A 72089-nucleotide genomic window follows, 5' to 3' on the forward strand; every position below is an offset into this window, starting at 1 on the left:
CCTAGACCTACCTAACCCAAACTCACAATTTTCATTCTGCCAGGACCAAAAGCTTCAAATAAAGATTCAAATGGGGGAGACTTACAAAACAACTTCTCTCTCATTTAAAGTCCCTAGAAAACAGCTGTCAAACTCTGAACACAGGACACAGGACTTCTCAGGCTCAGCTGAGTTCAATGGCTGATGAACAGGCTTAAATGTGACATTCAAAGGATTCATAGTTTCTGTCTTCTACACTTTTTTCTCTTCTTATTCCTGTAAATATTTTCCTTTTTAGAGTTTTCCAGCTACACCCAGCAGCACATACTTCCATAGGTCATTTACTTGTTAATGCAACATATTTTCTTTAAAGCTTTTGTTTCCTATGTTTGTCCTTTGTTCAGTAGTTGTGCTCTTGTACTTTTAGCACTCAATACAAATGCTGCTTGTCAATTGTTTTAAAGCATCCTTTTACATACTTACTCTATTTGCTACAATCAATTGAATTGGTATTTACTAAATAATTTTCTTCTTTTTTCATTAGTCATTTTTACACGTCTGCTATTATTAGCTTCTCTGGGGCCTTCTGTCTTTCTAATAACCCTTTTTCTCTACATATAAAATCCTTCCATCTTCAATCTACTTGTGTCTCTTTGGTTTTTTTCTAATCAGAAATTAATACAATTTACCTCAGGAAGGCCTTTTTCGAAATACAGAAACTTTTAGTGATGTCTTATCACAGACTCCAAGTGTTCTTTTGAGATATGAGACAACAATGAATCAGAGCCCTACCTTATGCACAAAATATTTTTAAAAAGTCTTTTCAGTCTGTGCAATCTTGCTGTTGGCTTTATGCAACTGTCTGCCATGATACTGCCAATTTAATTATGTTGTGAGTTTTCCAGAGTCTTCCATAATCCTGCCAAATTAAGCAATTGTGTGCCATATGAAAATTGTCTCAGTTTTCCATTCTCCTTCCCAAAGGACTATGAAAGGGTTTTTAGCAACACAGTCTCATTAGAGGCAAAATGCTCAGGTCAATACTATTCCTACTTTTGAAAATGTACTGTTTTCCATCTTTCTCATGCTATCTGCCTTCTAAGAACACAACTATGCTTCTCATTTTTATAATTAATTTTATTTTCCTTGCAAGTTATGAGTGATTTCATCAAAAGGCTGTAAAAGTTTGCATAGAAATTTTCTTTAGTCCTACTCAAGGTGCCGTAGAACATAATTGCACACAGAAAACACAATTGGCCTTGCCACACTAATGCTGAAAATTTATATATTTACATATGTACAGTGATTTATAACTATGTCCTTCTATTTATTTTGTCATTATATAAGCCTCTTGAAATAAATTTGATGATTTCACAAACCAGTTTATGGTTGGTGAAGCCAACACAAATGAAAACTCCTGCATGCATCTGTGGAAGGACAGTCCCAGGGGCCAATACAGACTGGGGTTCTGGAGAACAGCTTTACATAAAAGGACTTAGATGTCCTGTTTAATTTTAATGAAGTTTTAATTTCAGTGCCATAGCAGCTCAAAAAGTACATTTTCTGCTCATTCTGATTCACAAAATCAACATCTCATTGTGCCTAAGAAGATGGTGCTTCTTACTTTTTTTTCTGCTGATAAGGAAGGCAGCGAGAAGGATTTGGCAGCTTTGATAAAAGTTCCCTGTCTTCCTGTGTTTGATAAGGAATTATTTCCTGTTGCTTTTCTTCTCCTGACAAACTTGTTTGCATCTTTTTTGTTTTCCAGAATATAACATTGTCTCTCACCACTTAGGCCTCTATCTGTGGACTGATGTTCCATTTTCTGAAGCAACCTGAATAACCATCACTGCAATTTTATCATGGAAGGAATCAGGGGTTTATACCTTGCTTTCATTTTGTTTATGGATGTGTATGCTTTCTACTTCTTTAACATATTTTGCTTAGAGCACTTAAAGACTCTTCTGGAAACTTGCATTTCCCACTTTTCATTATAGAATAACTTTAGTTTAATATTTTTAATGTTTTATTCTTTTTTCCCTTATTCCCTCAGGCTACTTTGCAAATCAATCTAATGCAAGCATAGCACATGTTTGTGTTCTTTTAATTTGGTTTTGGTTTTGTATAGGAATATCCATTTCCTACAGTGAGCCCCTATTCCCAGTACAATGCTACAAAATGTCATAAAATTCCATTCTAATTCAGGTGGTTTTCTTTTCTTTTTTTTTTTCCACTTTGACATTAATGATCCTTCTATACCCAGGACTGAGCTTTGAAAAATATGTCCACTTCCCTTGAACAACTGACCCCTCAGTATTTTTCCTTCATCTCTCTGTCTCTTTTACCACATTGATTCTTCAGTGTGATCCATGGCATTCATTCCTACCATGCATACTCATTTGCTATCCAAAGTCAGAAGTAACTGTGTCACCTTCACCCTGGTGCAATCATTCCCCTCATCATTCTAGTCCAAAATGGTTCCTCACATTGCACTTTCCTGCTTCATCTCTGACTGCAAAGGGAAAAAAATGCTTGTCCCAGGAAAGGGATGACTCTACCACACTGGAAAGACACAAGCAAGAACACAAAGTTCCATCACTTCCTTGCATTGGATAATGTCTTTCATTCAATCACTTCTCCCTCCATAATTCCTCATGCTGGAAATTGAATTGTTACAGTGATTTTCTCAGAGTTCCCAGAAGATCAAGGCTGAAGAGTTTGCCAGGGTGGGTGGTGTTGTGGGTATGTGGCAAGCATGAGTTGTTATATCACGTTCACTGTGAACTGAACCTTCAAATGACAGGAAATCAATCTCCATGCAGCAGAAAGAGCTACTGCTCTTGGTCTCAGGTAATCTACAGAACATTTGTAAATAAATCCATTTCTTAAACATCTTGTGAAGATTATACTTTCATTTGCCTTTTGCCTTCCTCTTATTATTTATAATTATAATTGATTCATTTGAAAATTTCTTTTCTTATCTAAAGAGCTGTATCATTTGGTCTAGTGAAAGACATTGGATCTGTCTGTGAAACATAGGCATAACAAGAGAACTGTATTCATGTAGCTGAAAAACATGGCATTTATAAAGAGCTGGAGACAATCCAAGATACAAAATTCACATCCACAATGGAATTTCTTCTAAATTTGAGTGGTTTCAAACAGGATTGATGATCTGATGTGTTTAAGGGAAAGGGTTTCTCATATAGAGGGCTTATCAAATTCAGTAGTTGCATATGATTCCTGTTTTTCTTCAGAGTAATGTCTTTCAACAAACAATCATAACAGATTTGTTTGGAAAAATTACCCTTTCATTTTCCTCCACAGACAGGTTTTTTAGATTGTCCAGACAGAAATATGTGTGCTAACTGCAACTGTTCAACAACTAGGATTGCACCTACCTTAACAGAAGATCTAACGTAATATAAAAATGTTTCTAACTCTTCTTCAGATAACTTTGTTTCATCCCAAACTAGCAGCATTTTTTTGTTAATAGATTTCAATTATGAACCTCAAGTTGAATTCCTCCACCAATTTTTTTCCATTCTCTTTATATATAATCCTTGGCTCCAAGAAAATTTGCATCCCTTTAGAAAGAAAGTCCTTTTTAAAAATATATGAAATGGTCAAAAATTAATGTTCACTTCATTCATGTAGTATTACTGCTTAACAGAAGAATTAAGAGGAGTTTTGCAACAAGACAAATAATTTCATTTCTTCTTCAGACTTCATCTCATATTTGGGATCACATCAGTGCTTTTCAAAAGAATGAATATTCCTGTCAAAATATCTTCTCACTGGAGAAAAATGTTACCTCAGAAAAAACTTGAAGAGAATAAAGGACGTCATTGACTGGGTGTAAATATCTATAAGATTTTTTTTCATTATTTTGAATATTAATAGTAGTTTTTAGGAATCAAACACGCATTTTCCATGAAGCCTGTGCTTTGTCTCACTGAGTGCCGTTGTGGTAATGCTGGAACCCCATGTTGGCCCTGTCTGATGGTGTTTGAAGAGAAGACATCATCTGTCAAATTTAAACCTATTATGTATTTTACTATATTTTATATCTGGCTTATATTCAACAAATAATCCAAAACATGCACCAATTGGTCATCTTGAAATATGACCAACTTGCAAGAAATGTTTTAGAATAAAATTTTCAGTTATCCCATGTCAATGATTGATTGCTTGTTAGTGCATATGTGACTAATGGTAAGCATGATGACTTGACACAGAATTTCACACTTCTTACAGCTTGTATGGCTAGTTTTGTCACTCAGAAATAACCCTGCTTATTGTATCACTCACACCGGAATCGATATGCAGCACATAATAGTAGAGTTAAAAGCAGACATTCCTGATAATTATTCTTTTTAGTGATAAGTCAAGGTTATTTTACTTGATCCAAAATAAAGAACTTCCTTGCTCAGAAATTATAGATATGTGACCTGACCTAGAGCATACCAAGCCAGACAGCTGAATGATGCAAAGCAGACAATGAAGCCAACACATGCATTTGTAAAGAAAAAGCTAAACTAAGACAGAAATAATGAAAGACAAAAATTTTTAAGATCTCTGTTGCCATTCCTTAATTTCGAGCTCTGTTCTCCCCATTAAATGTAACACAAAGTATCCTTCACTGAGTTTTCCAAGGAAGTAAACAGCATAAAATGCACTTTACTCCAGAGCAGAACTATCTATGTAGTTACTGTATTAATATCTTACTTCAGGAACCCTCCTATTTAAGGCAATTGCTACTTAAATGCTGTTTAACAGATGCATCATATGCAATGTCTAAGTGGTAATTATTTTAGTTGGAGCTGGTAAAATCGCAGTTATGGTATAGGAACTTGTTAATGCACTGCATGTTAACCAAAAAAAATAAACAAATAAGACACAGACAGGAGAAGAAAAAATAATAAGAAACTTTAAAAGTATGATTTTTATGGGATGATTAAAAGAATTTTGCCTTATTAGTCTCAGACATGGAGAACTGTGAGAGGCATGAGAACAGTCTTTCAAAAAGACAACTGTTCTCTGAGTGCAGAAGGGGCAGGAATAGAACAAATCCATTTATTTTGCTGTAAAAAAGATAAAAGTCAGAGACAATGAAAACTTTCTAAATGGCAAAAACAGGCAATTATTGCAAAAGAAAGAAACAGGAGGTGATGGTATCTGCTTTCTGGAGGCTCCTTAAGGGAAAATTTAGAAAGCCACAAGTTATTCAGGAGAAAACCATAAATATCTTGCCTGTGTGCAGCTGGCTGGAGTAGGGTGTTAAAGCCAGAATTGTTTCCAGTGTGGCCAGTGAGGAGAGCAAGCACTGAGGCTGCAGTGCCCCAGCAGAGGTGTCCAGAAGGACCATCAATATCAGCCCAGCTCAGATAAAAAGGAGAGAGTGGCTGTGCCTGGCCAGAGCTGGAGCCCACCCTGCACGTGTCCTACCCCCAGACCCAGCCAGGGACATGTGAGAGCTGGGCAAACCCTTTCCTCAGGCACCAGCAGGCCGGACTTACCCACTGCAGCACCCCGGGGCCCCCCACCTCCCCCAAGCCCAGGACCCCATTCAACCCCCCAGGACCACCACTCCCTGCCCCAGGGAAGGCACAACAGAGCTGACTCTCAGCTCCCCACCCACCCAGCCATGAGCCCCCATCCATGGACAGCCTTGGTCTACACGTGCACAAGCACGCAAATGTGGCACTCCCCAGAGCACTTCTTCATCATCCAAGGACTTTTCTGAGCAGTCAGGGAGTCATAGAGCTGGGAACAGAGAACAGAGGTTGTACTTGGAGGGGATGAGACCTTTGGGAAGCAGTGGCTACATATTTGTAAGTTATGATTGATTACAGAGTAAACATGAGGAATCCGTACAATGCGGCATCCAAAGGGCTCTTTGAGCCCTGGATAAAGAAGAAAGAAGAGCTGAAAGCAGAAAAACATTCTGCCTTTATGGGTAGCTCTGGCAAGATCAGTTCTGGAATATCAAGTTCATTTCTGGTATGTACATTAGGAAAAGTGTGTTGAAATTTGGAGATGTTACAAAGAGAAGCTACAAAAATAACTTCAGACTTTAAATGAATACCTTGTTGAGAATGTTTTAAAGAAGTTCATCTCTTTGGCTTGTCAAAAGAAAGATGCAGGAGTTACCTGACACTATCATCTAAGTACTTACCAGATGTTAATAATGTGCTCCTTAGCCTACCAAAGAAAAGTGGATCAAAGACCAATGGTTGAAACAGAGCTAAGAAGAGGAAACATATTGTAAGAGCTATGGGTGATCACTTCTTGGAAGAACCTGCCAAGAAAAACAATGGATTCTCCATTTCTTGGTGTCTGGAAAACAGAATGCCTTTCTGTAAAATAAACCCAGGCAGATGAAGAAATTTAAGTTCTAAATGAATGAAATGCTGCATTTAAATTATATAGAATTTCAAAATATTATTTATTTGACTTTAAATTGTGCATTTCTCAATAGGCAAAAATCCACAAGTAGTATTTTCCAATTCTTTTATTTGCACTTCAACTGCAAAACAATCTGGATCAGATTTAAAGTCATGACAGAAAGAGCTAGTAAAGGAACAAAGCAATATGTTAAATCTACCTGTTAAGCATGTTCCTATCCCAGGACTGCAACTAGTTATTAAAAGAAAATTTTCTATATCTTTGTCTCACATTAAATGACCAACTTTTTAGCTTAGGTAAAAAGCAATAAGCTCACCCATATATAATTTGTAAATCTGAACTTCCTTAATTGAGATCTGTGTAGAAAAGAAATCTCTACAGATATATCAGGCAGACACATATCTGATATCTTCCACTCTGGCTGTGTTTCCCCTCTGCAGCTACAGCCAGTCCAGATGGAGGGCTGGAGGCTCTTCCCTTTTTGATTGAGCAACCTTTCCCTCTCTTTGATACAGCTTGTGATGAATGTGATGGCAGCCTTCTCTGAAATAAGTCACTGGGAGACACCCAGGGTCAACAGAAAAAGCTCAGCCACACATTCTCCTCACTAGATATAAGAATTACACTATTTCTACAGGCAGCAGGAAAACCTGTTGGTTTTTGAATTTAGTTTGCCTTCTCGTGGTCTTTTGACTACCAAATGTACGGGATGGTGCAGGTTTTTAGCAAAGTGAAGAGTGTAGGGGTACTGGGCAGAGTGAGCAGCCCTTATCAGACCCTGCCCCACAGCATCAGCAGTGTTACCTCCCCTAGAATTTTGACCCAGAATATGTGTAGACACCTCTCTGTTCTCACAATGCAGCTCTGTGCACAAGAAGATCTCCTTTATATGGAGAAAAGTTTTTCTCTTCTTCTCTACCTACTTTTTTCCAAACATCCTGCACCCCACTCATCCCTGAGAGTGGCACCTTACTACCCATGTCCAAGACATAGTCCAAACTTTCAAAAATGTCCAATGGAACCAAGGTGTGATAAAAAATATTAGCATCATTTGCAGGTAATTTTTTTCCTGAGAAGAAAGGGTGCCCTTCAGAACTAAAAAGGCTTTTTGATTATCTTGAATATACATGAAAACTGCAGAACAAACTGTGTAACAATCTTTCTGCAGGCTTCTCATGAACTGGACATAAAATACCAGTGATCCCAAGAAGCAAAAGGTATCCTTTAGTGCTCATAAAACTTTGTCATATGAGTGATGTTCTTATGTTCTTATTAACTTATAAAATATTTCTTATGTTCAATTCTGAGGAAAATGTCAATGTCAATTTACATTAAAATTGTTTTATTTTAATACAACCCTATTTGTCCAACAAGTTAATTCAATTTTTGGCTGGGCTATGTGTAGATATCCAAGTATAAATACCTTTGAAGATGCAGTAATGAAGCAGCAATATATAAACTGTCTACATTTCCAAGATGTTTGATAAAGTGCACATACACACTGCTAATATCAAATGCTTTCCATTTCAGAAGAAATGGACTCATTAATGAAGTAGTTCCACAAACGTTGCTGAAAACTTTATCAAGATGCTTTATTGTCTTTTTTTCCCCATGTTAATCTCCTCCTGAATATTAATTGTTCATTGAATAAAAAAAATTTGCAATGTAAAAGTTAATGTTTTAATTATGGCAGGCATTCATCCATAATTTTAAATGTTAGAAGGAGCTGGGAACCTTAGAAACTCTGATGATATCAATACCCCTTCAAAAATGTTCAGAAGAGTGGTGCAATCCTAAACAAAATGTGTATGTTTGGTGTATTAGTGAACTCCAACTCTGAGGATTCCAATACAGCTATTATTTTCTGGGGTTTTTCCATCACTGTTCCAATCCTGGGGAGTTCCTCACAATCTTGCTCCTGTTATGTTTAAGCTTTCATAAGTGCTCATCATGCAGTCATGCAGGTTTTTTTACTCCCTGCTGGGTTTATTCTTACCAACATTTTAAGCAGCATTTGGTATTCCAATATGCCTTTTTTTCCTAAGGAGATTTCTGTAGAAGAGCATAAAGCAGCAGAACTGCATCTTTGCACATCTCAGGCCACCTTTCACCCACCCCATCCCTCCCATCCACAAAGAGTAGTAAACACAGATATTGGAATTACCCAAACAAATCCAGTGGATTCCTGGGCTATGATCATTCTTAAAAACAGTGTTTTACCCTCTACTTTGGGAAGCCCCATGACTGTGCTTGAGAGATGTGGGTCATCATGTCTTAATTTTAAGAGACCATCCATGAAATGAATGGCAATAGGAATAAACAAAGCAGTCCTGATTTCTAGCCAAGGATCAAATTCTTTACTGATGTAACCTCATGAGCTGTTCCTTCACAAAAATCAAGCCAGCTAAATGAATTGCAGTAGAAATTATGTCCATTGTGAGCTGATACCTAAGTTACCAAACAAATTTTAATTACCAAATTGTTTGCTGCTATATTTGTCCTTGCAAAACAGCCCAGTACCCAGTCAGTACCTCACATATGTATTAAAATCCTTAGCAACTTTTGAATTCAAAATGAGTTATGTCAATTTTGTTTTGGGTGGCAGCAAATTATGACTTCACTCAGTGAGAAAACATTTCCTGCTGCTATCTCTTAAAGACTGCCTGCAGTGCTCAGCTATCAACTGCTGCATCACACAGACTGGAAGGTGACCAATGGAATGTGCAAGAAGAGATTAGAATGAATTTTTTACGTGTGTTTTCATTTCATAAACTCTAGTCTCTGTAGCCACAAGTTTGTAATTTGTTATGTGATTTTTTTCAATTGCAGTTTTGTCTTATCTGATGTTGAAACTCTTCCATGAAGCTTTTTGAATGCTGAAGCATAAGAAAGAGAAATCGGTTGGAAATTTGTTCATGTCTATCTCTGTGCTTGACATTTCTCCACTGATAAGGTACAGCTAAATATTGACTTTTTAGTTAAATTCAGATTAGCTCTCTGGTCCATGGGCATTGATTGTAAACCATTATCTTTTACTCATTTATGGGCCCCAGTGCTTTAACACAAAAAAAAGAGAAAAAAAAAAAGATGTAAGACAAAATGGAATGGAAAAATGTGTAATTGGCTGCAAAGGTGTCATTAAATTCTGTTAGGAAAAAATTAAAATGTTCTTAATGTTTACTTTTAAAAATTTATCCTTTTTTCATTCTAGCAGTCTTCCTGTTACAGGAATTTTTCACCCATTTAAGGAAAATGTCAAACCAAGATTACTACCAGGACAAAAAACTGGGAAAGATAAAAAAAAATTTTCTATCATTAATTAACTAAATGCAAACCTGGCATTAAATAAGTATTACTAAAGGTATTGCTCTGTAGGGGTTCAGTGGTACTGCCAATTCCATTAACCCAGCTCCTTGCCCCAACACAGTATAATATTTTGGGTATGTTAAAATAAGAGTAGATAAGAAAGCAGGATGATGTAACTCTTTTAATTTTTTAATAGCCTTAGACCAAGTCCCTCCCAGGAGGTTCTAGAGGAAATTAAGAGATCGTGCACTACAAGGCAAAGTATGCTTATACTTAAGAAATTGGCTAGGAGAAAAATAAACCAAATAGGATGAACAAGTAGGAAATCTTCAGCTCAGCAAAGGCTGATCAGTGAGGACCCTTATGGTTCTGCTCCAGAGAGGTGGGACAGAGGGGACATGGCAAGAGAGCTCTACTTCAGCTGCCTAGGGATGTCCCCATCTGGAAGAGATTAGGATTACATATGGATTTATTCTGAAGCAGCTATTGCACACTCATTTCACACCATTCAGTTAATCCCATCTAATTTCCAAGATGTAAACAAGTATTTAACTTCACTGTGCTGAAGCTGGAACAACACAGGTATCCTGGCTTTCCTGAGCAGGTGAGATACCTGTTAGTCTCTGGTGTCAGAAGGAGGGGAGGGAAAGGGTGACAGGGAGAGCTCTGGATCAGGGACACAGTAGCATTAATGTTGGCAAAATCTGTCTTTTCCTCCAAGACCATAAACAGGCCTGACCTGACCTAAGACTGTCAGCTAATTAGTGCATGCATACTGGCTTTTGTAACCTAAATCCTGCTGGGCAACACAGATATAGAGTGAGGTTTTAAATTTTTGGTCAGCATGTTGTATCTCAATGTGACCCTGGATCAATAAAGGAGACTCTTGCAGTAGGGAGAAAGAAGCTGCCCCCAGTGGGGTAGGTCCAGCTAATGGCTGGATCAAATGTGATGGGAAAAGAGCTCTTCTGATACTCAGCAGTCACCAAGGATTTAACAATAAGTTTAGGGATCCTTTCTGCTGTGAAATATACCAGCACTGCCTAGTCTTGAATCAGAAACCCCATGTGTTATCCTGTGCTCCCCACCTTCACTGTGCCTGGGTATACAGTCCACCTTCCAAATCCTATGTGTGAGTACATTGCAACAATGAGAGCTTAGCTGTAGGAATTCAATTAAATTAAATATTTTATGTGGCCTATTTGCAATTTCAAATGGAAACACCTGCTAAAAGAGGACTCATCTAGGAACTTGATTTTCTCTTCTCAGTTTTAAGTCAGAGCAGAAAAGGGAAGGGAACCTCATGATTACAGCATTTGGCCTCATTGCATCATTCAGTAGAGCAGAGCATAGTGGAGCCCCTAAAACTTCCACCTTAAGCATAAGGAAAATCTGTCATGAGAATATATACCTTGGATATGGTACAGCAAGGGTTGTTGTAAATACCTCATTTGGTTTAACATGCAAACATGATGAAAATACAAAAAAACAGGTGACTGCCTTTGCATTTTAAGACTCAGTTCTTCAGGTTTTCTTGATTGTTAGCACACCATATCTTCCACGGAAAAAGCTTGTCATACTTCCATTTTAATTACTGCCTTTTCTATTCCTATAACATGAATTCCAGCAAAAATTTCCAAAATCTAAAAAATTACGGATTACGTAAAGACCTTTCTTCCCTCTAAAACCAAATGTTGCACCTATGCCAAGTGTCAGGTCAATGCATATTTAAATGATGAATCCTCAGAAATAAATGCACAACTGCAATTCTGATAGGCTCCTAACTGACACCTACAGTCAAAGAAGTGAATGCTGTGATCTCATCACGTATCACCGGTCCAGCTGGGTTTGGGCTGGGTGGCTTCTCAACCTGTGGGTGAGAAACCTCAGTGGAGTTTTAGGAAGTAATATTCATAATTTAGAGTGCATTTACCTTGCAAATTTTGCTAAGTACAGTTCAGTTTTGCAGTACAGTTCATTACTTTCAGAAAGCAGGAATAGCATTTTAACACTTCTCGTAAAAAAGGATGCAGAACTGTCAGCCTCTAACTACAATCATTCTGTGCAGCTAGAAATATGCAGCATAATTAGAACAAGCTGGGGACCTCTTATGGCAACAGGAGCCTATAAGAAGACATGTTGATGCTGAGAAAATCTTCATTTTTCTCTGACTACCAACATTTTGCGAAGCCTTTTTTAAGTAGTTGGTCCTCCCTGGTACCGTGTTCCTGCTCAGTTATGGCTGGGCATTCAGGGGCCATGGCAACTGACTTATCTCACCCACAGGTTGAGAAAGCCTCTACAGATCTCCACAAATGATGAATTGGGATGGAATTTTTCAAGTCTTCAGAGCATAAAAAGGAAATTAGTGAAAAAGGATGGTAGAATTATAAGTATGCAAGTAAGTTAGTCAGCATCCTCCTTGGAAGACAATCAACTGAAAGAATGTGTCATCCTCTTATCACTGTTCCTGATTGGGTCAATAATCCTGAAATTACAGCATCCCCAAAGTCAGGTGAGCAAAAGCTGTGTGTAGATAAGATGGAAAATCAAAGTGGAGTTGAAATTGACTCTGCAGTGAAGACGTTTGGAAGTCAAAAAGCATAGATTCTTCTATGCATGAGAAGAAGTAACCGTGAAGGGAACACACACAGAGACACACACAAAAATCTGCAACATTCCCTTGCTCTTTGATAAAGTCAGTTTCTAATATTTTTACAGATCTAAGAAGAACTAAGAAAATAAAACAACAAATGGGATTGTTTGTTTTCTCACAAGAATCACCTGAAAAACTGCATACCCACAAGGTAATGCATAGAACCATCTTTAGAGGGAAATTAATGGGTCTTCTTATATCTCTGGTGGAAGTGCACATGCCCATATTCAGCATGGGCTGGCATGTCCCTGATTGCTTGGCCATCCTCTTGATTGCTCTAGGTCTCTCCTTCCTTCTTTTATTTTCCTTTTTTCCTAGAGAGAAAAGGTCAGAAAATGTGGCCTGAATATTGAATGAAACAAAATCACATTATTTAATTTAATCTGTATTTTAAATGGCTGTATTTTGCACAAATCTGAATACAAGAAACTTTTAGCTATATTTTAAAAAATCCATTTTAAAATGACCATTTTAAAGCACCCTATTAGCCGACTGATGTTTTCAATTACCTTTCCTCTATGACCACTAAAAGCTCAGCCAAGGGCATGCCGATGCTAACAGACATCTTTCAAGTTGTCACAAAAAGATTTCTCAATCAAACCCTAGAGGCACTATTTTTATCAGTATTTGTCAAGTTCAGCTCAAAATATTAAAATTAAATGAGAGAAATCCAGGTCTCCAAGGCACTAACTTGAATAAATACCATAAAATTAAACCAAATTCAGTCATGTCTCCAGCAATTCCACTCAAGCCAGTGGCATTTCAAAGGTTTCAGATAACAAGAGAATTTGTCCCAGTCACTGTTTTGCAGTCAATTTACACTCAGAGTTCATCGACTTCAGTGGAAATTCCACCATGATAACCATGACAGAGCTGGGAATGATTATATGCAGTTAAGGTATAAAGAGCTAATGAAGCATGCACAAATCAGTTCAATATGTTGAATATTCTCTCAGGACTGCTAGCTAGATAATGACTTCAGCAGATTAAGAGTTATAAACAGGATTCTTCATTGTTTTATGTTCTTATTAAATAATGACTAACCTACACTAAAAGTAGTGATCTACAAAGTTATTAAACAGTCAATTTAAAAGGCAAATAAAATTCTAGAGATGCTTTCCCACCAAAAGTGCTTGCCCTTTTGTCCTAAATGTTTCCAGTCTTAACTATAACTATGTTGTTCAGAAATGTGTGGAGCAGCCAACAGTATATATACTGTCACTTCTCATTTATTGATGGTTAATATACTGATGTAGGCATTCTTTATTTGTCTGCAATTATTAGAGATAATTCACACTAAAAATATATACACAAAATTAATACAGTATTGAGCAAACTTTTAATTTCTTTTCCATCGCTTTGAAGGTAAAAAAAAAAATAAAATAAATCCCTATCTGATTTTTGGAGCATGAGAAACAGCATGGGAAAGGCTGTAAGGGACTTTTTGTTACACAGTCTCCCAGCATTGGTTCCACAAAATTCTTTGGCAGCTAGGAAGTTATTCTTAATTATGTCCTGGATGCTTTGCCCCATTCTGCCCTGTAACAGCCCTTGACTGAAATAAGAACCTGAGCCATCATATCTAAGTGGATCAACATTGGTTATAGAAATGGAAATGAGTCACCTCTGGTAGAGCCACACTGGTGCAAATTGACGTAGAATGTTACTCGGGGTTTAAGATATTGTCTTCTATCTCCAAAAGCACAAGATGCTAGGTAACATTCAGGAGATATATAGGAGATGTTTTTCTGTTTCTAGGCACTCACAAAAAGCCTGGCAGCTCTTCCATGCGTTAATCCTACAGGCAGACCTAACTCAGAATTTCCAGAGACTTCCCATCAGGGTGAGATGTGGAATGATTGTGCAGTTATCTAAATGGAGTGCCATCAAATGCAGGGATGTTCAGAGAGTTGAAAACAGCCTCTGCAAGGTGCAAAACAAAATTATTGAAACAGAAAAAGCTACTGAATGCAGAAATAACTCCAATTTGATTTTACATTATCAAAAAATATTCTGGCTGACAGTAATAAATACATTCATAAGAACTGGGATAAAATTCAACCCTTCACAGGATTTAAAAAAATACAATCAGACAGAAACAATCATCATGATAGATAAGGAACAAAACAAAGTACTGGTAATCCTTGTTAGGGTAAAAAAAGCCCAGCTTTTTTTGCGATCTCACTGCCACACACTGCTTTCAAGGAAAATTACATGGCTCATACCTGAATTTTTTCCCTATTTTATGTGACCAGTATTAGAGCCTTCCAATCTCTGCCTTCTCCACTACCTGCCTTCTGTTTATATATTGTATATGCGGGGTTCCCAGACAAAGGAAGGAATGATGAATCTGACTCCATGTTCTTAGAAGACTAATTCATTATTTTATGATACTATATTATATAAAAGAATACTAAACTAAACTATACTAAAGAATACAGAAAGGATACAGACAGAAGGCTAAAAAGATAATAATGAAAACTCATGACTCCTTCCAGAGCCCCGACACAGCTGGCCATGATTGGCCAATAAGTCAAAACAATTCACATGAAGCCAATGAAACAACCACCTGTTGGACAAACAATCTCCAAACACATTCCAAAGCAGCAAAACACAGGAGAAGCAAATCAGATAATTGTTTTCCTTTTTCCCTGAGGTTTCTCAGCTTCCCAGGAGAAGAATCCTGGGCAAAAGGATTTTTTCCAGAAAATATGACTGTGACATTTATGTGAAGATTAAAGATAATATAAGGGGCAGATACTCCCAGTGTGGCAGCCCCAGATCAGAAACTGGAGGATTATAACACAAGTCATCAAAAAAAAAAATTGCTCTCATGCCTACTCAGTATGCTGTAGGATGTAGACAGCCTATGGCAGGACTGTATGCCTAGCCTGTGTTGGGAAGAGAGTGTGAACTGGAGTCAAAACTTACATTCACCTGGAATATTTAACCAAGTTTCAAGAAAAAGAAATGGGTATCATGCATGGCACCACCAGCAAAACCTTCTGTGTTTGTGGCCCTTTACCATATTACAACAATTATCCGGTCCCATATTATTTCATACAATTGCTCAAAACTGTGTTTATAATCACAATGACAACATTTCACCCTTCCCTCAGAACAGATGGGCTTCTGATTGCTGCAGCATTCCCGTAACTGCTGTAATCCAGAGACCTACATTGTGCTGGGAGACAAAACATGAGCTGCATGCAGAAAGCTCAGCATCACTGTGACCCATTTGAAAAGCCATTTGAAGGACTACGTAGATCTTGAGGGTTTACCTCTGTTGGTAGCTCTGAAAGATGCCCTAATCTACTTTCTGCTCTAAGGCTCCAAAAAATGGCAATGACAGATGGAATAACAAGAGATGTGAGCTAGTAGGGATGACTGAAATCTCTCATCCATAGTGTTGGCTTTAATCAGACATAAGAAAAGGAGAAAAATTTCAAAGAAAGCAAGTTGCAACTTTGTAACAATCCCATGAATTTTCAGAAAACAATCAGTCAGTAAATTTCTTACCAAACCAGCCTGGTTTTGATAGGTAAAAGAAAATATGTATGTTCATGAGAGTACCAGCTTTGTGTATAACTTGCTTTCACACTTGCTTGACACTATCTTCTTCTTGTCTTTACCAAGACGTTGCAATGTGTACAAATCCCAATTTGTGTATAAGCATTTGTTGGTTAAAAAATTTCTCATTAAAATGGAAATAAGTTTGTGTTATCAAGTAGGGACTTGTGATTATTATTTCTCATTTTGTACCAACGGCTCCTTTAAAGAAAACCTGGCATGTTTCTGAACTTAAAAATCCTTGATTTTTTCCTGGAATGAAACCAAAATAAAGCTCTAATCCTTATTGCTTAACTGACAGATGACTAAAATTTTAGACAAATACAAAAAACTCTGAAAACCAGGTGTCTGCATAGCTGTGCAGGGCCCCTTTATCTAGCACTTCATGTCTGATAGCAGCTCCCCATCTTTCAAAACCAAAAACATGCCAGTCAAAACTTCCAAGGCTGAAAATTTCCCTTTCTTTTTTCACTTGTCATTAACAGGCTCAGTTGTTCTGTAATGGTAACATGAAAATGAAGCAATTGTAGTACAACCTTTTTATTATTATTTAAGTTTTAAAATGTATTAATAACTTTTTAGAAATAAATTTGATGAGGACCCTTACGAGAGAATCATGGACATCTGCTGGTCTTTATCTGAGACAAAGTCATCATCTAAATTCCCAAAACAGTCACAGTGGTGCCACACCCAGTTACACGGGTCATCCTATAAGTTCAGTTACTTGTTCTCCATGTATTTCATTAGAGGTTTGCCCTTTCAAATTAAAACAAATAAAAAGAACCACCAAAAAAAGAGAGACTTTTCATTGCAAAACTTTGTTGAAAGAATTATTAAATATTGGGCAATTGAGTATTAACAATAAATGTTAACTAAAAGAACCCTTTTTTTCCAGTTGTATGGTGCCATGGAACACTTACAACAGGATATTTCTGCTCTGGTCTCTCTTCCTCCCAAATGACTTCAGAGTTTATTTTTCCATCGTTATTCTTTTTCTATTCTTCATTATAATTTTTTAAGTATGGGTCTTACCCCTTTCACTGTTTAATGAATGCATGAGGGAAAAATATGTCTTTTCCTTTAAAAAAGTTTGTCTCTTTTTTAATGCAAATTACAGCAAAACGACCTTTATTAACACTCCATTATCTGAACTGAAAGAGGTCCAGGATACAACAAGTAATGGAAAAAGTAGGAAACATAAGAGCTGGTAGTCAACCACAGATCCAGTATAAATGTAACTTGGCCAGAACTGACACAGAGCTCATAAGCTTATGCTGAGCAAGTTGAGAGCTCGTACAATTCATATCTAAAATGCCCCTGTATTGTACCTGGCTGGGACCAGGTCTTTAAGTTATCTGTTGGTTTGGATGAAGAAATATATAGTTGTCAGAAAACATCACCCCAACAGGAAAAGCATTTGCTGAGAAGATAAAGCAGGGAAATCTCCCAAGGACTGGAAGTCAGACTCCTGCTGAATGTGCAATGTAGTTCTTGCTCCAAGAAGGGCTGGGGAACACCACTTGATCTGTGCCAGCTCTGTGTCTTCACTCAGGCCTGCATAGGAAGCCACAATTTCCTCTCATGACGTGAAGAGATGCAGAAGCAGGTCAGTACTGGCCAGTATGATGCTCAGAAGTTCTGGCATTGAAGGAGAAAGCACCAAATGCATGTGTCTCTGTTCAGTGTTTCCAGATCCTTGACTCTCCACAGAGGTACCCCAGATCTACCAGGATAAAAAGCCCAGCCTGTGCTGGGTGCAGAAGCAACAGTACCGTCCCAGGACCTAATCTGGTCATGAGAGAGGTACATCCTCCTCCAGGTAGCTCTGTGACTGAGCTAAGTACCAAAACAAGGGACTTTTCAAAAGCCTAGAGAGTGGGCAAAAGAAATGTGTTGTATAAACCAGTAGGCTTTTTAAGGATGTGTCAGTGGTATATGCTTTGCTAAGTGCATCAAGAGTTGCCATGCATTTTTATTAATTCAATATGGTTGATCTAGTTATATAAACAGGAAATGGCAATAGATTATCTCCTGGAGAGTGTTTCTTATGGGATTACATTTAATGCTGGAATTCCTGTCAAACTCTTAACTTTTAAAATACTGATAACACAGTACATACTGTGCACATTTTTGAACACTTGAGCAATGCATTCCCTGCAACACACTCAGAGCCCTAATAATCAAGATTGCATTTAGAGAAGCTTAATTTCATTCTTTTAATCTCTCCAGTGGTAAGAGTAATTATTCAGTATGCACTAAGAAGCAATCCCCTATCATGCACAGGATGCCAGTATGTTAGCATGATTTGAATGACCGCATAGTGAGAAGACATGTTTCTTTCTCTCTCACCATCAAATTATTATGCAGCTCCTTAAAAAGACTATGAATTGTATGTGCTGGATATAAAAGTCCCTCTACTACTCCAAATCACCTCCCAAGTGTCCTATCTCCTTTAGTATCATCTTTAACGTCCCCTTTCCAAGACTGCTTTTTACTTTATGACTATCTCTTTTTTTTCCACCATGCACCTTTGTCCATCCCTACATTCTCCTAAGAACTTTTACCATTATTGCTATTTTTTATTCCTCTTGTGTCATCTGAAGTCTTTTTAAACAGATATTGCTGTGTATTGGGTAGCTTCTTCAGGTGAGTGAGGCAGAAAGACAGTATTTGAATAAGGTAGGAGTCACTGAACTCTAACTAATGACTTGTCTTTGTGTTGAAGCCATTTCAGTTTCCAGGAAGGAAACTTTTCCCGTGACTTTTCCTTGAAGAAGATGTAACTTCCAACCAATTAATCCCTTCCATTGTAAAAGATGCAGAACAGTGGAAGACTAAAATGGTGTTTTAGAGGATGTGTCCCATAGGTAACTAAACTTACAATGTAAATGTTGTACATGTGTACATTATTTAATTGTCTCTCACTGTCTCTTGTGTTTATTTCTTTCTACAGATTCCTGTCATATATTTTGACTAACCTGAAGACAAAAACAATGTATTTTTAATATACCTAACACATCTTGAGTCATGAATCAGGCTTTTGGAAACCTCTGCAATACATTTCATAAAATAATAATAAAATTAGCACAGGATATGGAAAATTTTGCGACATGAGATCAGTCTACACTGTTTTTAAGACTTTGCCCTCTGCACCTGATAGGCAAACTCCTGGGTATTCTGACTTGGATGTTTGTTCAGTCACTGTAAATTCAAGAATTCAGCTAACAACTGAGTCTTAGAAACCACAGCTGTGACCACCCAGTGCTAAGTGCCACAGGGTGCCTTTCTCTCCTGCCATTTTACTTCAGTAGGCAGCCATGGTACCTGTCCCTGTCTGCAGAGGCTATTCCTTTTTTATGTCCTTAATTCTTCTAAATCTTCTTATTTCTAAGTATTATTCCATCATTTATCTCAATCTATCATCATTTATTTCATTCTAAACTCAGCTGGCCCACTTCAGTCCATATAAACTTTGACTGCTCCTAATTCTTCTTCCCCATCTACACTTTCAACTGCTTCTTCACCAGTTCCTTCAATTACAAGCTTATTGGAGATGTCAAGTCCTCCATGTCAGGCAGGTTTATGTCCTCATCAAACAGGAATAAATTCATGTATGCAGTGTGTACCTGGACTCTCTTCTTGATATTGTAAGGGGCAAAATGTAATGAATAAGCTTATTAATCGCATTTGGAAGAAGCCAAATTCCTGCTGTATAAGCATTCTTGAGGGCCTGAGGGTACTATAATATTTGCTTCAGGGTTTATGAAGATGGTGAGAAGCCAGATTTTGAGAGGGGAATTATTAACTGCAACAAGCCTGCCACCTTTAAGATGAATGTGAGTGATCCTGTAGGAGTCTGCACCACACTCACATTTTCTGGCTTCCTGGCATCTCCAAAGGGAGCCAGATGCAATGTCTCCCTGCCAGAACAATGCAGTCTAGGATAATCTACCGTGAAAGGAGGGCTCATGGCATGCTCTGTAGAACCAAACCACCACAGCTGTGAATATTATTTTTGAGTCATACAAGCACACACCATACTGAGCGTAGGTGTGTTCTCTGGCTCTGAAGACGCGCTGTCCTTGGAGAGCACTCAGAGTCATGTTAATTCCTTCTACTGCAACTATTACAAAGAAATACTTGTCTGTTTTAAAGAGCTATTGTATGAACTGGATTATTTGTTTTGATCTCCAGGAAAGAAGATTGTTGCCATTGTTGCATCTTTGTGCTAGGAATTACTGTCCCCTGCTGACAGAAAACACAGTTCTCCTTGGGTGTCCTTGGGCTGTCCTGGGCTATGTGCTGACTGTTGTCAGTAGCTCTCTCCATGCTTCACACCAGCTCACCCTATGAGGAGACTGTCTCCTGGTAATCTGCATCTCAGTGAAGTTACAAACACCCTCAACACAGTTTACATTTGGTAAAGACAACTGCCTCCTCTGTCCTTCAAGCTGGCTTGGCTACCATCCTGTTTTCTCTTGAATTCCCCAGAGGTTAACTCTTCCTTGTCCAGCACTCCATCATTTATCTCACTTCATCCCCCATCAGCCTGCTTCTTTCAGCTCTCTCCACATAAATTTTGACTATTCCTTAGACCTCAAAATCATTTAGGCTTTTGCAGTGTGTATGCAGCTGTGTTCATGGTCAGATCCAAGGTCTGCCTGACAGCCAGTAAAGGCCAGGATGAACATTAACGTGTAAGCAATGAGGAAACTATTGAGTGTGACCTTGAATCCTAAGCTAACATGACAGTATAAACACAGTCCCAGTTATTGCTCATATGCTTTCTGCCTGTCTGAACAATCTCTCTCTTTTTCTCTCAGCCTCCCCCGTTCCTCCTCACCAAACTTTCATTGCTTCCTCCACCATTCCTCGGTCTCAATGTGAGATTGGAGACCTTTTAAGCAAGTTGAATAGAGGTATTCAAAAAGTACAGAAAGGCCACTAAAAATCACCTGGTCCTGAATGGCTTCACGTAAGTCCATGCCATAATGGAGTTCAGAGTCTATATTTGGATACCCACAGGCCTCTGTAATTTTTAAATTAGTCAGTCAGTGATTCCTCAAAATTATTTCAGTACAGGCCTCACAACTCACCCATGTAAGAGAATTGTGAATTCCAGTCCACAGTGTCATGATCTTGCCAACTTGTCCTTCTATCTGATTAATCAGCACAGGTTCACAAAAATACTGACAAAAGTGGCCATCACATGTTTATGCATGGCAGAGAGAGAGTTGGAACCCAGATGATGCCTCAAATCCTTCTTCACTTACTTATGGAGAGTAGAAGAAAGTACCATAACTCTAAATAGTTTTTTATTAAATAGTAAGATTTTTCTGTCTTGCTTTGCCTTCACAGAGGGTTACCAAATTTCAGCATATTCCCCAGCCACTGCCGTCACTCTTCATTCTGATAATTGTTTTACAGGCAGGAAACCCCACGATTTATCAAATTACTTTTTAATGAACATGTAAGAGCAACTAACAATAAATGAAACTATAGAAGGCAAGAAGGACCCATAATCAGCCATCAACTCAGTCTAGAAGTGCCAATCCTGATGCTAATTTAATTTAAGATTTAAGAAGATTACAGAAACTATTATAATAATTTCAATTTCCACTGCCTCAGCTAGTATTGGACAGATGGCATCATAACCAAAACATTTATCTTGCTCCTTATATGTACTTCCTCCAGTTATTTCCTTTATCATGATATGGTACATCAAAGAAAAAAAATCATGATGTCTGTTAGGATGCAGAAGACTGGTATCAGTTAGGGCTTAAGTATAAATTTCTTTTCTTTCTGAAAACTTAAAAGTGTTCATCATTTTCTCCTGAAGATCCTCATAAGCATGATTTTTATGATGGATTACACAATATATCTGTAAGGGATGGCATATCATAGAACAAATAGTGTGTAGCAAGTCCCTAACTGCATGTTTTGAGTTTTGATTTTTAGACAATTTTTGTGCTTAAGGTAAACATTTCTGGATTCTCTCCAGAAATGTTTATATTTTCCAGTCAGCCCTAGCTCCATCCTGATACCTGTTACAAACATCTCAACTAGGCTGCACGACTTCTTTCTATTTTCAATTTTTATTAATTTTATTAATCTTTATATAAGATTTTTTTCTCTGTGTTCTCTGTGTGCCAATGTTTCTAGAAACTCAAGTATTCTGTGACAAACAGACAGGAATTCTATTAGCTGTTCTTTTCACAGTTCAGGAATTTTAGTATGCATACAATTCTTTTTCTTCTCCTTTTACAGACCTGGCCACCTTTGACAAAGAGGAAATATAACCAGCCATTTAAAACTTAGTAAGCTGTAGGCTTTAGGTTAGGGTAATGTGCTGCTCTGAATACAGAAAAAAAACATGTTCTAACTGTGCTGTGTTTAGTAGGTACATGAAGGAACCAGAACTAGTCCTGGCTCTGGTGAAGAACACTATGGTCAACAATCTAATATTTGGTAAGATAGGTGGCCTGCTGGAATTGAGTAATACAAGATGGAAATAGGCAAAAAAAATCCATTACCAGCATTCAGAAATGTATCTGGAAAAAGAGCAGGACACCTGGCATTTTAGAGGATACAATGGCAGGAATAAAAAGGAAGGTGGGAAAGTAGACTTGTATGAGGAGAAAGGCAGAGATTTATAAAATGGGAGAGCTACAAAGTTTATGTAAGAGAGTCTCTGGTTTCAGTTGCTAGAAAACCATGTCTGCAGCAAGCATTTCCCAAGAGTATGCAACATCAAGCAGTTGGTATGGAAACTGAGATGCATAAAAATATAACTTCAGAACACCACTGAGTCAGAGCAAAGACTCTGTCAGCCCAGTATCCTGCATCTGACAGTGATTAATACCAGTTCCTTAGAGAAAAAGCAGAAGTAAGATGACAGGTACAAAGTGACCTCTGCCTATTATGTACTTTCTGCAGAGTTGCCTGGGAGGAAAGCCTTCTTGAGACAGAGTAAGTTGGCAGTCATGAACAGAGCTGTATCTGATTCCCTTGTTGAATATACTGTGTCCGGCCATCTATAAAACAATTTTATCTTTTCATTTTGAATTGAAAAAAAAATTCAGAATGAAATTTAATGGTGTAAATTTTCTAACCTTATGTATGAAAGTATCAGGAGTCTATCAGGAGTGTATCTCAAAGTATCAGAAGTGTATCTGAAAGTATCAGGGCAACCTCTATGCTTCATGTGTATCCAGGTTTTAGCACATTTCATCATAAGGATCAGACACCCAAAAATCACAGCTCAAGTGGAGGCTTTACAGAGCACTCCCACCCAAAGAAGGGTCCAGACATGTTGTGTCCTTCTGCTCTGGATTTATCTCTGGCGCACATCTTTACCTAAGAGAGTTCAAAATCTGAAGCATAGTCACATTAGCCAATTCCCTCTGCTGTCCCTATGTGACAGATAAAATGGCCAAGTGACAGTATCTCGTGCTGAGCAAAGAGTCAAGTGCTGCATCAAGAAGGATATGAACACATGGTTTTATCTCTTTAACAAGTCATCTCTGCTATAGAGAGAGCTGAAGTGAGTCCAAATGGAAGCATGCAGAGAGATAACAATCTGTTATGATTATACTTTTCCAGGGGAACCTGTCAATTTCACTGGTGAATCTATATATCCAGACACTACACTGCACACGGTACACCTGGAATGAGAACGTCCCAAACCCTTTGCTCTTCACCACCACCATCACAAAGTGCTTGGAAAGACATGGCACCTGGATGAGTTCAGCCCCCCTCCACTGCTGCCAGCAGTGTTGCACTCAGTACAGCTCTGAAGAGTCAGCTTCAACTCTCAGCCACTTCTCTCGGCAAAAAGCAAATTGAAGAGTCTTGTAGAATGGAATCATGGTTTTCTGCTAAGTTGCCTTCAATGCTCATCTTTGTATGTCAGCTGGCCACCAAAAGTCAGTGATTATAATATAAAAATAATGTAAATAATTCCAATCAGAATCCAATTCTATCTTTTCTCCCAAATCAAATCGTTTTTTTCTATATTTTCATTCAGTGATTTTAACATGCCAGCATGCTTGACTCTATGTGAGCAAGCTTCATCATCTCCTTCAATCAGTACTTTTGAAACATCATAGCTCACCTCAGATTGTCTAGTGCAATTTCTAGATAGGCTGATTTCCAGTAGCATCAAAAAGGCAATCTGAGCAGCATGTTCCTCTCTTTACTTTTTGATGAATCCCGTGAAAATTTTCTCTTTTTTTTTCCTGCATGGAGCTTGAGGCTGTTAGACCGCTGACTGCTACGCCAACCAGCATGACTTCCAGCACCTCACAGTGAGTCACTTATGGCTGAGTGATTGTTTCAAAGAAAACAGTGCTGTATACTTCTGAGGCCCACGGCATCTCCTGCTCCTCAGTCATGAGACTCAACTCACAGCTATGTGTTGTACACATTTTGCTTTAACTACAATAAGTAATTCCTCTTTCAACGTCTTGAGAATTGAGACTTCCTTAAGGGAAAAAAAAAATTATAGCATAGAAATGGTTTGGGTTGAAAGGGACATCACAAATCATCAAATTGCAGCCCCCAGCTGGGACATCACAGATCATCAAATTCCAGCCCCCCACCTTCCACTAGACCTGGTTGCTCCAAGTACCAGTCCAACCTGGCCTTAAACACTGCAAGAGCTGGGGCATCCACAGCTTCTCTGGGCAACCTGTTCCAGTGCACTGCGGCATCCGCAACATCTCTGGGCAACCTCTTCCTGTGCCTTACCTCTCTAAACACCCTGAATTTGTTCCTAACATCTAATCTACTCTCTTTGAGTCTGAACTATTTCCCCTTGTCCTGTCACTACAGTTCCTGATGAAGGGTCTAACTCTAGATACCCTGTAGGGCCCCTTCAAACACTGGAAAGTTGCCATGAGGTCTTCACTCAACCTTCTCTTCTCCAGCTGAACAGCCCAAACTTTCTCAGCCTGTCTTTGTAGGGTAGGTGCTCCAGTTCTCTTATCAAATCTGTAGCCTCCTCTGGATGTGCTCCCACAGCTCCATGTATCCTCCTCTGGATGTACTCCAACAGCTCCATGTCATTCTTACAGTGGGGCCACCAGAGCTGTGCACACTGTTCCAGGCGGGGTCTCAAGAGAGCAGCAGAGAGGGGCAGAATCCTCCCTCAGCCTGCTGGTCACACTTGTTTGGATGCAGCCCAGGATTCCTCTGGCTTTCTGGGCTGTGAGTGCACACTGCTGGCTCATGATGAGTTTTTCATCAACCACCACCCCCAAGTCTTTCTTTGCAGGGCTGCTCTCAGTCACTTCTCCACTTACAGTTCTTCTATGAGATCATGTTGTTGTAGAATTCGGTTTTTGTTTTACTGTTACTGATAGCCATTCTATTCCACCTAGAAGATCTGCAAATCTGAAGGTTGTCTTCCTGTCATGAACAAGGAATTCTATGGAATACACAAGTGGTCAATACCAACAGCAGTCAGAGCAGACAGAGGTCTTAAAGCTTGATCCTCTGATCATCTGCAAGCCTCATAGACTGCAAATCTCATTTCTCCTTAGAAGTTTGACTTTAACATGTGTTGCACATAATTAAACACTTCTGATTTCAAATACCACAGCATAAAAATCATTAGCCCATGCTAGATTCCCTTTATAGCAACCACCCTCAGATTTGGACAGCATTCTGAAAAGTGGTAAGCTAAACATTTTCAGCTATCTTTACAAATATAGTGAGAGGAATAATAAAATTACGTTTACAAGCATGAGAGAATTTCCTTTTCAATAATTCCAGGAAAGGCTATTCTTATGGAAGGGATTATAATACAAATAAGAAATGGTATAGACTTAACCCATTTTCTTTACAGTCTTAAGACTGCAATTTTGTGGTTGTAATCTAATGTCATGCCTTTGCTATTAGTAGATTTTCTCCAGAGTCCAGACAGAAGTAGACACATTCAGAAAGACCTCAGGAATATCCTGTTTTTCTGGCATAAATTTAAAGTATAATTCTCATTAGATTGCTGCCTCTTTTTTATTTGTGGATTTCTTTTTTCTAGAATTAAATATCTTTTGCCTTCAAAAGAAATGCTGTTGCTTTTGTTTTAAGTGACAGAGAAGTGCTCCTTAGATCCTATTGCCAGAACCAGCATTCTGTCATTTCTATCTCAGTTTATTTTGTGATATGATGATCATCTAACTAGAAATCTGATATTCAAATTCAGCAGAGAGGAAAGGAGTGCACCCTCATGGCCCCTCTGTTCTTCATATCCAAATTCAGCAGCAGGAATCCCCATTTCAATTAGAACAAGACTAAATCATCAGACCATCAGTTTTTGGGCACAGGGATCAAATCTTTCCCCTTAGTCAGAAAGGTGCCAAACACAAAAGCTGTGACAGGTAAATACTAAACATTAATAGGAGAGAGGAAACCACATACAAGTGTTGTGGGGTTCATCTGGTATATTTTATATACCAATGTATTTCCATGGGTATAAGACTGTCTCCAAAAGAACCCAAAATGAGAAGGTGGCACAATGTCAGAAGCCGACTGGAAGGTTATCCTGTTTCATGAAAGTATGAAGGATCCCAGACAGCCCCCATGTATGGAGTACATTGGCTTTTCCTGATCATTTCCAAGGGCCAGCCACTTTCCCTCCCAACCCATCCCCCTGCTGCATGGAACTAAAGGGATGTCCTTTTCTCTTCCCCTCTCTGCCCCCTCAGTTTGTCCTCTCTGGAACAATGGAAAGGGAGCCAGACTGTAACAAAACCTTCACCTCATAGATATGCAGCCCAACCTCCCTCAAACTCTCAAGCATATTTTCAAATGAGGTAGGAGAGCAGAGTGTCTTTTAATGCCAGGCAGAATTCTGCCCCTTGCTGATGTATTTCTGGGTAGGATGTTTTGTTGGGTTTTTTTCTTCTTTCCAAGCCAGTAGCAGATGGCTCACCAGTCTGATTTCATCTGGCAATTTCCCTGCTCCTGTATTGCCTTCCTGAACCACTCCACAGCCACAGCATGGGGCAGTTTCAGAGCCTTCTGGTGCAAAATTGTCACATCTATTCAGAAACATAAAGTAAGATACTGACAACAGCAAGTTATTTTAAGTTTTGGGCTTATTTCTTTCCAGGGTTTCCCTCTACATTCAATTCCTTCCTAAGCTGTGAACCATTCAAACTACACTTTTATATAGCTGAAAGCAGATTTGATTAATATGATTTCTTTGTGAAAACCTGAGAAGATTAAGAAGCAGTGATGTAGAGAACATATGCCCTTTCTCAACATGACATTCTCTAACATTATACAGGGGTCTGCAGATCCTTACAGTCATTATATTGTTCCCACTATTGGTATCTAAATAGAGAAAATCCTATCATCAGGAAAGAATTTCACTTTTTTTTGTATTATAGTTTCAATCTCATGTGCAGGTCAACAAATCTGCAGCTGTGTATTGATTTCATTCTGTAACTAGGCAGGAAAGGCCACATTTCAAGGGAGCATTTGCAGATTGTTTTTTCCTTTGTATTACAGGTCTTTTTGTGATGGTCCCTTAGAAAAAAATTAAGATTGGCCAGATGACTTCTATGCTCAGTGAAGCAAAATGCCAAATAAATATGTTTACAGGCACACCAGTTTACTGTTTTTTCTCTATGTATCCCAGAGTGTTACTAACCATAGAAATACTTTCCAAAATCAGTGGGGGGGAAAAAATCTGTCTGGTATTGATTGAATATGGTTTCTCATCTGTCTCATGACCTTTTCCATCATATATAATTAGAAATGGAAAGGTCTTAGCTGCGTGCTTGCAGTACTCTCTGGAATACAGATAGAAGGTTTGGTTCAGTACTGAGATACAATGACAGCAATCCATGGATTCTAGGATTTGGCAATACCTGTAGTTGTTCCTCACAATAATAAATACAGACCATGCCAGAATTTTCAAGCTGATGCAGTATAGTATCAGTAGGTGTCTTAACTGTATTAGTGTAATATCTTGGATTACATTACACATTGTAGAGGATAAATATAGTTTACAACCATCTACAGTATAGGAAAACATCAAACCTGCTGATTATGTGATACAATCTTTGTTACTTGCTGCTGCAGGGATATTTCTATGTCAAAGAGTCAACATGATTTGCTAATCAGTGGTTGAGGAGATGATTATGATGGCTGTTTCTAAAAGCATTTATGAGTTCCTTGTGGTGAGTCAAGCTGCTATTTCTGGAAGTCAGAAATCTTAATCAGCCATATTGTCCACAGATTCTTTGCAAGTTTAGGGCAATAGCATTTCTGATTTTGACACCTATACAAGAGATATAGAAAGGTTTGGATGAATGTTATTATGTACTGCCCCTGACACCATATGTACATAAGGAATCAAACCACTGAATCATATGCCTTTCCCAATGTGAAAAGCAGAGATGCTGGTGATGGGACCATCAAAAAGTTAAATACATTTCACCTTCAGACACAGCTCTATTTCCATTTTGATATGAAAATACTCTAGCAAAGTACCAGACAAGTTGTTATCAGTAAATCATTATCAGCCATCAATAATTTCTATCAGCCACAAATAAAGAAAATCAGTACTTTTAGACAGATGCTTTCTTCCAATATGGGGCAGGTCTGCAGCTCAACAGACTGTCAGCAGAATGTGTTTGTTGGCCCATTGTTTGCCAGTCCTGTATGAAATTGAGAAAAGCCCAATTAAGGATGGAAAAAATAGCTCTTCAGCATGGAGGATGGTGGATCAATTCAGCTGATAAACAGCTGTCAACCTCTTGGTTTCTGTGTGGTTTCTAATGGACCGCTGCTCATACTGCACCAGACACAACTGGAATTAGCACACAGTCACAGGAGAAGCCATTGCACATGACAGGAGGCTGAAGAGACTGATGCAATTTTTGAGACTGTCATCCCCTACAGAAATCTTTTCCCACAATTTACATGAGTCCTTGGACTACATGGAGCATGACACCTGATCAAAAGGATCTGCCAATCCTGTGCCTTTCAAAAATCATACACACACACAAACAAATGTTTTGAAGCAGCTGACCTTCCTTCATGACTTCAGGTACCTCTCAAACCTCTGAGGACTCTGATTAAGCCATTTGTAAAATGTAAATCTCTCCCACTCATTCAGACCATTTCAATGCCTGTTTTGGTTTCTGACTTCTACCAGGCACTTTATCTGTTAGATATAGTATCTGTTCTAGGACAACAGAGTCACTGAGTCACCAAATGAAAGAGGTTTGTACTTCAGTGGTATGCAATTGTCCTGGCTGTGAATTTACACAATGTATTTCTATTGGCATCACTATCAATTATTTCAAACATAGCTGTGAACTGAAATAACATTTCACAACAGAGTATATACAAGCAGTATTCTAGATAAAGTTCTTCAATTTCTTTTGACCAGAAATGTATCTGACTAATAAAACAATAACATGAGTATCAGACTGTCAGGAAAGAACACATTTGCAGTGAGGATGAAACATGCGTGAGTGACAATCCATCACATCTGTAAAAAATACATAAATCCCCCCAAAACAACAAAAGAGAAAAACATGAGTTAGTGTTGTTTCTGTAGTCTAAGTCTTATAAAGAAAAAATAAAAATAAAACAAAGATGGTTTACTTGCAAAAGACATGACACAATGCCACCTTCTGGTTAAAATGTGTAGAAAAATATACCAGCTTTGTGTTGAACAATTACTTGTTTACAAATGTGCATAACTAGATTGTTTGTGTATGAATTCACAACAGTCATACAGTCAATTGTTTGGACTGGCAGATCCCAGTATATCCACTACTGAATTTTCTGGAGTAGTCCATCCCAGGCTAAAGGCAGAATCTTGCTACTCAACAGTTAAATTTCAGTGCAGGTTTGCATCTTTAGATAAGAATTTCTCCATTTCATATTCTAGCAATGGGGTTTGGCCTCCAATTTTTAAACACTCATTTTTCATACAGTATCAGATTTTTTAATAACGTTTTCTTGTTCAAAGATTTAGCAATTTTGGCAGCAAAAATGTTTTAAGATTAGGCTTTTGTGAGTTTTCTCTTGAGAGCCTCATGTGTTATTAGAGTAATATAGCTAAAAACTTTTAACTCTGCAAAATGCAGAGACATTTTCATAACAGCTTGGAGATATGAAGGATTTAAATATTTTCCAGTTTAACCAAAATAAGAATAATTTGCCACTGGGGAAGCCAGCAGCTCTTTTAAGATACATTCAATACCTCTCTCCTCTCCTCTGGTCCTTTTGAACTGCCAAGAACTTTACAATAGTGACAGGATCCAGGTAAAGACATACTAGTGCTTATTCAATTTAATAGCTGGAAGAGTGAATACTGGACACACATACACATCAAATTTCTCCAGTACCCCTCACCCAGGAGCAGGGTTCGGCCATTTCTTTTCACTTTTGAAGTGAAAAGATTATTTCAAGGATCTTGGATTATTTCAAGGTACTGAAGTTTTCCCTCAAATTTTCACCCATTCAGGATCTTTTGCAAGGAGGGCACACCCATTGTGTACTAGCTGAGTAACCCACCCCTGCAGCTCCAGGCTGCATGGTCCAACAGTGCACTGTGGTCTGCAGAAATCCCCTCGACAGGGAAGACAAGCAAAGGCAGGAACTCAAAGAGACTTGAGCACAATGAATGAAATTGGTGGTTTTTCCCACTTCTGATTCATCAGCCTGTTTCAGAACCTCACTTTCCTCATCCACATTCTCTGTATGCACCATGTGAAGGAGAAAGTGGGAAAAGTGTGCAGGGACAGGCAACAGCCACTGCTCCAAAGGAGTAGCACAGGGAAGCTCCATAAATGCACTGGCATGACCACAGATATTGCAGCATATTTATACAGCTTTAGAGTTAGAAAGATCAGAATTGTCCCTGGTGGGTAATAAATTCCTGAACAAGAATTTGAGCTCTCTATATGATATGAGAATAAAGCTGATCAATGGAGAGAATTATTGTATTCTAAAACTACAGCAATGAGGGCACTGCAACAATTTCTGGATATTTATTCAACTGATTTTCCTTGAGGAATTTTAATGAGGATTTCACACTCCATAACCACATGCTTTAGATTCTGTCAGTAAAAATGTTAAATGCTTCTGTTAGAGTAATATGACACTGCTTTTTCTGCACTACTGTTTGCAGCGGAATGATATTTTAGCATGTCTACTTTTTTTCAGATGTACTGGGAAGGTTTTCAATTATTTATGTTGTGGCTGAATCCTTCAGTGTGCCACTAGACCCAGACAAAAATGACAATGCCAGCCCCACTGTAGAACAGTTGTGGAAATTCCTTTAGTTTTTCATGCATAAGTTTCCCTGTGCTCTGCATGTAACTGGCAGCAATATTGTGCATAATGCACAAGAAATACATATGGTGGGATTAGAAGTGACAAAATCCATCAATTTTTATACAGAAAGTTCCAAAGTTGAACTCCTTTATTTGCAGTTGTGGCCATTCCATGTTATTGACTGCTATGATTACAGAAAAATTAAGCTTTTATTTCCCAATTATTAGATTTAATCTCATGAATATGGCAGTGGGATTCAATTAAAGAAAAGGATCAGTTAAGAACTTGAAAACTCTGTTTATATTCTTGACTCAGACACTGATCTGCACCATGTTCTTCACAGGCTTCATTTTTCTGTGCTTCTCTTTCATTCTTGTCTTGCAGATTATAAGTAACATTTTCAGAAAAGATTGTCTCTCATTATGTGCTTCTACTATGCCTTATTTAATGAGGGGCCAAATTCATTGAGGCCTCTAAGCTTAACTATAATATATATAATAACATAGTAACCCATAATGCACTGAAATCATCCTTCACAAACTGAAAATTAGAGTTTGTTATTCCAAATTGCCATTAGTTCCCTGTGCTTCTGACAAAACCCTCTGCAGTTGTTCATGGACGTGTCCCAGAATTTTCAGAGAACATGGCAGTGTTTAAAATGTGAACATATCTCTTAGATAATCTGCACTAAAGCATTCATTGCTGTGGCCATTAAATTATTTCCATGTATATGGCATGGTCTGCTATTCCTGCTTGGATGTTTAAAGTAAACAATCACAAAAAGTAAGTAGAGCTATGTGAGCTCCTTGTACAAAACAACATACATTTAGTTTAAGAAATCAGTGTTTCCATTGATGCTTATGCCAGACAAATCTAATTTATAGCATTGTGAAGCAAAACTGAAATTTCAAGTTGGGGCTCTAAATTCCTTCTTGGTGTAATACTACAACGTTTTATGAAACTACACCAGAAACTAACACAGCCCAACAACATTAAATTACTATGTGCCACTTTGGGTTTGGAAATGTGTTGTGAAAGGAAAATTTACTTACTTTCTTAATGCAGACTTTAATGTCTCTCAGTGATGGTAATTAAAGACTTGATTGCACAGACATTTCATGAGAATGGCTCATCCTTGTTCAGTCATGTCAGTGATAGCAACCAGATATAGGTATACAATAGGTAAATTTGGGTCAAAACCACTCAGGGGAATAAAACCTGCAATATTTTTCCATACCAACAATAGAATATACTTTTTTAAAAACTATATCAGGAAATCATCACTAACTAAAATGTCTGCATATTTGGTTGAAGACAACCTTCACCATTGAAAAGAGGAAAAAAGTGAAAATTGAATTTAGATAGGGGATGAAAGGGAAATCTCAATGACCAATATTGAAGCAAATAAAAATGCAAAGACTATAGAAAGCAAGAAGTATTAAAGTAGGTGAAGATTAAATATGACAATACATATTTTGGAACAGTGATGAATGAGGCTAAAACAAAGAGTAAACTTTCTGTTGTAAGCAATAGTGGTGGTTCAGGAGCTATACTTGACTCCATGCTCTACAAGTCTCTCTCTAGAAGCTATCCTGTCTTTAAAGAGACTCTCAGCACCCTGTCAAAGGCTGATAAACTCTGAAGGTAAGTCTGGGTAAAGACCTGATGCAAATATATACTGTACATAGCATAGAAGGCAGCATAGGATCAGGGCCTTTAAATTAGAAATTGCTTAGGACAGAAATAGATTGTGTCTGGTTTCCTCTGGGATGTAGCTTGTGGCTGACACAATAAAATGGCAGTGAGTGGTAGTGATGGTGTCAGGTATTGTTCATCTGTGAAAATACGTCCAGCTTTACAAGAGGAAGATGCATTTTGCTACATCCCTATGCATGACACAGCAGAGGCCACAGGACCAGCCCTCCATGTAGCTCCAATCACAATGACCCAATCCATGGATGTAAAGAAACAGGCCACGGGATGAAGCACTGGTTTGCCCATGGAGAGGGTGCAGAATGCTCTCCTGGGCTGAGCATCATTCCAGGGATAAGGATCTGCAGACAGGATGGCAGGAGTGAAGCTACCCTGGTTTGAGTGGGAAGACAACAGCTGCAATGAGTACCATACCATTGAGTCTTGGGGTGAAAGGATGGGTTTTAGCCTATGTTATGTACTTGCCAAGGGGTTTCTGTGAGAGAAAATCATCACTCATTTGTGACATACCAGCAGTAAACCAGCACAATATCAATAGTAGTGCCAAACATCTGCTGCTCCAAGGGAAGGTGGAAAAGGGCATTTGGGTCAGCCAGAAGTACCATGCATGGGGGAGAGGAAGCCTATAGTAGAGGAAATGTATTGTACTTGAATATCTGTACTTGAATATCTGTGTATAAGCTTTGCCCCGGGAGGTCCCGGTTGTCCTTGATGGGCTGCAGCTGCGATGTCCTTAATTGGGCTGCAGCTGTGACCAATGAAGATAACTGGGATAAAAGGGGGCGGGTTTAGCCAGTCAGGGAGAGCCTTGGAGGAGCCCTGAGCTGAGAGAGGACAACATGCAGAAGCAGGGGTCTGTGCAGTGAAGATCTGCAGCCATAGGAACACACCAAGGAGGTGTGGACTTTAGAAATCTGGTAACAACAGCAGTCTGGGGCTCTAGAGAAATAGAGCAACAACAATTGGTGACCCCAACATGATATTTGGTAGAAGATGAGACAGCCAAGAGCTGTGGTGATATTTGGTAGAAGATGAGACAGCCAAGAGCTGTGGTGATATTTGGTAGAAGATGAGACAGCCAAGAGCTGTGGTGATATTTGGTAGAAGATGAGACAGCCAAGAGCTGTGGTGATATTTGGTAGAAGATGAGACAGCCAAGAGCTGTGGTGATATTTGGTAGAAGATGAGACAGCCAAGAGCTGTGGTGATATTTGGTAGAAGATGAGACAGCCAAGAGCTGTGGTGATATTTGGTAGAAGATGAGACAGCCAAGAGCTGTGGTGATATTTGGTAGAAGATGAGACAGCCAAGAGCTGTGGTGATATTTGGTAGAAGATGAGACAGCCAAGAGCTGTGGTGATATTTGGTAGAAGATGAGACAGCCAAGAGCTGTGAAAGAACATAGCCTTTAAGTCAAGGAACTGTCAAAGAGCATGGCCTTTGAGCAAAGAGCTATGTGAGTTGTACATAGCCTCTGAGTCATGAGGAAATATATGTGTTGTACATGGCCTTTGAGTTATAAAGAAATATGTGTGTATTGTACCTGAAGTATTATATGTAAAACCTAGTTCTGTAAGTAAAAGAAAAGGGGGAAGTATAGTAGAGGAAATGTATTGTACTTGAATATCTTTGTATAGGCTTTGCCCTGGGAGGTCCTGGTTGTCCTTAATTGGGCTGCAGCTGTGACCAATGAAGATAACTGGGATAAAAGGGGGCAGGTTAGCCAGTCAGGGAGAGCCTTGAAGGAGCCCTGAAGTGAGAAAGAACAAGATGCAGAAGAAGGGGTCTGTGCAGTGAAGATCTGCAGCCATAAGAACACACCAAGGAGGTATGGACTTTAGAAATCTGGTAACAACAGCAGTCTGGGACTCTAGAGAAATAGAACAACAACAGAAGCCCTTGCTAGTAATGTCTGTGGGGACTAACGTGTTCTCTGGGCTTATGCCACCTCTTGTCCTCACAGGTATCTAGCTAGAGGAAAAAAGCAATGTCAGCTCTGCCTCATGGGGCTCCACAGTCTCACAGGGAAGCTTCCTTCACTCACAGCTCTCCCTCAAATCAACTTGCAAATGAGCACGTGGGGAGCTCATTCCTCTCCATGGTTAAGCGAGATTAGAGACAGCATTTCATTTGAGTGGGCCTTCTGGCAAGCACCCACTGAAGTGAACAATTACACAAAAAGTCAGTTATTCTTCTGTTAAAATAAACTCCCTTTTTAAAAAAGGAATCAACAAAGCAAATTTTCCACGAAGTCATTAAACAAATTTTAGTTTAAAAGAATTTATCAGCACTGAAGGATTCAAAGAAATAGAAGAATTAGGGAAGCCATACGCAGTTAAAAAAGAAGAAAAGAGAAGGAGGGGAGAAAAGGGGAAGTGATTTTTTTTCTGAATGTTTTCCTTAAGCTGAGGAAGTCAAAACAATCATGAAGAAGAAAGGAAAAATGTGGCATCTGCATTAATTGGCATTAAGCACTTAAAACAAGAAGCTTCAATAACTGTGCAAATTTAAATTTTTGAACTTCTTTCTAGCCTTCCTCATTGATATTCGTAGGGCAGTAACCACTATTTGCAAACAAAGATGAAAAACAGTATTTACTCTTGCTGGAAAATGCAGCTATAATTTATTATGAATGCATTCAATTTAGTGTGAATCACTTTGTAAAACTTTCATAATATAACCCAAATAAGAGCTAGACAAACAAGTAGGGGTTTGTTCATCCAGTCACTAAAGAAAATGGAAAACAAAATATAATCAGTTGTGTTTGAATCAAAACAGACATTTTATGGTTTTTTGAAAAATAGGAATTTTTTTTTTAGGATTTAGCTGATTTCTAATGACTTTTTCTTTCATTTTAGAACCTTTTTCAGTGACTCATTATTAAATACTAAAGATAAGTTTATTTAACAAACATCAGAAGTAAACATTCTAGCAGTCCTAATTTTTTTTCTTCAGAAAATTCAGGAATGAAATTATTATTTTTTTAATGTAATATCTGTTTTACTCTTTATTCATCTGAATTTAACTGCAGTTGATCCATACTTGCAAGTAATTTCTGTCCCCTAAAAAATGCTGGTTTATACTATTACCCCAAAATTCACACAATTTCAGTAAAAAAGAGGAGCTACTTCCTATTTGTCTGGAGATCAAGTCTGCACCTGAAGACTCAGGATATATTTTGAAAATGAGTGTTTATTTCCTTGGCTTGGCCTGACTTAGCTTGGTTGAGTAAAACCAGGCCAAGTTCCAGTAGATCCTGGAGTGACTTAAATGTTTGACTGGAAACTCCTGAATGTCTTTCTGAGGAGTTTCATGCTGAGTGCTAAAATCTCTCAGCAAGTGAGAATGACTCTACCAGTCAGTCTACTGACTCTGAAAGGTCCCAATAACTGCACAAGTTCATGCAGAGCTTCCTGTAGTAGAGAAAACATGGAGATTTACCTCCTCAAATATCAGGAGTCAGAGCTGGGCTGTACCTACCAGAGGGGGCCTGATAAGGAGTCTGCCGTTAAGGCTGCTGTTAGAGTGGGAAAAACAAGAGAAAGCATGCTGCTGGGAATGGACTTCCTCCCTCTGCCCCCAACACTTGCAGCTGCTCCAGACACCTCAGCAGAAGCAAAGAGTTTCCAAGCTGTGGCAGAGGGAAGCTGGTGTAGGCACACAGCAATGATGGCAGGCACCACCAAAGAACGTTTGGTTCCACATCCTGCCTCTGGCAGCGGCCAGGAGAGGCTGGAGAAGCATGTAAGTGAGGACAAGCATGCAGTGATGTCCTCCTGGCTTTGAGCGCTCTTTGTGCGGCAATGCTTTCTGAGCCAAAAAGAGCATCTCTGTGCTCTACATCCCTCAACAGGTTCTTCTTCTGTGGATTTATCTGATTGTTTTTGGAGCCATGTAAACTTCTAGCATCTTCACTTGTGCTAATGCCATCCACAATATAACTATGCTTTCTGTGAAAATAACCTCTGCTTTTCTTTGTCAAATCTGCTATTCCATGCCCCTATTTGTGCTACCTCCCTACTCACCATCCATAATTTCTGTTCCCTCCTTCCTCAGACAAATTTTTCCTATCAGTATACCAAGTTTACGTAATCAGTCTTCATCTGGAAATCATTTCATAGCTTTGAGCATCCTATCAACCTTTTCTGAGAGGCAAGGGTTAAGAACACATGCAGTCTTCAATACATGTCTAACTCACAGACTTAAAAAGTACTTTCTATCCTTCTCTTAATAATTCCAAGTGTCAATTCCAGAGTCAACCCCAGGTGCATCATGTGGGTACACCTTCCCACATGGAATGGTATCTGCTATGTTTTCATTCAGCCAGAACTTTAAGATACTTTCAAAGCTACCCTGAATTGCTAGTTCTGTTTCATAAAGCTGTGTCACCTCATTTTGTTGACTCCCTTAACCAGACCTGCATGTATTTGAAAGCACAGAGTACAGCAATAATTTCTGTGGGTTTCCATGGGTGTATCAACCAGGAAAGCAGACAAATCAGCCTTTTATTTTATTTTCTACCTCCAGACTGTCTATTTGGACATGCTAGAATCCTTTCTTTTGTGCCACAGGACTTTATTTTCTTTAAAGCACTTGATGAGAACTTCCTCAAAATATTTCTGGAAAACCCAACAGAACATATCAACAGGATTTTCCAGTCCAATGTTGACTAATTGTTGCCTGATTCCTTGAAAGAAATGTACAATTTTTAAGAATAATTCCCTATGTAAGCACAAGGTTTGGGTCCTACTTAGTAAATCATATGTAAGCATGTTCACTGGTTCTGTTCTCTCTGGTAACAATCACATTTATATGCTTGTTGTTTCTATTCTTTATTATAGATCCTACCAACTTGCTAAATGCACTTGTCAGATTTGCTACGATTTATATACCCTCAACTCCTCCATCAAGATTTTTTTTTAATTGCATAATTATTTTTTTCATAAGCAATGGGGAAGTTTTAGAAGACTGGGTGCCAAAATTAATAGTTCACTCCTTTCATAGCTAACTTCCTATATAGCTCTTAAGTGAGCACCACATGCTCTGGATGATTTGTTGTTATTTCTAGTTTTTAAAAGTCCAAGTTATATAAATGTATAACTTATATATTCCTTCCTCAAAAATAATTATTCTTCAAAATATTTATTTCTTACTGTCTTATGATGAGTTGGATGATAGTGACCCTGATTTCACAGTATTTTTTATATCACATCAGAGCTATTTACACAGTCACCACAGAGACTGGGCAACCCACAGTGAAATATCCAGGAAGGATTAATGGAGCACAGTGCACTCTCCTCAATACCCTTCCCCTCCTCCTTCTTTGGAGGGAGTACTGACAATGGCTTTTTGCTAGTCAAGCAAAACTGGTATTTTATCATCTTTACCTTCCCCAAAGCATTTGTGAACTCTGAACCGCAATCTGGCCCCTTTTGTTTTATTTGCATAATATGACAATTCAGTATAAACATTCCCTGTCTCCAGTAATCTCAGTTGAAGATAGAAAATGGGGTAAAAGTACAGATTAGATATGGCTGAACCTAAGAAGTTGTATTTGATGTTGCATTTATGGTAAACATTAGTGAAATCAGAATCCTTTATTTGGAGCAGGAGTTGATAAATAAAGCAAAAAAGAATAACAAAAAGTAGATTCAAATAAGCAATGTCTACACATATTTGCTTAGGCAAGTGTGCTTCCCACTGCTCAGAGCCAAAGGCATTTCCCTCCTTATCAAGGTTGTCACAGGAAAGAAACCTGCCCGTGTGAGCTAGACTGATGCATTGCCCAATCTGAACATTCTGGGGAGTGGTTCTGAGGTGGTCAGAGCCTTCTTGCCACAGAAAGGCCAGATGGTGACATGAACTGGCATTATGTCTGACAGCCATAGCTCCTGCGTGGCTTAGGCATAGAAATGACTCATCATTCCTTCCAGCAAAAGCAGGGTTACCAAACACTGGTGTAGGGGAAAAAGGTAATTGTCAGCATTACCTTTTGGTAAGGTAGGTGAGCCTGTGCGGCTCACCTCCCACTCACACACAAAGGGGCAACTCTTCTCCATCAGGAGAACAGTTTGACAGTGGAGGGAGGTGTTTTCTATAGTGGGTCTAAGGCAATCCCAAATTCAGTCATTTATTTTAAGATCTGAGTTTTGGCTGAAAGTCAAGATCAAGTGAAAATGTTTTTAGCAAAAGACTTTTCAGGGGAAAATGCTGTTTTAGTTATCTACCTATAATATAGTAAGTTTCATTAATTTTTCTTTTTAAAGAAAACCTTAGAAGGTTTTAAAACTGTCAAAACTTTTTTTTTTTACTTTTTTCTACATTTTTTTTAAATTTCAGATGTGGAGTTACTTGAAGTATGAAAAACAAGAAATCTAAAACCTATAAGGTCAGAATTGAAAGCAAGAATGGTGAACCTATAGCAATATTTCAGCTAGTGCAATCTACTTACCCATTAATTTATATTATTCCTGTTTAAAAATGCATTTGGATTTTTCAATCTGTTTTTAGACAAGAAGAGTCTTTGAAATAGTGGAAATTCACACAGAGCAGGCAAATTGTTTCTCTTCCCAATTCCAGCTAAAACCTAAGTTCAGAATTGTCCATCATCCTATGCTATTTTTGGTCACATATTAACAAGTCATATAGAGCAGAGGACAGTCTTGTACTTGGGGCATTTTGACAGGTAGGAAACACACAAACCTTTGCAAAAGAATCCTTAAGCTAAACCTTGAAGTGTGTATTGTGTGCTCACAGCACTCTGGTATCTAACTTTATTTAAATTCAGGAGCCAAAATGTGACCTGGGTGAACTGGGTGGAAGTTTTCTTAGAAAGTTAGGTGGGATCTGACCTCAAATTTCTGCATGGAAGTGGCATTGATTTGAGGGTTTGCATCAGCAACTCATGTGTTATCAAAGCATCCTATCTCACTTTCATCCCACTGCTGCTGCCCCTGCTGTTACTATGCTGACCCCTTGTTCACACCACAATTTTGATTCCCTCTGAAACTGAGATTTGAGTTCAGGATTTTACTGATAACTTTCAAGGTTGTTCAAGCCTTGACCCCTCTGTTCTTGCACAACCTGGTCCACATTTCTGCTTCCTTTCGTGACCTACTTTGTGTTTCTCATTTATCTCCACTTTCCCATCACTTTTTAAGTTGACTGTGTCAAAATACGGTGCTTTTGCAGAGGTGACCCCAGTGTGGTGGAACTCCATTCCTCTTGATATCGACAGATTTGGGAGATAAATTCCCTCCCTCTACCTCTCCAAGATTTCAACTGCCTGTCTCATAGGGTACAAAGTGTGGTCAGGCCATGTGATACAGCTTTCATTTCCCTCAGACCTCCTCCTTCTTCAATTTTTTTAAGTGAAGGTCAGACTATGTAAAAGAATCAGAGCTCACAGCAGAATATTTGGAGTCATCTGAGACTCACACAAAGGTCATGTAGGTTACTGCTTTTGAGGAATCTGTGATAAGGCAGTGCCTGAGAAATATTTGTGATCCAAGCAAATATTTCTGCTTAGTGTAATTTATGGGAGAATTTTAAACAAATTCTAATAGGGACAAAGCCCCTTTTCCTGTGCTTCTTACCATAAAGTTTATGAATGTTGTGTCCAATATTGGACCTGCAAAGGTCTGCTTGTTTTCCTGAAAAATATTCATTGTAGTTGTTGTTACTACCTCGCTGCTACTGAAAGCTTTCGTCCCACATAAATAACTTGAAGACACTTAAAGTATCTCTAAGAATTCATTGCTCCTTTAACATATTGCTTTTCAGAAGAGCATGCTTTGATTTTGAGAGAGATATGAATTAACTGGGAAAATGATAATTGCAACACCGTATTGATTTAGCTTAGAAAAATCCTTTGGCTTTTACTCACATAATTTTGCATTTCAGAAAACCTGGAAACAGTTGCACTGCTCACAGGTTTCTTAAACTAAAAAAAGGAAAAAATGTCCTTTCATGTTTTTCCTATATGACAACAACTTTTTCATTACTGTTCCAGACTATTTTATCTTGGTTTTGAATTTTATTATAAGAATTAATCACACCAGTCAAGCATGTTTCTTTATGAAGGTGTTTCTTACTGTGAAGCATTGTTCACATTACTGTAGATTCTTGAATGAGGGCTCCAGTATGGTTAGCACTGAAGGGGGATGAAGAAGATTTTGTAAGTAACTCAATTATTTATTTTAATTAAGCAAGACTTAAAAATTCATAAGAACAAACTCTAAGAATATCTAGAGTGTTCTGCTGCTGCCCTTACCAAAATGCAGTTTTCTGTATTTTTGACCAAACTCCATGGAGAGAAGATTTTAACATAGATCAGGAATGAAGCATATACCTTGTGGGACTAAATTTCTGTGGACAGGAAGTGGAGACCCTGGTGTGGATGAAGAACTTGACCAGATTAGCTTGGGGGTTTGTAAAAACATACGAACAAAGAAAGAATATATTTGTGCTCTAACCTTCTCTTAGAAATAACAGTGTGTTTTTCTTTCTGTCAGTGAGCACTTCTCACCCAATGCCAACTTGTCATCATATAAGTCAACTTGAGACATTGAGAAAAGAAGCAGACAGAGAAAACTTTATCTCTTGCATTCAGACTTTTTGGGACTCTGAAAATAATAAAAAGCAACAAATAGTAATCTCTATTTTGCAAAAACAGAATTCAAACCTCTGTTTCAGCATTTTTTAGAACTCAAGCAAGAAAAGCACTTTCAAGTGTGTATTTGGAAAATCAGCACTCTTTCATTCTATTTACAGTTCACCTTCCCAGCTGTGCAGTGCCCTGACTTGTGTGTGCCATTTCAGGGCAGACAAATGTCCACAGTGATACAACAAAGCTCAAACTTGCATTGAACTTTATCAATTTGTGAAGTCTCTCAGGCTCAGGTGATTTGGACCTTTCAAAGAACCACTCAGTTAAGCTCTGCCTTGGCAAGAACAAATACTTGATAAATGTTTATCGCTTCATACCACATTTCTCTCCTAAGCTGACTGCCATGTCATCAAAACTTCATCAAAAATTCCACCGAAAAATGGATGGAATTCAGAAAAGTGACTATATCAAAAACATGTGGTGTTTTGCCAAAGGGAATGATTCTTTACCAGTTCCTCACAGTAGGCCTTTACTTTACAAGCAGAATTAAGCACTGCTTCCAAAATCCATTTTCTGTGTAGTTTACAGACCTTTTCAGCGAAGCAGGATTGTTGGATTTGCTAACCAGAAAATATATGAGTTGTAAACATTCCTCAGGAGTGCAGCATCCCACAGCATAAAAAAGGGAATTCTTTTCCCCCACTCTTTTCCAGATCTTCTGAAGTATAACAGATGGTTGTTATTATTTCTCCTTTTGGTTTCTATTCCTTTTATCTTTACCCAAAGTATTTCACCACTGCATATTTGTATTGTCAAATTGCACCATGGTGGAATTATGCACACTTCTGGAATGTAGGATGATCTCTTCAGTTCTTCAGCCCTCCTACCACTTCCAGATAACTCCTCACTTTTGCTGACATTCTGCTTCTGAGAATCATCTTACAAAATACATACATTCACCCTAAATCACAATCTCTGCTGCTTAGGGCAGCTTTCAGTTCTGCTGTTGTTTTTTTCTTAGTTTTCATTTCAAAACATCTGAATATTAAAATACTTGTAATACACAGTGTCCTTTACCAAAAATTTGGTACCAGAGAGGATTTCAATTTGGAAAAAAGACATGATCCCACAGTATCAGTGGTATGTCACCACCACCACAATTCCAGTGCTATGTCACCACCAGGTTTGTCATTGCTTTGGTACCTTGTTTTCTCCCTCCAGACATAATCCTGCAGAGCTTAAAATTTTTCTGGTATATCATTTAGACTTTTATTTTCCTCTTTATGAGATCATGACTGTCTCCTAAGGAAACTATTTTATCCTTCCTTTTCATATGGGCTCCTCAAACAGTAAAAGATAGATACCTTTCAATTGTTATCATATTGTGTGATATATATTTTAAAATTAACATTTCTATGGAAAAAAAAATTAATTAAATCTGTGATCTGTTTGTAACTCCTGTAGCAAAAACATCAGCTGGCACTCAGTTAAACTGTTGGTCTCCATTTATACTACTCTACTTATGTACAATTTATTGTTGGACTCATTTGTTCAGTCTGGCTATGATTAATTTCACAAATTTCATCATTATTCAAACAGATCTTCCACTGTACATAGGCTTAATATTGTACTATCATACCTGTTAAATAAGCTATTTGTGCTACTTCAGCATAAATATTCTCTATCAGTAGCATTTACATTACAAGACCATTAATTCTGAGAAATAAATCAAGACACATTTTATTCACATCTTACACCCTTCTGAAGATAAACCTGTTTATCAAAATTCTTGTTATGGTTTGTGTTTGTGGGATGGGGTTAAAGAAATGACAAATTCACTTTGGGAAAAATATTTCTTCAGAATGCTTTACCCCACTTGTGGTCCCAAGAGCTATGCCTTCAATGTGCTGGAAAATATTTCTATATGAGGAACAGGAGCACAAGTTTTAATTTGAACAAAACAGGTATTATAGAAGAAGGTGCATATGAAAGCAGCAAAAAGCCTTTGAGGTTCAAGAGGCCTTTATTATCTTCCTAAGGGGCCTGTTTAGCTCCGGCACAGGAAGTAATTTATATACATTTAGTCTGTTTTCCTAGGAATAATTATTTCTTTCTGTTGCATTTTTCATCTGTTGCTACTTTCTCCCCAGCGCAGTTTAACCTCTTTGTAACATATAGTTACAAAACACTGCTTGCAACATTAATTTCAAAGATGTATCCCAACTTCCTTTGAAGGTGGCTTCGGCTCAGTATCTGCAGCATTTCTCCCCCATTGAGGTTTTTCCCCAAATTTAGTTAGCTATTTTTATCAAAGAAGAGTGGAACTGCTGACAGTAAAAACAGCAGAAAAGGCAGGGTCTCACAAATGTGAAAAGGAACAGATAAGCAATGACAGCCTGACTTGTGGATTATTGTAAATTGCATACACTTCTGCTGGAAATTATCTCTCTGTCTAATATGTATCAGAACATCCTTGCTACTCTAGCTTTACTTACACAATTCAAATGTCAATCTGGCGAGCTCGATAAAGGACCAATGCAGCAGGTAAAAGAGGCATCTACAACTGGCCTCATATCAATGAATTTATGTGAAACTTGAATTTAAAAATTAGATAATCCAGAGATGGCTGAATTATTTGTGTGATTAATCTCTCACTGAAGCTGGGAAGCTGAAAGCAGAATGTAGTGAATGGCAATCCCTAAAATGAATGACCTCCTTAGTAATTCATAGAGGACCATATTATAGGTAAGGAGAATATTCTTTCCCAAAGTTGTCAGCCTTCTGTGCCCAGCTCAGGTTTGCAAAAAGAAGCTGGGCATTTTTTCTTTCTTAAACTTCCTTCAATAACACACGATGCTTCTGTAATTCAAAATTCACTCTACATTGATATTGATTGATGCAGAATATGATCTAGTTTCCTTTTCCTCTAGTAAGCTGGTTTATATCTGCTGAACAGAAAATAAACCATCAAAATGTGGTTTTGTCAGTTTTATGCAAGTAGACAGGACTGAAAGACATGTGGGGTTAAAGGTTGAAACACTTTCAATTCATCATCCAGCCCTAGCTCTCAAGTATTTGCCTGTTCAATTTTGCAAGCACAAGACAGCAATTATATGTGGAAATTGAGAAATTAGAACTCTTATCAAGCTCAAGTATTTGTATAAGGGCACAATTTCAGGGGGGGGAAATAGTGTGCGTAAGGTCATATACAAGGACTGCAATGTGGTTTGAAAGTGCCCCTGAAAAATATAGAATCTCTTAAATGTCTGCTGAGCAGAACCCCTATACCTGTATGTGGGGGACATTGGTTCTTAAAAATGCCCTTAAAAAAAGATAAGCATTTCTCCATAACTTTATGGATAGGGAATTTTGGTTTTTTGAATATATGGTGCCTCTGAATATTTCCAAGAATTATCATTATCCAGCTCCATAGGGATATAAAGTAAGTGAAAAGCATTGAGTTGAACATTCCATAAACATATATAATGAGTATTTAAGCTCTGAAAATTGTGTTCACCTACAAACAACTACTAGGTTTTGCTACATTTAAAATCATATGGGGCTTGATTTTCAGAATAGTCTCATTTTGTACTCATAAGAAACTGCTGCAATTTTCCAAGCAAAAATTTGCACAAGTGTGTTATTCCATGACTGATCCTCCTTCCAAAAATCAAAAGCAAAAGAAGGACTCACCTGTAGGTAAGGAGATTTAAACTATCCTTTTTTAATTTCCATTTCTTCTTCTTTCAGTGTCAGCTTTCTCACTCTCTTCCTTGATCCATAGGTGAAACCAACTTGCAAAGTTTTCCCCTACTCAGATACGAGTGACTATCCCACAAAGAATCTACAGGATACAGCTCCTACAGACTGAAAGCCAGATTGTTTACCAGGGACTCTGCATCTCCAGTTCATCAAAGCCTCAATTCTGCTTAGAAAAAAATTTAGCAAATTTTGACCTCACAATTTCATTTATTCATTTATTCATTTATTTATATTTTTTCATTTAGACCTTGTGATTTAAACAAGATCTTGCAAGTTCATTCAGCAATGCTTGCTGAAAGCTGAGGAGATCTTTCTAAAGACAAAAAGACAAGTAAATGCTTATAAGCTAATTGTTTCTCTACTTATCTTTAGAAACACATATCATGGCCATGTGGAACACAGGACTGTGGCAATCCTTTTAATAGGAGCTGTAAAACCCCAAACCTTTTAATTCATTTTATCCAACTAAAAGGCTTCCTTTTTGATCAAAGAATTTTCTGTGGGATGAGAATTTTAAGAGATGACTCTCACTTTCTGGAAAGTTAAATTGTGCATGACACTTTCAAAGTTTGCTTGTAATGATTGGAAACCAGTGTCCATATTCTGTCTCATATACTGTCTGTGCAAACCAGGACCGTATATATACCACAGTGTTGCTCCTGGCTTTCTTCTTCATTGCCACTATCACTCTCTTGGAAAGCTAGGATGAAAACTATTACTCAAGTGATTTGGGGATGGATGGTGGATTAAACAGAAATAGTTCTAATTAAGTCTGTTCACAAAGTGACTGTGCACAACTGACTATGGAGAGCTGTCATTGGCCCTCACAAAGAATTGAAAGTCAGTTCCAAAAAGAAAACTTGGGAATGCTTTGAGTTTACCAAAACCACATCCTTTTTTAAGAAACAGTGTTCACTTAAGGGTAGGACAATGTCCTACTTTTGTATCAGCAGAAAGTTCCAACACAGTAGTAGTTCTAAAATCAAAATCCCCTCTGCAAGTGTTACTTCTTTCACTCAGGGCCCAATGTCTAAGGAATACCATCAGAAGCCATCTGGCAGTATTAACTGTGTCTGCCTGACACAAATTATGCCAACAAAATCTTTTGCATTTCCTTGACCCCTGAAGAATGGCAGAGCAAGGAAAATGAGCCAAGTATTCATCTAGCATCCAACCATGTTGCAATGAGGAGTGGGACAGTTTGTTTTCAGAGAATGCACAGAATCAGGCTGGTTTCAGTCTCTTACCAAAGTTTCTGCTGTGTTCTGCTGCAGAGCATGTCCCCAGCCACATATACCCTAAAAACTAAATTCAGGGGCAGAAACAGCATTTTACAAAAGGAAGCAAAGTTCCGCTGCAATTTTGAATAATGAAAATTCAAGTAGCAATACTACTCAATTAGAATAGCAGTAATTGGAACATAAATGAAAACTTAAGAGCAGTTTGGATACTCATCTTCTTAGACTCCTTCAAAGTAACTTGCTGATGGAGTAGCATGATGCTCTAAAGGTAATTATCCTGATAAAAAAAGGTGAAAAAACTTTCAGCTACTTGCCATGTTTTTTCAGGTTCATATTTCATTTTGGATACCTGAGGTACAGTGAAAGCAAAGAAAATAAAAGATGAAAAAAACTTTCATTACTAAAAGAATATTTATTTTCGTCATCTTGATTAGCCTAAGTTGTTATGTCAAACAATTTTTATTTTGTTTATGGAATATAACACCTCTATAGGTCAGATGTTCAAAATGTGCCTGAACTCAGTGTCTAGTTATTCGAAGCAAAATCTCTTGCATGAACCCTTTTTCCTGTTGGCAGTTGCCAGCAGAAGTGATTGAAATGACCTTTACATCAATCAGGTTATTTAAAAAAAAAAAAAAAAAGAAGAAGAAAAAAGCAAACACAAATGGAGCACAGGAGTTCTGGGTTTCAAAGTTGTTATTTGTTAACACAAACAGTAGCTGACAAAAGAGAACATGAAAATGACTTTGGCATATATGAATGGAGATCACACTAAGTCTCTGAAAATTTGACCTTCACTAAATTTGCAAATTGTTTCTTTCACTAACCGAACAGTGTTGTACTTGTTACATAGTAACAAACTAGATTTGATGTTAACTGTGCCTGATAGTTTAGGTGTTTTTATCTTTCAGAGCTCTAGTTTTAGAGCCAAATGAATGCTGTGGATCTTTCAACAGGATCAGTACTGGAAATCTCCAGTGAATATTTTTCCCTCATTCACTGAATATTCTCCCCTCATTACACACAGTGAAATTCCATTAATATCAATACTGGTTTGGTGTATAGAATACACAATACAGATCTATACTGAAGTTCAAGGATCACAATTTTGCTTTCTGTATTAAACTTCTGCTCTTTTATTGATTCTTTTTCTGCCCACTTTCCTCAAGGATAAAACTAAATTGCTTGCAGACTTCATTATAAAATTATAAATTGAGGGCAGAAGAAAAAATCAATGATGAAACCTGTAGTGATTAATATGTCAAACAAACAAACATTCCCAACTTTCCTATGTCTTATTTGCTCATTTTGTAAGAGACACTGAAAAATAGCCTCAATAATATAAAAGTGAAATATTGTCTTCTTTCTGGGGAATTGAATCCACAAGTTTAAATCATTAAACTATAATTATACTCAGAACATTGGAAGGATTTACAGTAAAAATATCAAGTTGAGATTAAGTCAATAAAATTAATCACTTGTAACCCTGAAGGAGCAAAAGGGTTGAAAAATGTTGCAAAATTGAAAGCTACCATGAGCAAAGGGACTCAGGGAATTCATTTTAATTTACCACAGCCAAGTTCAAATACAAGCTGTTCTTTGTTATCCAACCTGAGGTATTATTTTTCATACAGACTCTCACATCTGACCAAGCCATAATCACATACTGTAGAGCTTTCTTTATCTGATTGTAGAAGTTTCCTGTTTTAACTATATATTAACAATGAACGGCATATGGATGGGGTGGTGTCACAGAGTGGACTCTATTCTGCTCACCTAACCACATCTATCAGTGTATTAAGTGCCTTAAAGCTGGGACTTGAGCTATGGGTTGTAAAGTTGGCCTTCAGTCACTACTGTCTCTCTCTTAAATGGGCCTAACAGACACTTTATATTGTGAATTCTTTGCTTTTCTAGCAGCACAGAGAGTTCTCCTGCAGTGGTCTAAGAGAAGGTTATGAATTGCAATAACCTTTTCTCTCATCTGGGTTTAATGGTTGACCATGCTGTCTAAAACAGTTTCTCATGGGCAGTACATTTGTTTTGGGGTGCAATCCTCTCCACCCCAAAAGAAATATACTGCCCATGAGAAACTGTGAACAGCAAATGTAGCCATGCCCCTTCCAAGGATCCACATGCTCTGATGATGGGCAGAGACTTTTTAGTAGAAATTATCCAAGAAATGAGGTGTGAGTATAAAAGGTTGGGAAGGTCATAGGAAAGGTTGTGTTAAGGACCACCTAAGAAGTAATTCAGATAGAATTGTAATTCAGATAGAACATGCTTTCACTTTTGGATCTGAAGTGACCTGTTACATCTATTCTGAAAATCAAGATGTATCTGTGAGCTGTGAGACTGTGCACTACAGTTGAATTTTAATTTGGCTGCAGAGATTTAGGTTCTTCCTCTAGCCCCAAGAAAATTTAAACCAATTAACAAGATCTCTTTTTCTGCAGTGTAGCCATCTCTATTCACTTCAGATATTAGCCATCTGATTTTACAGCTACAAAAGTGGGGACAGCTGTGTTTGAAGTCTTGGAAGTAATGGAGAGAATTGCTTAATACATGATGTAAAGTAACACTTCCAAATGAAATCAACCAAAGTTCAAAGTTTTTTTTTCAATGAGTGCTTTGAAAAACGACCAACTTGGGAAGTATTTATGTTACCAGAAATGGTGAAGTAGGGGCTGCATGAAAAAGTATATATGCCATTGCCCATTCATAAGCAAAATCAAACATCATAGCCAATATTTGTAGTAAAATAGTTTCAGTGAGAATATAACCTGTAATAGTGCAGCTCCACATGATCAGCCTGACATGGCTTTCTTTCCAGAATATTTGTAAGGATTTGCTGAAACCTTTGTTTATTTACAAGATTTCCACCAAAGCTAGTTTAAATAGACATTTTTCAAAAAATATTTCCAGAGACATATAGCGGCCATCTGCAGGAAAGTTTACTTCTGAAAAGACATTTATGAATTTACATCCAACATAAATAAAGAACTGTTAGGCAATTAAGCTGGAAAAATGTGCATTTTTCAGACAGAAAATAAACATTTGTTTCCAGCCAGTTGATGTACAAGTACCACAATTTAAAATGTGAAAACATAACTTTCTGCACCCAATGTTGAGACTGACTTTCTGCTTTAAAAACAGAATGTCTAAGTGTTCTTGATGATATGATTTTTTAAAATTCTTCTCCATGTGGAAGATGCTAATCTTCCTCATGATTTAAAAGTGATCTTCACTCACAGCTTTATTCTTATCATACATGCAAGACCTTCTTAATGAGCTGTGCCCTGCCACACTTTCTTAGGCAAATGCCTATTTCAAGTCAAAGAGAATTTTGCTTGACTGTCCTTGAAAAAGGACTTTAGGACTAAGTGTAATTCCTGGGATTATTTACCTATCATCTAAGGATATAGGGGAAAATGTAACTTCATTTTAGGCTGCAAATGCTTAGGTAGAAAGCACTGAAGAGTACTATAGTTTTGCACTAGTCACTCTATTGTAGACAATTTTGCTACCAAGCCCCAGTTTTCATCACTTTCCTCAGCTAGTACTTTTGGCCTAAAACATTTTTTCCTTGTTTCCATCCTCACTGATGTTCTCTATATTTTATACTCTACACACTTGAAGAACATCCAGCTATTCCTTCAGCTATACAAGACATAAAATAATGTAACAATATTTATTTAGCCAAAGATATGATATCTTTGGAATAGGTTAGGCAGAAACTATTTGTCTTTAAAATACTCCATGTAGCATCTGTGTAACTCCTTGTGAGGAAACTGATAGATTTTTGTGATAGAAGAGTTGTGAAAGAAAAGAGATAGTTACAAGCCATACTATTTTCTAAGGTATATGTGAGGTCTTGGTCCAGCAGCAGATCAGAAGATGACTTTCCTTATCTATGTGAAATCCCACTAGCATTATTAATAGGAAACTGCATTGATGCATTTCTTAAAATTAGTCTTAGAGCTACACAGGTTTGGGTATTCTTCTGGGATTACAAAATGAGTGACCAATGAAGAATGTGACACAAGGTTGTTCATTTTTCATTCACTTGGATAAAACTGCATTTCTTGTGCACAAGAAAAATATGGTGGCACAAGTATACTGGTAGTGCAAAAGAAAAAAATTATAACATAGGTCTTTGGAAAATTATTTTCCAGTAAATAATACCTACAGATTTCTTTTCTGTTCTAAGCCATTAAAGCTAAAAAGAATAAAAACATTACAAGTTTTTAACAGTAGAATTTAGGTGTGGTTCCCCGACCTGCTCATGGACTAAAAATGTGTTTGGAAGGAGTGAGATAATGGTTTCTGTACTGTCCCCACTCCCTAAAATCTCTAACAGCATTAGCAGCTCATCCACATAATTTGATCTCTTATTTAATCTCCATAGTATTAAATTTCACCCACACTAATATTTATATAATCTTTGGTATTTACCTAGTTTTACTTTACATTTTGTTTTAGAGAAAGGAATGGTTGTGGAGGGCAAGTCCCTTAGTGTCTGTGGCACAGGATGATCTAGATGCACACCCTGGACACAAGTCCCTATACAGCTGCTGAGTGCCACTATCAGCAAGTTAAATAAGAATAAACCTCTTGCTATACCTGCCCTGTATCTTATATATGTACCCTAACTAGTCAAAATTGTCCACCCTCAGAAGAAGGAGTCTGTGCTAGCTGGGTTTGGGTTTATGTGGTACATTTTTATATTCATAATGTTTGCATTTTCACGTCACTCATCATAGCCTCAGCTGCAGGTCAGGACCTCCTCCACTAGATACTGTACAAGAAGAACATTCCTGTCCAAAAAGACCTAAAGTAAAAAGTGAAATGGATATTATACTTTGTCAGAGAGAGGCACAGAAACACCAAAACAAGTAAGAAGCTATTTGCTCACTACACAGAGAACAAAACCAGCAAATCTATTTCAAGTGTTGTCTAACTTCTGCTCTCCATTCCCTCTATGTACTGAGAGGAATGCAAAGTAACCCTGATGTTGCAAGTCATATGCACTGTAGACTGAATTTGCACCCCTTGCCTCTGGTTAACAAGACACGGGTCTCTGCACCATGGAAATCATAGGCTATGATGCCTGTAGAGAATGGCAATGCTGCAATAATAGGTGGACTCCAAACCCCAGTTCTAAAGCCCATGAGCTGCAACACAAAGGCTACCTGTGACAGAAACTCTCCTAGGGACACCTGAGAGTGTTCTGGTAGCAGGATACAGAGTCCTACCAACTGAGAGATCTGCAAATAAAGATGATGGAGGCATCACTCCAACCCAGAAACTCAGACCACTGTGTCCCACCTGTAAACTATGGCAGTACATCACAACCTTTGGTCTTCATTATCTTCAAAGAAGAGTTTATTCCATGTCTGCACAAGCATTAAACTCACACACACACACAGCTTTTACTTCCCTTTAAATAATGTTCCTTATGACAGGCAAGGTGAATTTTAACCTGTATGGGAGCTCAGAAGCACAACAATGTGCAGAAAAATGAGCTCCTAGATGCACAACAGCCACAAAGAGTCTTGAACATCTATCAGGTATCTAAATCCTCACTGTAAACCATAGTAAAGTCAAGCTAATAGTCTCCTGATACTCCAGTATTCCTTGTAAATTATTTTCTATATAGATTGCAGTAAAAGGTTTCCTAGAGTCAGCTAGTCCTAGAGTCCTCAGTAAAAAGGACTAGAGACTCCATGGATTACTTCCTTGCTAAATGAGATTTAAAGTACTACTGCCTCATGAACATATGCAAAGTGAGACAAAACCTTCCATATCTTGAAGAGAGATTTTTAATTTTTTTTTTTTAATCTGGAAAGGTGTCTGTGCACAAATAAAAAAAGAAAACAAAATTATACAAAAAAAAAAAGAAAAATTAAAAGAAGTAGCAAAAGTAGAAAAAAGTTTAAAAAGTAGAATTAATAGAAGAGATGGAAAGGGAAAAAGAAAAATTAAAAGGAGAAAAAAGTAAATAGAAAAAAGCAAAGAAATGAACCCATATTTAAGCTTTACATTTTACATTCCTCAAGAATCCTGCTTATTTAAACCAGACTTTGGAAATGTTGCCGTAGTTTCAGACTGTAGAGCAACAATTTGCAATGCTAAAGATATTTCCTTTTGGAGTACTAATCCAGGATCTCCTTTTTTTTCCTTGATTTAAGAATATTTTAATTGGAAAGATTATATTTTTTTAAGTTCACTTAAGCAAGCAGTTTTCTTCTAAAATATCTAGATTTTCTGTTAGCACTGTTAACTACTTCATCTTCCTTCCTATGCACATACACGTCATGTCTGGAGCGAAGATAAATAAGAACCACATGTTCCATATAAACATTTAGATGCTTTGCATATAGATGGTGCTTAGCTGGAACAACTATAAAGGAATAAACCAAAAGGAAACAGTAGGTGAAAGACTCAGCATTTTAGTTAGAGAGCAGGAACATAAGCAATTAATCATTAATGTGGAAAAAGAAGCGGAAGGCAATAGGATGAGGAAAGCAATTACTACAAGAGAGGAAAAGCTTTGGTTAAGCTTACAGTCGAGGTGACCCTCACCCAACCACAGTCTGAGTCTCATCTAAAATACACATCCAGGGCTACACTCTGCCTTGGTGGTGTCAAGTCCTAAACATTCATTTTCCATTGGTATGAGTACGAAGAGAATTGGTCCTTTCATCACTCCATAAATGTGCTGGATGTATTGTTTACATTTCAAGTGTTCAGAATCAAAGACAACAATATAACTCAGACTAATGGGATTAATTGCATCTGGTAAAATGCAGAGTAACTCTCCTAAAATAAACTGATACTTAATTTTGTTAAGTAAACTTCAATAGAGTTACATAGATTTATCATTGTGTATCTCAGATAAAAAGCTAATTCAGTCAAAAGCAGTATCAGAGTGAGTAGTGCCAGACTTGTCAAGCCTCATACTTCACACACGAGACATTCCTCTGGCTCCATCTTGCTCTCTTCAGTGTGGTGTTTCTGTCTCAGGTGACCACACAACAGCTCCTCAGCTTCCCTCCAGCTCTGGGATCCAACAGCAGGTACCTGAGCTTAGATTGCTGACAGATCCTGTTTGGCAGATGAGGCACTGGGTGAGTAGAGAGGGATGCTGGAGCACGCTCCACAGCCGGGAGCGGTTGGTCTGGAGGGAGATCCCATCCCCCCGAGTCCTGCAGGTAGGCAGCAGTTCCCCAGCTGCAGCCTCACTCCACTGCCTCTTTCCCCACATGGCCCAAGCCCACATTCCCTCTAAAAGAAGAGCATTTCTGTAAAAGCAAAACTGAGCTCTTAATCTCAATGACAAAATATGTAAAGGAAATTACTTCAATGATTCTCATTATAAAGAGCAGTTTTCTAAACAGAACCATAGGTTTCATAGGGTGTCACCATTGTAAGAAATTTTGCATTTTCTTGACATTTTGTGGGATATGATAATTCATAACTGTTGCATTTTTCATTGTGACCACCACAGTGATGCACTATAAATTCAGTGGATAGTCTCTGTGAAATATATTTTCCTTCTAAAAAGAAAATAAAAGAAAACTAAATATTGTACACTGCTAAAGAATGTTAAGCATGTATTCTTTTTATTTTCTAGACTTGGCAGACACATCCTGGCCAAAAAATGAGAGGCAAATGAGAACCAAAATTTTCTGAGAAGGGCAATTCCTGTATATTACATAAACATAGACAGCAACTTCTTCAGTTCTTATGATGTATTAAAAAAAGATGCTGCTTTCTGAAAATTTTTGCAAGATCTACCTGATTAGTGGATATTCCATTGTTCATTAAATTACTAACCAAAATATTCCTTTATAGCTAAACCAAATTATCAAATAATAGTAGTCTTTGGTTACAGTCCTACTTTTGATTTTGATTTGCAGAGGTAGTCCTACTACTTTGAGATTATTTCCTATCAATGGAGAAAAAAAAGACAATGAGTTTCAAGATTTTACTTGCTCCAGGCTACAAAAAGGTTAAGATCCAGATTCTGTCTCCATTTTGCCAGGTCTGGGAACAATGGTGGCTGGGAGACAGGGTAGGAGGTCAAAAAACAGTGAACTTCAGTGACTCTTTATCTCCATCTTTCATCCATTATCTTCATCACCCACCTGAAATTGTCTTTTAAGGATAATTAGGAAGCAGTTTAGTTTAGAGCAGCCCTGTGGCTGTCCTAAAACAAATGGTTAGAAAAAGAATTATAGAAAATAGCTTCTTTTTTTTTTTCTGATATGGAAGCACATGGGACTTAATGAAAAATATACAGAATTAAAACCAGAGAAAGCTGAAGATTTCCTGGCTCTTAGTTCTGTCTGAAACCCCTTATTCCTCATTCAGACACAGGGACTTCAGAGCTTCATTCAAACTAAATCTCTAATGCGATTCTCTACCAGATAAGGGTATAGGTCCTTGGACTACAAATTAGGAAGTAAAAGTCATTGAATTTCACCAATGATCAACTTTTCAGTTCACTTTCAATAATATAAAATAGATAGAAAAAAATTGTTTGAATCTCAGTGATAATGAATCTTTCTTGAATCCTCCTAAAATAAGCAAACAAACAAAACAACTTTTGAGGAAAAAATACTTTGTTCAACTTTTTTCATTTCAGGGTTTTTCCCACCCTTGAAACAAAGAAAAAGGCTTCAAGAGGATGAAAAGATATACATCAGGCAGTCTGTATCTCACTGATGCTAACCTAATCTATCAACAGTCTGGGAAATATGTGGCTTGACAAAGGGAAGCAGATGTGCTCTTAATCCTCCTAAAGCAACCTATGGGATGCATATCCTCAATGATCCAGAATGGTTTTTCTGGTGCCCTTATGTCTCCTGGTAAAGGCTGAAGAGAGTTATTTCAGAGTTATTTGTCATGGAATCAGACCTTCACTTGGGATTTGTGTACTTTTTAGTCCTTTGATCAAATGTCTCATATTTTACCTTAACTGAACCTTCATGGACTTTTGAAGATAATCATTGCTTTCCATTTTTCATCAGAGAGAGCTACTGGCATGAGCAATCATCCCTCTCTGCAAGCACTTTTCTTGAAATTAGGAAGCCACTTGCCTAGCCTACTGACAGGCAAATAGGATACAGTAGGTGCCAGATTCAGGCTTGTTTTTCAAAGAACAGTTGTTAAATCTTTGCTACTTCATGTTGATTGGAAGCTTGATTAATCTTTCACAGATGAGATCCAAAAGAGGTGAGAAAACACCTTCAATGCCAAAATGGGAAGTAGTATTTATTACACCTTGTTCGTGCCCAAGATACCATGGTTTGTGTAACACAGTGTGCAGACAGCAGTCACTGAGCTCTGCCTGGCACTCTCTCCAGCACTGTGAATATGACAGGCTAAGGCATATCAGCCAAATTTTGAGACAGGAAAGCTGCCTTTACCAGTTTTCAGTGAGACTAATTTCCTGCTTCATGAGCATGTAAAGGAGAGAAAGCGCCATCCTTTGTTGATGAAGCCAGATGTCCAAGTCAAAAAAGTCTGAAAGGAATACACCTTGTATTTAAACACAATATGCACAATAAACCAAATTCCTTTGGCTTTTGTAGGAAAGAGTGGAGAGCAGATCAATGCAGTCATCAGTGAACAGCATTATCATGAACAGAGTGTGAGCTAGGGTCAAATTGACAGTCCTAACTCTGCTATCAGCAATTTTCTCTGAGACTAGAGTGCCCCTTTATGTATTCCACAGCTTCATCAGAAAAAGAAGATAAATACACAGAGTATTCTTCACTGCAGCAAACTCAGACTGACTTTTAGCTACTGCTCTAAACACCACCAAAGCCAGGACAGAGTCATTCAGAATTTTGGAAGTCTGTAAGTGGTTCATTTCCTCTGTACACAGTGCCCTTGGCAAAACAGTGTGTGCAGTGCAGTATAGCAACCCTCTCACCTTGACTGAGAAAGTAGTGTAGCCTTTGTTAGAACCTAACCTCCTTTACAAGATATTTAAAATTTGGTGTATTGGATTGATCACAGGACAAGGCATTGTGCAACGTCACACAAAGGACCAGGAGTCTTTTGCATGTAGGAAAAAAAAAAAAAAAACAAAGGGCAAGCAATTACTTATCAATACCCCATAATGAGGCAGACAGAGCTGGTCTCTTGCCACCCAGATCCATGTGAAAATTGTGAGGCTGCAGTTTCTACAATCACATTACTTAACCTCTGCATGTCTCATTCTCCTCCAAAGTAAAACAATATGCCATAAGACTTTCTCATCTTCAATTTTTCATTGACATAACTGGTGTGCCTAGTATTAATAGCACACTTGGAAAATATAAAGTACTCTGTAGAAAGCAGCAAAAATGCTAATAGTTAACTGTTTGGGTATATACAGAAGGAACTCATATATGGAATTAAACTGCTACAGGCATTTTCCACAGAGGCAGTACCACAGGAGCCTTCTAAAGCCCAGACTAGCTCAGATAGTCAACATGATTGAGCTTGTTCTGTGGCACTTTGCAAGTCTGGAACTGGACCTTAGTGAACCATGATTTGACAACCTTTTTTATGCAGCTGAATTGCTCATTGACAAAAGGCAGTATTTTATTGTGCTAACTAGAGAAAATGGGTTGTTTTGTATAAAACTGACCTGTGATACAGGAGTCCTGGATTCAGTTGCCATCTCTACCACATATTCCTGTAGGACCCTGAGCTAATCAATTGCTCTTTCCACTCCTCAGCTCCCCCTATGTAGCAATTTCACCAGCAAAGCTTCTGGGATTGACAAAGGGATTGGTGGAAAACATTCTACAATAAGTATTGTAGATTGCATATAGCTGTCAGGTCATAAGTGATACAAAATCCATGGCTCTGTATCCTCTAGACAGAAAGTGTATGTAAGTATTCCATTTTGCAAAGTTAAAAATTTCATCTGGTTCTATTTAACATTTTCTTAAGCATCCAATTTTTTCTTTTCCTTAGCTGCCAATGTTTTGTGATTAGAAAACATTTTGTTCTCAAAGTCTCGCCATGCTTTCATTGCCATGTTTTTATGAACTAAGTGACAGAGGAGATAAATGAAGGCTCAGCTGTCCATGGTTGGAAAAAAAGAAAAAAGCAGTTAAAAATTTAACAAAAGGGCATAAAAATGAGAAAGACAGATGATTATCTAGTGGTTACTTCCATTAAGTGATTTTGAAGGATGAATATTTAAGGAAAAATTTTAAAATATTGTTTTCCCTGAATTGTTTGATTTGTTTTATGAAATAAAAACACACTCTTTTCCCCATCACCTTTAAATTCCATATACGACCCCCTAAATCAATTACATAGGCACAGACAATGCCAAAGAATATAACCTGGTATTGTAAGTGTAAGCCATGATGAATATGAAGACTGCAGTAAAGGTTTGAAATCATTTAGTAGACATAAAACTAAAATCTAAATTGTACCTTGTTTACTGAATTGCCAAAAATCAAAATATAGCCAGTTTTACCTAAACAAGATTTAGCCATATATTGAATATACTCTCAGACTTTCAAATTAGCTACTCACTGTTTTTCACAATTCAGTGCTGGTGTTAGGGCTGAATTTTAGTGTTGCACTTACCCCACCTAGCTGCAAGCTGCAGGAAGGCCAGCTAGACAAAGACAAAATTAGCCTTATGGAAAGGAGTGCAAATTTAATTTAACTAAAAGACAGAATGTTAATTTTTACAGAAATAGAGCTTGCAACGTTTTGAGTTGTGCTCTCTCAGTACTAGTTAATTACTCACTGGAAGTATATTATGTTGTGTGTTACTAACACAGTTGCAGCACTTCTGCACTTTACAGAAAATCTATGTCACAAAAGCATTCTTAAAGGTGCACAGTGGCACACTGAGAAGTTTAGAAATTTATAAACTAAAATTCTTTAGGAAGCAGAAGTAATTTCTTTTGTTTGCATGCACTATGTTTCAAACTTTTATCAGTTTGAAACACTACCCTCCCCTATGGAGAAACAAACCAAAACCAGATCAACAACCTGATGATCTCAATTCTCATCTGCTTACACAGCAGCACTCCATGTCCTCTGTCTGTCTCAGTCTCCTTGAGAACCACGTAGTCCTTCCCCCAGGCACATGGGGGAAGGTTCCCCTGCCCACTCTACAGAATCACAGATCACAGAATATTCTGAGTTGGAAGGGACCCACCAGGACCATCAAAGTCCAACTCCCAGTCGAGTAGGTTTTAGTAAGACTTTGATTCCCAGACAATGCTTCTTGCTAAGAAAGAATTTAACAGAGCTGCCCTCTCCTTTCCCTGTCCCATTTGCTCTCACTGCCACACAAAGGGAATGAGTTAATACAGAGCTGAGGAGAAGGCAACAGAGAGCTCAGCAGAAGACTTGAGAATGAGCATGGTTAGAACACCTGCAGGAATAGGACTTTACAGGTAAAAGGGGCTCAGGAGTAACGAGCACACTGGCAGGAAGCCAGGGTACAAAACAACTGTGTTTGTACAAACTAGTTATATATTTACTTCTGCCCAATAAAAGGTTATAAGGGTTTCCTGTGCTTTTGTAGCACATTATTGGTCATTTGTAGATGGCATAAAGAAGAAATCATCCACAGTGAAACAAAATACTGTGGGGGAGGGAGGAGGTAAGTGGAAAGGGATGGAAATTCAGTTAATAAACTGTAAATACATAGTTTCAAGTAAAAACTTATTTAATAACAATCGATACTAAAAGCATTCTTTTTTGTACTTAAAAGCTTCCTTTTGTGAAAGAAGAGTTAACTTAATGAGTTGCTCTGTTTAGAAACTACTGAAATTTCTTTAAAGCCTTTTCTTGTACATTAAAGAGAGGCCCATATTTAAGATTAACCCAGCACTTAAACAGGACCTATTGTCCATTGCATTTTCAAGAAAACAACCAATAAAGAGGGAAGCTCAGTTTAGGGGATCCATTCATAAGCTCCATAGCTGAAAAAGAGCTTGCTGACAGTGAGAAAAAGCAGAAACGACCTGTAGAAATCACATCTCCAGAAATTCCCTTAAATGTGATAATGGGTGCAGCCTGGTGGTCTGTACAAGTGAGAGAGAGCAGAGAAGCGGGAAATCAGGGACAAAGATAAGACTATAAACCAGCAAACTGAAATGAGTTCCATGTAGATCCTAGAGAAAGTAAAATGGCTACTGCTCTTACTTTTGGGAAAATTTCACCTATAAGGAGGCTAAAGAACTGATACTTTTATTATTCTTTATATTTTTTTCTAAAATCTGCTAGACATTTCTTTGTTATTAATGATAGTTGCAACACTAGAGCCACATTGGTTGACTTACACATGCTGTGCCGTGAAAGTCAGCTGAGTCCCTCCAGCCTGTCTCAGGAGTGAACCTGTACTGCTGTTAACAAGCAGGAGTCTGTAACTGCCTCATTTCCCCTCATGTGTGAAGATCTCATAAAAGCCTACTCTCTCAACACTGGTGATTTCTGCTTCAAACCAGCCCTGAAAATTCCTTCTCCTACAAGCCCTGTGCTAAATGAATCAATGGTGCACTCTTTACTTTCTTGTTTAAACGTGGATTTTGGAAGCTTAGCAAAAAAAATAGAACTCAACAAGAACCACATCTTTCATCATGAATAACCATATTAGTTCCTCATCCTATTCTCTCACTATTGCTTGTTTCCATAATATAAGGAATCATAAAGAGTCAACTCTGATTGCAAATTCTTTGGGATAGTGTTCTCATTTTTGTTAAATAGCTACTTTGTTTTAGGAAGGAATATTAAAAATTAGAATTATCATGAGCCTAACAAAGGACACACCCAACACTCTTAATCAAAGGTGCTGTCCTTCCCTGGGATGTCATGCAAATTCAGAGAACTAGGTCAAATTGGTCAGCACTGAGATCAGATAAGGTAAATTAATAGTTTGTAGTTTCTTGTACAGATATAATAGAATTTCAGCTGGTGGCAATTCTCCTCCTGTTCCACATTTCCTCCAAGTGAAACAACATTTTTAAAACAAATAATTTTAAGGGAGCATATGGCATATAAAAAAATAAATGTCTAGGGCATCAAAAGCCCAAAGTAATTTTTATTTTGACTGCCAAATAAAGTTTTAAATTTTCTTTCTGGCTTTGCACACAAAGGAACTATTGTGAGGCTTTTAGCGGCACTTTTTTCTGTCTCCCCTTCATCTTAGAAAACTAGCATTAATCATTAAAAGTCTTTTAAAAATACCATAAACATAAAATTTGTGTGCCAGTGTTTCAGCTCTATCAACATGAAACATTTGGAATTCCTTTTGCCCTCAGACTTTCAGTCATCTCTGGCAGGAGCCACTGAACAGATCCTTTTGCTTGTTTTGCCCTGGTTCCCAACGCCTCAGCTAATCTAGAACCTTTTTAACCCATTCCTTTGGAGAGAAAGTTGCAGGCAGCCTCATTAAGGGAAGTGAGATCTGGATTTCTTGTTCATGCATTGTCAAGGGCCAGTCTCAGATAGAAAAGTTCTAACTTACCTTAAACTAGACATTCTGTTCTAAGACTGATTTACAAGTAATACATTTTCAGTTGCCTTGCTATATTTGGGGTTCTTCTTATATTTTCTGATTTCAGATTGTGTCAGGAAGAGGCTGACTGTGCATTTATTTGACTGGAAGTTCAGGATATTGCTTTTTACAAGGATTCTACTCTCAACATCTTACAGCAAAGACTGGGTGCCATTCACACATATCATTCCTAACAATAGCAAATCTATTGTTTGGTAAAATTGAGACGTGTTATTTTTTCACAAACTACCACACTTTAAAAAAATTTATCCTATATTTATCTTTCTAATGTGGGGAAAAGAAAGAAAAATAATATTAAATTATCATTTCCTTCCTGATGGAATCTTTTAAGTACCACTTATGCCTCTCTCTACAGTAAATTGGATCTTCCTGAATAGCTAAATTTATATCTAAGATCATCTGGTAGCAGAGAGGATTTGCACTCCTATAGCTCATGTCTCTACATTCCCTGTGTATGAATACACGACCTCCCACTATGCAGTGTAATGAAGTCACAGATATTGTCATAAGATAGATTGTCTTTTTTAATTACCTCTGTTACTGGGCTCCCAGGGCATCAGGCATGTAAGAAGCTTAACAAACACTGAAATGTCTACAAATAGGTGTAAGCCCCAAGACAAGTCCAGGTCAATGTCTAAAGTGTACTGAAAGCTTAGACACCTACTTAACTGAAGCAGCCAAACTAAAATAAGTATTTCTGTCAGCAGCAGCCTCCCACAAAATGCATAAAACTCTGGTAGGATATTGAGGTCAGTCTCACCGCTAAATTTATCAACATTTATATAAATTCTATTCTTTACCACAGAGAAAAGAGCAGTATTCTCATTTCTGTTGAGAAGAATTTCTTTGGAAGGAAACTTCTAGAAGTTCATATTAACTGCAGATTCTAATGCAATTACCACTTTGGGAGCTCTGTGCTTACTCATCTTTCTCTCAAATCCAGATCCAAAAGTATTTTCAGTGAAAGACACAATGGCTGATCTAGACCAAATGGACCTTATACATAAGGTTCCTTCCCAGAAACAATGTGGTTATGTGGTTCTTCATATTTGTTTTGGGGATGAGTTAATTTTATTCTTAGTAGCTCATACAGTACTGTGTTTTGGATTTAGTGTGAGAGTAAATTTGGTAAGACACTAGTATTTTTATTGTTGCTAAGTAGTGAAAACATTAGTGCGTCACCAACTTCCTCCCTAAGTCAAGGACTTTTCAGTTTCCCGTGCTCTGTCAGAGAGCAGCTGCACAAGAAGGTGGGAAGGGAACATCCATGACAGCTGACCTGAACTGACTAAAGACACATTCCCTACGACAGATCATATCCCAGTATATGAACTGCAGGGAGTCAGCAAGGAGCTGCAGGTCACTGCTCAGGGATAGGCTGGTGGTAAGCAATTGTATCATTTGTTTTTCCTGGGATTTATTCCAGCTTTTCAAGCTGTTTTCTATAAGAAAGGAACTGTTTTTAAAAGTATACACTGCATATAAAAAACATAGTACTTTTCTACACAAAGTACTTGTGCAGGCTTTTGCTCTCAATTATCTCGGAGTCCAGAAGTTTTTTTCAAATCCCTTTACTTCAGAACACATGATAGAAAATTACTTCCCTCCTGAAATTTATTCTCAGTGAAAAAGAAACACTGCCATTTACCATCTCTGGCTGGCTGGTTTTGGCCTTCTTGGCTGTAATATTGGCAAATTATTCTGCAATAAATGAAGAGGATTTTTATTGGGTTTTAATCCATCTCCACGATGCTGAGACAAAGTGGGTTTAACAATCTAGGCCTGTATAGAACCTTCTCATTATTTATGTTGTGGCTTCTTTAACAGCTATACAATTCCTACTCTGCCATCATTTCTCCCCTATCATGGCAGTTTTCCTCAGGCCTGCCAGTAACATATTGCCATTTTTTGTTCTAGTCTTTGAAATAGCTGTTGTCCTAGTAATACTGAAGAATGTATAGTCACACAGAGTAGGAGAGTAAGGAAAGATGTTTGCTTTTCAGAATGATTTTTCTTCAGAGGAAGAGATGGCTTTTTTCCACTAAGAAAATTCTGCAATGATAAAGCACCCACCATTTACAATCTCTGATAAGAAGTAAGAAAACTTTAAAGAAGAATGAAAAAGCATTAGCAGAAAGATTCCTATCAATTTTTCAGGGAAAGGTTGAAATCAAGGATGGAAACACTGAAAACATAACTCTGCTTTTCTGAAGATTGTAATTTAAGAAACATACCTTATCCATAAGGTATTTTTAAGGCTGCACAATGACAAAACAACCAATCTTTCTTACATACTTCTTATACAGTATTGCACTTTTTACATTCCCTATTGGGCTAACATCACTGACAAAATACATATTTTTCTGTATCTTACAAAGGTCAAGTAAAAGACACTAGAGTCAAAGAATAACTTTTTTGGAGGAATCTTTAGAAAACACTGCATTCTCTCTCCATCTTACAGCATGCTACTTACAGAGTTAGATCAGGTCATGCAGGCAACAGTCAGATACTGAAAATTTGCAAGGGTGATTATGGCACAGATTTTCTGGGCAGCCTCATTCCATTTCTAGCCATTCTCATTCTTCATATCTAATCAGAAATCCTCCTTTCCTTGCCCAGGCTGGACAACTGCAGTTCTGTTGCCATCTCCTCATTTGTCAAGTGCTCTTGCTCCCTGAATGTGTCTCAGTGGTCCTACAATGAACTTTCATTTTATCAATATCTCAGCTTCATATAGAGATAGTCTCAAAACACATTCCAATTGTCAGGATGGCCTGAACAGCATACAGTGGAAAATCAGGCAGGATATATGAGCATCTACAGAGATGTGTATTTTCACTTTAAAATCAAAAGCATCAAGTGGGTCTTTTCTTCTTTGAAACATACTGTGAACTTTATATCTCATATGTACAGTAATTAGTTGGAATATAATATCACATGAATTACTTCCCAAAGGATTCCATACTCTGATTTACTGCTGTCAAATACAATGAGCCTTACCCTTTCTAGTAACCAATGGTCACTCATTTTTTTCCACTTAAAAGCTGCTATTTCTCTATTTTGCCTTTGTAACATTTCTGCTTTCACATACACACTAATAAAAAAGAAGTTAGCATTTTTTGTTTCATTCTCTGCATTCATAAATAGAGAGAAAATACATATTGCTTAACAAAAACTCTGGGTTGGGGTCAGTGGTATACAGATTTGTCATTATTTGTAATTTATCATGCAGTTAAATTATAACTTCTAATAAGTAAGTCATCTTTCAAACATATCTCAGATTATTGTCCTAATGATTTATTATATTAATCCTCTCCCAGTAGTAAAAAGGAAGGAGTTGCTGTTCTAGTCTGGCATGTTTCATTCCAATTTTTACTCCCTCTAAATGTGTTCCAGTTCTTCCGCTGGCAGTCACAGAAACTCTCTATAAAAGCGGCATTTACTGCAGTTTCTCTCAGAGCCAAGGAATACATATGAAGCTTGACATTCTGGAGTATCTGTTTTCTAGCATTGATCTACAGGAGTTATTAGAATTATTGCTCTTACAATTTTACACGGTCTTAAAAGTGCAGCTTATGGCAATTTTTATGTGTTCACTATAAAGGAAAAAAATGGCATTGCATAAAAGTGAATGTTGAAAGGGACAAAAAGTCTTCACACAGTCACTGTAGGTCTCTAGGATGTTGACTTTTTTGGTTGCTGGTAAATAGCATTATGAGAAATAAAACCAGTCTCAAAACTCCTGAAGACCTTTCTCATCTTAATTACACACCAATTGCAAATTTCAAAAACTTGATATTTTAAAAGCAATTACTTCCATTAACTCCTGAGGGATTGTGCATCATTTTTCTCTTATATCACTTTTCCCCTTAAACAGTAACAGCTAGACAATAAAAAATACTATTTTTGCACTCTGATTTTCTGCTGCAAAGAAAGACCAGCCTTCTAATCATAACAATTTTGAATCACAATTAAGACAGAAATGAAACTCAAGTTCTTACTAAAAGACAAAAACAACTTATCTCAACATTTCTCTTTTATATGAGTCAGAATAAAGCCTCCATGGCACCCATGCCTTCCCCAGACACTCCAAATAAGCAGAAATTGTGAAAAACACAATTGTGGAACTAAATATTCAGTGACAATAGTAAATTGAAAAAACTGCATATACACAAACTCCTGGATTAGATTTTTCCTAGATTTCTGACCAAAGATAAATGGCTTGAGATTATAAACAGTAGCTTAAAAAGGAGGAGGAAACAAAGGAACTGAAACTTGGTTTTTGCAAAACTAAGCAAAAAGATCAGTTGTATGATCAGAAGAAAAGTGCATGTATGTATGTATAGTAGAGGAAATGTATTGTACTTGAATATCTGTGTATAAGCTTTGCCCTGGGAGGTCCCGGTTATCCTTGATGGGCTGCAGCTGTGACCAATGAAGATAACTGGGATAAAAGGGGGCAGGTTAGCCAGTCAGGGAGAGCCTTGGAGGAGCCCTGAGCTGAGGGAGAACAACATGCAGAAGGAGTCTGTGATGTGAAGATCTACAGCTGTAAGAATACACCAAGGAAGTATGGGACTTTAGAAATCTGATAACAACAATGTGAGACTCTAGAAATAGAACAACAACGTCTATGTATTTGGAGGTTTTGCAATTTAACAGTAGGAACAAATGCATCTGAAAAACAAAATCAGCCTTCTCTGTATTTTAGGGGCATCATGTTACTTATTTGTTCATAATAAGAACCCTTTTAGAGTAGTCTGATCAGCCACGAAGGCTTCTGTAGGCTTTAGTGAAACTGCCTGCAAGATACTGTAGGTAACAGACCCACTTTTCTTACATCTCCTTCAGTCATTCATCACAGTCTGCGCCATCACTGATTCCATTGAAATCCTCAGCAGAAGCACAGCAACACATCTCTAGAGGTCAGTTACCTTCACATTTGACAAGGTCAACCATTAAAACTTTCTCAAAGCCACTGCAGACCATTCCAGTACTAATGTGAGAACATTTTCTTAAAGCTGTTTATTTAGGGGGAAAAATATTTTTAAACTTTTTCAAAACAATTTAACTTTTTAAAATTGCATAATCTGGCCAAGGGATTTTCACATAATAGGTTCTCTACTCATGAATAATAGCTATACCAAATTAAGTTACAGGACTTATTTTCATTTTGGCTTCAAATTTCCTTTCAATTAGGAAAAAATTGACATTTCTATAAATTTCAGTTATAATCAAGCTTTTTCAGTCCTTTGATCCAGCTGCCTAATGTGCTTTACAGAGAATAGAAGGGTTTATTGTTATTTGTTTAATGTAGACTTCTAGCTGTATGAGATGAACTATTTTATCACTGAAGCTTCTGGATCAAGGAAAAGGGACTTTCAGTTTGTGAAGAACAAGTCTATCCACAATTCTTTCAGTACAATCAATGGATGGGATTTTTTCCTTGATACCTGTAAGATTTCTTTCAATGTGTGCATTAGATAAGGTTAAAATACCAGCCACACAATCAGAGATAGCAGTTCTCAGTTGCTCTCTTTGAAAAATGCTGGGAGAAACTCCATGCAGTTACTTACTTTCTGCTCCAAGTGACCAAAACATTTCTAGAAGTGTTCTAAAAAGCCTCTTGGTTTTCACTGCACATAGGTAACCTCAGGCAGTGGGTATGTCACCTACCAGTTCTAATCTGCTCAAGAACATTTGTGCTCTGTTCAATTGATCACAAAGGTTTTTAGATGACAACCTAAGCAAGTGAAAACCAGTATTGTTTTTCTCCACATTGCTGTTACTACAAAAGTAAAGAAAGGACTCTATTCAACTTTCCAGAGTATTTTTAATCTTCACATCACCCATGGTAATGTTTTTCCCAATCTTTTCCAAAAAACCCATAGGATGAGTAGTGTTAGATGATGCTGCTAGCTTCTTCAGTCTTCAGGAATTGCTTCAGGCCCTGTTTGTAATCAATCTCCTAAGAACACATGATGGCCATTGTCTATTTTGACATTCACTCTGGCGCATGCTAAATTGCTTTTTGTGTGATTCTGCACCACCACTACTCCATTATCTTCTTTCTGGAGCCAAAGTAGGCACCAGTCTGAATACAGCCCACACAGAAAATCTGATTGCTAAAAGTCATTAGAGATCTAATAGCTAAAAATCATTCACGTTAGAGAAGCAAAGAGTTCTTCATAAGTGTTGATCAGCTGACTGCCATGGGGATCAGAAACTGCGTGTACCCTCATAGGATTCTTCTTGAATGGTTGCTCCTGTGGAAATAAGATAAAGAAAAACCACACAATGCAACCAAGTTGGATGAAAAAACAATATGCTAAGGCTTATTTTTTTTTCACATTTGTTGCAGATAGAAAAAAGAAAAACTGTAACTAAAATAAGAAAAGGCAAATAATTATTTTTTAAACAGCTAAAAATGATCTTACAAGTTAGTAGTAGCCTAAACTGTTAAAAAGTTAATTTGTACTTCAAACTTGAAAGTGCAACACATGAATGTTTGATCTTACTATGAAGCCAAATTACATTACATTAAAGTTTCAAAGCATCATTTTAAAGAAATGTAAAACAGAGTCTCCCACCCTCAGAGGAGGAATAGCTAATATGAATTGAATCTTCTGCTAAACATTCTCAGTTCTGCATGACCTCAGTCTCAGAGTATTCAGTTTCATGCACTCCTTCCTGAGAACCAGTACAAATTATGGCCTCTAAAATGCCATCCAGAATTTTCCATTAATGTTTTCTCCCAGACGCTCCCCACTTGTGCCTTATAAATAAGTGTTCTAAATAAGAGTTCAAGAACGAGTCCTCTAAGGACAGCATCTAGGTTTTTTCCCACAGCAACATCATTCCAAAGGAGGTTTTGTCAATAAAAATGGGATATCACAACACCTGATTCTGGTTCACTTTGTTTCATAGTAACTAAGAAATAATACATTTTATTTTGTGAAGATTAACTATTTTTCAAAATCTTATTATGGCAATAAGATCCAAAAATTTACAATTGTGAAAAGCATGCCTTTTCAGAGATCCTCTTTACTTAATAGAAGTTACTCTTTACTTGAGTAATTGAAAATTACTGAAGTAATTTTCAATGTATTTCAATTGAGTTTCACCATAATGTGTAATTTCTTGGGCTCTTAAATAAAGTTGGTTGTACAAAAAGCCCATGTTTTCTAATTTTCCAGCATGGACACACAGGTCAGGAAATGACATCACTCTCCTAGTGCCAAAAATCAGATTGGAAGTCCTAAATCTTAGCACACTTTCTCAGCCAGTGACGCAAGCAGCCTGCTAAAGTGAATGAAACCTTTGTCCTATTCAGTGAAACTTGGATTTTCGTGCCTTTTTCAAGAGCTCTACAAAATCTACCTGTTGAATATATTCATTAATTAAGTTTCAAAAGGTAAAAATCTCAAAAGTGACAAAATAGGTTTCAGAATGGGTTTCAGGCCTTTCAGGTTTGACTTCTGGCAATGATTTTTAAATAGCAACCGATTTTTCCTCAAAAAATAAAAGTGCATAATATGATCCCTTACTCTGTAATAATTGCCAACAATCATGCAGATTCAGAACAGAAAATAGCCACGGCAGTAACACCAAAAAGAACACCAAGAAGCCACTTCTTTCCCCAAGTGTTATATCAACAATTAAGGAAACGCTTTAGCCGAAGATCAACACACCCCAGCACAATAATCTGAATGTATATCTTATTAACCTATATATTAATATAGTTAACAGAGATCAAAATTATGGTCCAATCCAGGTGACTATCCAGTATATGTTACTTTAGGGTAAGTTGATTCACTTTCCAGTCTCTGTTCACTGTTTTGCAACTCAGGCATGACACGAGGAGAGGCCTTAAGCTACAATCTCACCAAAACAGTACCTGATACCATCTGTTTCTTCTGTTTCTTTCATTTCTTCCACAAGTCTTTTTCTTTTTTTCTTTTTCTTTTTTTTCCTTTTTTTGTTTCCCCAAATGGCATGAAGCCAAGTAATAAATAATACTCATGACACTGAATTCTCCCACTGTTAAGCAGGCCAGTGAATTTAGACTAAAAAGCATAAAAAGCCCAGTGGTAATACCTCAAGAGCATAGAATCAGCCTGTTAATTTTCTTGAAGTAGCAGATATATACATCTATCAATCTTTGTCTTTCCCCTACAAGGGCATTAAAAACTTAATTCACAACACCTCAAGCACATCAAATAGGATACTGATGAAAATCACCCCAATTTTTTAGTCAACAGTGAGTGCTATGAGGTCTCCTCATGTTTGTAAATGTTCAGTGTGTTTCAGCAATACAATGTCAGTCTTTACAAGAGCTAAACTTGTGGCATTACAGGAATCTGAAGTACCATGCATCACTTCCAGCTCCACAGCAGTTGAAGATCTTGTGGAGAACCACTTCAGAGCTTAGATACTGCTATTTCTTGGAACATACAGTAAACATGAGGTCATGCAATGTTCCGGAACAATATGATTGAGACTACTCCTTTAGCAAATATAAATCAAGTTCTGGCACTGCTTTGTTCTCTTCCTTCAGCTCTAATGTCCTGCAGAGAAGTTTACTAGTTAAGCAGTATTGCTTATTTCTCTACACCGGGAACTGTTCTTTTTTCTGTCTTGGCATCAGAACCTGTTCATGACAACCCAGCTACACATCAGCCACACTTCTATAGAACTGTTGCAACTTACACCTCCAAAGGAAGAGTAAAGTGAGTGGAAAATTACCCAAGATCCCTTCACTGGGGCCAGTGAAAGAAGCAGTTTCTCTAATGACTAGCTGTTTTTTTCCTCCCCTAAAGCAAACTTCCCAGGCTTTAAATTCACCTGTGCAAATGGTCCAGTAAGTGCTTTATTTTGTTTACACTTTATTATAACCCTAACAAAGAGATAAACAATACAGATTGGTCCTGGATAAGCATGGATCTGTCATTTCCAGTGCTGATCAGACACGTGGGGGTCACAGCAGCTGTGTCACAATTCTATTCACCTCTATCATAAAAATACACAACTGGCTCATGTCAATGGAGGAGAGAAGTTAGGAACTGTATAGAATTGCAAGGGTAAATATTGATTAATGCACATGAGGTGTACCAGCCAACATGGGACATCATGAATGTGGCTTTACACAGTTTCTTTTAGCCATCATACATACAGGTACAACACAATTTGACTAATCACTGACACCCACGCTGCTGATTAGCAATCATAGTAAAACTTTGCAAAGCAGCTATATTTTCCCAGGATTCTTGCTGCTTGTCTGCTGACCCAGATGTCCCTGGAGCCAGTCTTGCCAGTTATCTATGATACAAGATGACACTGAGAGGGTTTCACAGATGTGTCAGAGAGGCTGGGATGCTGGTGGTTATCTCAGTTGTCCAGGCATATCTTTTATCCTTCACAGACAGCTCTAAGCTTCCCAGAAGCAAAGGCATTTACTTCTAGGGCCAGGTAGTGCTTTAATTTGTTTTACTGAAGCATGAACAATACTACAGTGTCCAGTAAAACAACATTATTCCATTGCATTACAGTATATCATGTATACATTAACTAACATATATATTAACTAAATTCCACACTAGAAAGACTGATGTACAATTATTAGGGAAAGGAATTTTTCTAACAGTTCCCCGATGTGTTGCAGCTGCAGACAGGCAGTGGAAAAGCACTTGGGCTCCTCGCTGTCCCTCTGGTTTGTCCTCTTCCCTTGTGCCAGCACAGAAGAGAGGCCCCCCTGTGTCACCCTTTTGCCCGGTTAGACTGTCCTGCTGAAGCAGCACACACCTTTACACGAGCCCATCAAACCCCATGGAGGATCTGCTTTCACCTCACGAACTACGAGCAATGACCATAAATCTCTTCAGAGCCTCTGAATCTAAAATCAGTCCGACATTCGCGGCAGGAGCAGGCCCGGCCCTTGCCCTCGGGCCGCCTCAGGCGGGACTCGCCGAGAGGCGCGCCCGCATTTCCAGAGCCGTTTTACCCAGCAGTTCTTTTGTAGCGCAGCCAGTAGCCAGAAGATGGCAGCAGACGATAAAATATTTATGAATTTTGGTTCCCAGCTATTGCCCGCAAAGATTTGTTCCCCCGAAAGCCTTTTTCAGAAAGGCTTCGATTCACTGCAGCAAGCGATGGGCTTCAAACCGCTTGTGCTCAACTCGCGTAGTTTTTAAACCGTCGGGTTAATAGCAGCAGGTAGAAAACAAGTTGTGCTTTAAAGAATGTTCAAGTTTGGTGACAACAAAAGCTGGAGTCATGCAAGGGAGCAGGAGCCAGGAACACAGGCTGGCCCGCTCCAGGGCGTGGGGAATTGAAATTCCCGAATTGTTTGGGCTGGAAGGGACCTTTTAAATGTCATCCAGCTCCAACCCGTCCACCATGGCCAGGGGCACCTTCCACTAGAACAGGCTGCTCAAAGCCCCATCCACCCCAGACTTGAGCATCTGCTGTCATAGGACCTGGCAGCACTCAGCTCTGTCTTCACAGAAGGGCTAACAAGAAAAACAAAAAATCTCTCTCAACAGGTAAACGACTGGATCTGCTGTAAAGTCCTCACAGATACATCTGCAGTGCCCAGCCAGATGCTGATGCACAATATTTTGTGGGTAAAGCAGGAGCAGCATGTGGCTCCATGGGAAAACGACCATACCACATTCCTACCTCCTGATGCATGCCCCAGTGGGTTAAGTCTGGCTGGATTTGCAGTGCACACAGCATATTTTCACAGTAGTTCAGTCATAATAGAATCACAGAATCATACAATGGCCTGAGTTGGAAGGGACCTCAGAGATCATCTATTTGCAACCCCACAACCATGGGCAGGTTGCTCAGAGCCCTATCCAACCTGGCCTTGAATACTTCCATGGATGGAGCATCCACAACTTTCTGTAGGCAGCCTGTTCCAGTGCCTCACTACTCTCCAAGTAAAGATTTTTTCCTAGTGTCTAATCTAACTCTGCTGTCTTTCAGTTT

The sequence above is a fragment of the Molothrus aeneus genome, chromosome 1 (assembly GCF_037042795.1).
Source record: "Molothrus aeneus isolate 106 chromosome 1, BPBGC_Maene_1.0, whole genome shotgun sequence".
In the NCBI taxonomy this organism is placed as follows: Eukaryota; Metazoa; Chordata; class Aves; order Passeriformes; family Icteridae; genus Molothrus; species Molothrus aeneus.